General features: G+C 41.5%; 2 protein-coding genes across 2 annotated transcripts; both read right to left on the bottom strand.

Annotated features, from left to right (window-relative positions):
* Nucleotides 1-1058: 1058 nt before the first annotated feature.
* TXLNB (taxilin beta) lies at nucleotides 1059-39238 on the bottom strand. The gene is made up of 10 exons (XM_063309298.1): nucleotides 39082-39238; nucleotides 32688-33126; nucleotides 28668-28759; nucleotides 19638-19808; nucleotides 17677-17871; nucleotides 16258-16377; nucleotides 8425-8499; nucleotides 6375-6467; nucleotides 2530-2625; nucleotides 1059-1739 (listed from the first exon to the last, which is right to left on the bottom strand). Exons 2-10 carry the CDS (start codon nucleotides 33115-33117, stop codon nucleotides 1200-1202), a joined length of 1812 nt encoding a protein of 603 aa, XP_063165368.1. The 5' UTR covers nucleotides 33118-33126; nucleotides 39082-39238; the 3' UTR covers nucleotides 1059-1199.
* A 15576-nt stretch (nucleotides 39239-54814) lies between these two features.
* CITED2 (Cbp/p300 interacting transactivator with Glu/Asp rich carboxy-terminal domain 2) lies at nucleotides 54815-58523 on the bottom strand. The gene is made up of 2 exons (XM_063309285.1): nucleotides 57505-58523; nucleotides 54815-56823 (listed from the first exon to the last, which is right to left on the bottom strand). Exon 2 carries the CDS (start codon nucleotides 56814-56816, stop codon nucleotides 56103-56105), a length of 714 nt encoding a protein of 237 aa, XP_063165355.1. The 5' UTR covers nucleotides 56817-56823; nucleotides 57505-58523; the 3' UTR covers nucleotides 54815-56102.
* Between the last annotated feature and the right edge of the window lie 2425 nt (nucleotides 58524-60948).

Genomic DNA, 60948 nt, shown 5'->3' with positions numbered 1-60948 from the left:
CAGTTCCTGCACTGGATCTTGAAATATTTTCAAATTTAGTTCATTTTTCAAGCCATATTTTATGACTAAAGATGTAATCTTAAATGCAAATACAGCAATTCTAAACATGGACATGGATCAATGTTAGCATAGTCATTCCACATCAGAAAGCATATGAAGAATCACTTCTTTAAGAGATCCCAAGTTGATGTATGTAAAGCTGAAGTGGCCAAAAGGATTTGTTTTTAGAAATCCAGAACATTTTGAAAGACTCAATATATGATGAAGTAGCAGAAAATTATAAGGTGAATTTCTGTTGGGTCAAGATGCCTTAAGTTTGAAATGCTAAATATAGTAGGAAGAAGCTCAGGTCTTAACAGCACAGGTATCTGAAAAAATCTCTTTTTGACAATAACCAATTTAAGTTTTTGAACTTCAGATTCTAGCCTTAGTAATTTACCTAATACACGATCCCTTTTCCCAGCAATCTATCTACTTTTTTGTTGACTCACTAACTCCACATGAGTATAAACCTCTGTACCAGTTAATAGATAGTTGATAGCTATCATAATTTTACCTATTATTTGATAGCCCACTCTCTGGAAAGATAAAAAAAAGTAATCTAAACTAAACAAATTAATTGTGAAAAGAAGTTGTTAAATGTAAAGGGAATGAAATCAAAGATTTAAACACTAATTAATTAAGCAAATTTATTTGTAGTCTCAAAGATAAGAAACAGAAATACGGGCTGAATCTTTGTTACATACATAATCAGCACTTTAGGGCTTGTTACCCTGGCATTACATTTTACTATTTTAAGTGAATTTTAATTTCATCCCTAAGGCTTGCTAGCTTCTGCTGTCTCAAGCATACCTAGCTCTTCCCTCTCCCAACTATTTATTAAATTTATTTTATTTTATTTGGAGCATTTTGAGAACATGCTTCATAAAGGAGGACCTATCCATTTTTGAACAATTCTGATGGAAATGAAGACCTTCAATTCTAGTAAATGTTAGGAATGCTCCTGGCTTTACCTGAATGAGAAACGGCAAATTAACACCTCACCACTAATCATGACAGCATGAAGCCAAGATGTATTCTGTGAAATTGAAGCAGGTCTGAAAACACTTGTAAAGCCATCTTGTTACGAAAAAAGAAATGTTTAGGAAAGGATTAGAGAATGCCATTTTGGAAACAAACAATGTATCTTTTTTATCACGCTAATCAACCCCTTCCATGTCAGTATTTGGCAGCTTCAATACTGGATGATCTAGACCAAGTTCTATTGTGTCCCCCTCTGGTTCCTGTGCTTTGGACATGGATGTTTGATCACAGGAATCCTGTGTGCCTTGCGGCTCAGAAGAAAGTAATGTCAGCTCAGGAGGACAAACTGGATCACATACTTTGGGATCATGTAGTTCTTCCACTTCTTCATTAGTGGTGACCATAGGCATTTTCACATGAGTCACCATGAAAGCTGTAGCCAGATCTTCTGTGATAATTCCACTAGTGGCAGATAGTTCATCAATAGCCTGATTTGTAATTGTAGCTTTATTCTCCAGACTATCCTCCACTCCAGCCTGCTGTTCCTCCTCCTCCTCTTCCTCCTCCTCTTCCTCTTCTTTGTTCTCCTCAGGGAATTGTGCTTCTTTTATTTTTTTGTACAAGACATTCCGTTCTTCCTGCAGAGCTCTGCAAAGATTTTCTAGCCTTTGAATTTTCGCTACAAAGCATTCATATTCCTTGGCCCTCATGGCTTTCTGTGATAGAGTAAGAAAGCAAAACATTTGAAGGCTACCAAGCTGATAACATGACACAGGACAATTTAATGGCCAGATCAAAACTCCCCTCCTTTTTTGTTTGCTTGTTCAAATACTGCTTGAAAGGTGACCCCAAGATTCTACCATTGGCTTGGCCATTTCTGCAAACCTTGTGGTTTTCTGGGCCTTTGATGCCCTGGGATTTTACATTCAACTCATGCAAATCTATAGAACCAGCTAAGACTTCTTAGATATGCTAATCTTAGCTGGCAGGATGTAAAAGGGTGTTTGGAGGGGAAATTGGGAAATGACAAGTTGTAGCATGTTACTATTAGCCTTCCACTTCTGCAATGCATGAGGCCAGTCCAAGTCATTCCGTTATTTCATTTAAATCATGCATTAAAAGTCTTTTTTATGTTCTGCCTAACTTGCTCAGTGAAAATGCAAATGAGATAATTGGATTGTGCAACCATTACCTCGTGGCCACTAAGTACTCCAGCTGACCACGCACATTGATGGCTAGATCGTCTCCGAATTAGAGTGTGACTCCAGATTTCAGAGAGGCTTTGTTCTCTAATTTTGTCATTTTGTTTCCCATGTGCAACAAGAGCTTGCATAACTCTACTATGTTACTTCATTTATTAACTGCCACTAAGCAGACAAAATGAGTATGTACAGTACTGGGAATCTTCCCAGTAATAGTTGCGTCAGAGCTCTATTATTAAGAACATTTTAATTAACAAGAGTATATGGCTTTTAGATGTAATTGATTTTAAAATTTGTTTCTCACCTCTTCAATCATGTCCAGTAAAGCTTTATTACAGTTCTCAAACCTTGCTTTCCATGTAGCTGTGTCCTTTTCCAGTTTTTTCATTTTCTTTGTCATCTGTGAAAAAAAGGCAAAATCTAGTGCACAGAGCTGGAATGTTAAACTTGACTTTTTCTAAATTGCTTTGCTTGGGACTGTGTAAGCTAACTGAATTTCTATATTCTATAGAAATTATTTCTATATTTCTACAGAAATTCATATTAATTTAAGATGTTGTATGAGAATCCTAGATCAATAGATGGTTCCTAATTATTCTCAAAGATACTACAGGTAGTCCTCGCTTAACGACAATTGAGACCAGAATTTTGGTTGCTAAGCGAAGCTGTCATTAAGCAAATCTGACCCGATTTTATGACCTTTTTTGTGGTGGTCATTATGCAAATCACCATGGTCATTAAGCAACCCATGTGGTCATTAAATGAATCACACAGTTCCCCATTGATTTTGCTTGCCAGAAGCTGGCCAGGAAGGTCCAAAATGGCAATCATGTGACCATAGGATGCTGCAACAGTCATAAATGTGAACGGGTTGCCAAGCACCCAAATTGTAACCAAATGACTGTGGGGACGCTACAATGGTTGTAAGCGTGAGCACTGGTTGTAAGTTAGTTTTTTCAGCACGGTCTTAAGCCTGAACTGTCACTAAACGAATGGTCATTAAGTGAGGACTACCTTTAGCTCCAAACCTAAGGGGCTATACCCAGCATTATGTGAGTGAACTTACTCATGTGACTAAACTTCTTTTCTGCCTCCATATGCTGCTTAAGTTTGATATAGTATTCCTCAGTTCTCTGAGGCTGGGAAATATGTAAAGAGAGATAACCATTGTTCTGGGGGATACCAGTTCATTAGTGGACAGGCACACTTCATGTGTGGATAGACATACCAACCATCAAGAGGGAACAATAAAATGAAAAGATATTGGTGGATATATTGAGGTTCTATTACATATTCCCCATTTGGGTAAATGGACTGAAAAAAAATATTAGGGATGGGGAATATTTCAGAAACTATCACATTCCCCCAAAGCCTGAATTGTATAAATACTTTTTTTTTCTTATTCTCTTTCCTTGTTTCTATATACCTGCTTCAATTCATAATTTCTTCTTCCTGTCTGTTTTGCCTTCTTTCAACAATCACTGGTCTTCTTTCAACAATGCTCTTGCTAGCCTAGAAAATTTAGCTACTCATCCCTTCTAGAAACCTGAGCTTCACCAAAATTTTTGGGAACATTGGCATGACTTCCCATCCTGAAAATAAGGATAGAGTGTGGGAGAACCTGCCATACAGGGAAGGGGAAAATCACCCAGACTGGACAAATCTGCCCCTGTCTTCCTTTATACGTTGTCTTCGCTTATATCATAATTACCATTTTTTGCATTTCTATACCTTTCTTCATCTAATGGTCACAAAATGGTTACAACAATAAAAAGCAAGATATGAACTACCACCACAAACCTAATTAATTAATTAACCAACTAACAAAAACTGTGTAAAAATACAACAGTTGGAAGCAAATGTATTGAGGCTTGAATAAAAGGGCCATCTAAAGCTGTTTGTTCAGGAAGAACTCTTGCTGCACCACTGCAGAGATGCTTTTTCTAGAATAAGGAGAGGAGGAGGGAAACTTCTTCCTGCACTCATATCTTAGGATTCAAACCTATGCTTTCATACCCAAAGACTAAGTAAATGATTTTTGGTGCCAGCCTTAACGTTCATCCTCATTCTGACTTACGTGATCATTTGTCATATGATGAAGATGGAATGGTTCAAACCTGTGCTCAAAGATCTATGAATCCACATTAGACATGTTAAAAATGCCTATAGGGAAAATCGAGGGTGCCTAATAAATACATATAGCCACACAACTGCCCAAGCACTACAAAGCCAACATCATCTGTGTTTTCTTCTCTCTGAAGATCATCCAAAAAGCATATAAATTTATATGTTACATTACAAAGCATAAGCATATGAATACAGATGTAACATTTGATTTTTTTTTTCTGTTAGGCTAGCTGAAGCTGGTGATCTCACAGAATGTTATTGCAATAGCATCACCAATTTATACAATTATTGAAACAATACACCAATTTATGATATTATTGAAACCATTCAGAATAAGTTCATTAGAGCCATATTGATGGTACCAAAAAGTATCAAAAATGCCATCCTACGGGTAGAAATAGGTATAGTTTCATTGGAATGCAGAGCATGGTTCCTTCTTACCTTCTGGCTAAAGTTAATTCTGTTGCCTATAGGTTTAGCCCCATTAGTATTTAGAGATCATTTTAAGTCGTCATGGCTAAAAAAAGCCTTAGATAAAATTCAATTGCTGGCCTTCTCTCTGGAAAGTCTGTGCTCATTTGGATTTGATAATGCTAGAAGCACCCTTAGACAACGAATATGGGATATAGATCTCCAAACAAATTCAAGTAAGGTGCTACACCCCAATATCTGTCATTTTCTTCCAGAAGGGTTCATTCCAGCTTCTTTTTTATCATCTATTACAATTTTGAAATTTCATAAAGCTTTCACCTTAGCCAGGCTGGACGCTCTGCCCTCAGCAGTCCTTTTTGGACGTTTTAAGGGTACTCCTATGCACCTTCGGTTATGTCCATGTGGTGATGGCTCAATAGAAACCCTAAGTCATATGATACTATACTGTTCCCTATATAAGGACTCTTGACAGATCCTTATATATCTGATATTGAAGAAATTTCCAGGCAGAGAGTTTGATTTCTATTTAATGCTACTTCTTTCGAACAAGGACCCACAACTATCCTCCCAGGTTGCCCAGTTTTGTGCTACCATCTGCACAATATGCCACACCATTACTTAGGTTTAGAATTTCATAACATTGTGTTTTATTTCAATTTATTTTAGTATTTTTATTCTTATTTAATTTTAGATTGTATCATACTAATTGTTTTTTGGTTTTGTATATATATAAAAGTAATATTGTTACTATTCTCTATTTTATTGTATCTGGCCTTGGGGCTGTAATAAATGTGTTGTTGTTCTTACGTGTTTTCCATCTGATTTTTTTTTAAATAATACAATGGCAACTTAATGGCAATTTTGTGGATAATTCCAAGCAGTAAATAAACTTCTAACATGCCAATTATCAGCTGTACTTAGATAGTTCGTAGGGCTGACATCAGCATGGAACATTTTTCATAATGATCTGTTCTACCATTTAATTGTATTCCATTAATAATACTCTGATCTGTTATAAACTGAACTAAATGATTAATTAATTAATCATTAAATTAATGATTCTATTATCTGATCACTCTTTCCTGAACTTTTTAAAGCATGGTTTGTGGCTCATAGCACTATAGTTCCTTTCACAGTTCGATAAGCCATGATATCCAAGCACTTCACAGTCTTTCCATTGATCCAAATGAAAATGCTTACAAGAAGATAACAAAGCCAGCAAGCTAAAAGGGTGGCATTTTATACAGCAGAACAAAAATAGGAGTTGTGTTTATAATTGCACTGTTTATTAAGGCTAATGCTATGACATTTACAGTTATATTCTTTGCGATATAAATCATAGTAATACAAATGGCCTTGTATTTCACAAAGTGCTAATAAATGAACTGATCTAAATATCTGGAAGCATCATAGAGCAACTTAGGATCCAGCAGTTCCTCATATTATCAGTAGAGAAGTGATAGATTTATGAACAAAAATTTGTTGGAAAGTCTTGAAAACCAAGCTAAATCATTCTGAAAGACATTTGGTGGTGTAATTTAATAACATGGAAAGCCTGAAAAATAGAGTTGACTGTAAGGCACAACTCACCTTGTCCATTTCTTGCTTGAAGCTGGCAAACACCTCATTGCTTTTTGTTAGTGTTTTCTGAAATTCCTCAAATCGATCAGAATAGAGAGTCAGCTGCATTCATAGGAAAAAAAGTGGTCAATTATATCCACCATTGGACAATAATAGTCCTCAATCTTCAAAAGATTGCAGGAGGATAAGGAGATGAAACTTTTAGCTTGGAACCTAAGGTATCTTAAAAGAGTTTATGGAAGGAGAAATTTCCATTCTTCTCTGCCATCTCCAAAGCCATCTGAAGAATTAAGATGCTCCTGAGCAATGGGGATGTGGTGCAAGGAGTTGGGGGAGCTGTGCTTGGATCCTAAGGGAAGTTATATTAAGGAGGTTCATTAAAGAACATTTTCCTGTCTTCCCTTCTTGAATTTATTGTTTTTTGGTCCGTGGTATGCCACACAGAGATTGTTTGTGAGATGGGCAGCCCTATAAATTGGATGGATGGATGGATGGATGGATGGATGGATGAATCTTCTGTAGAGTTAGGTAGTGATGGCAACTTGTGACAGTTGAGATGTAGTTGCTGAACTTCAACTCCCAGAATTCCCCAATTTCTCCAGGCTACTTGCACTTCAACAACAAACTGGAGTGCCATAGGTTGCCTGTCCCTGTTCTGCTGACCTATGTATCATAAAGTGCAAGTACTGCTATTGGGAGAATATCTTACATTATCAGCATGGCATAAAGAGCAGTTTCTTGACAATTCCACTATTTCTGACATTCAAAATCACAAATTTCTAGCCCTTAAGATGTCCCTCATGTGGCGCAGAGTGGTAGACGGCGGTATTGCAACCGAAACTCTTCCCGTGACCCAAGTTTGATCCCAGTGGAAGCTGGATTCTCTCTTGGGTAGCAGGCTCAGGTCGACTCAGCCTTCCATCCTTTGGAGGTCAGTAAAATGAGCACCCAGCTCTCTGGGGAAGGTGATGACTGGGGAAGGCAATGGCAAACCACCCCACTATAGTCTGCCAAGAAAAGTCAAGAAAGCGGCGTCCCCCCAGAGGGTCAGAAATGACTTGGTGCTTGCACAGGGGGCCTTTCACTTTCACAAGAAGTCTCTAAATGCTTAAACAGATGAGGATAATCCCACTGGTTTAGCTGTATGAAGTTTGGGAGATAACATTTGTAATAAGGATAAAATATTTTTCTGTTTACATTCTTTCCTACCAGACAAACTCAGCTCCAAATACATGATGTTTTATAACATTCCATAATTTCAGTTCCTCTTTGACCTCTGCTGCTGTGCCTGATCTAGACTGGTGTCAAATTCTTGTAACTGTTGCTGACTCCATGTATTTAATATACTCCTTAATAATTAAAATGGATGGTAAAAAAGGGTCTAATAGTGTTTACTGAATTTCATGAATTCATTGTAAACATGAAATAAAAAGTAATGTATGCTGCCTTTAAATCATCTTAAAGAAATAATATTCTTAAAATAACATGGAATAACAGATGGAAGAAAGACAAGGTCAATAGTCTTGGTCAAAAGAAGTAGTGAAAAAAAGTAGTAAGCCAAATTTCCCCAATTTCTCCCAATTTCCAGGTTAATTAGACTGCAATACCCAACACTCCAGTTAGAAGTAAAAGGAAATAAATGCAACACATGGAGATACTAATTTGAGGAAAGTTGTGCTAAAGCATACTATGGTATTTCTTACTGATAGAAGATAAATATAATTAAACACTCCTTTGATTATCACTGATAATTAATACTTTTCTATTACTTTTCTGGCCATCATAAATTAAAAATGTTAATTCTTCCTACCTCTTGCCATGTGTTAATTATAATGGAATACTCCATGCTAATATTTCCATTAAATGTTATGGACTGCTCCATACTAATATTACATAAGGATTTAACCTGATGCGTGCTACCCTGTGCTTCCAGAAAATATGCTTCAATGGGGTTTGAACAGAAATATGTTTGCCTACATTTCATCCTCTTTTACACATGTAATATGTTGAACATGACCAGTTGAAAAGGTACATAATACAAACAACAGCCTTATTTTACCTGGGCTTGGAGAACAGTCTCTTGTTCCTTCAGCATTTTTGCTTGTAGTTTCCATTCTGCAGCTTGGTTGAGTAGCTATTTGGGATTTAAGAATGCACACATTTGAAAGATCAAAATCATTTAAATTAAAAAAAATCTTTGCAAATATGCCATTTGTAAAACTTTGCATGTTTGATTAGCATCTAGTGAAATGACTGGGAGCCACAAAAATATATTCATTCTAGTTACATAGTATGGTAGCTTTTAAAATAAACACTACAAATCTAAGCGAAATGCTCATACAGGCTTTTCATGTGGTTTTTGGAACTTTGTCCTTTTAAGTCCTCCTTGCTTTGGTGGGAAACAACAAAGATTAATATAAAATCCATGTAGAATGGTGATGGTGATAGCAAGGCAGAGAGAACTACTGTTTAGTTAATGTGGGATGACAAATCTCCAAATATTCTGAAGTCTAAATTAGGTTTCAGATTAATTATTAATCCTGCAAACTATCTGCATTTTGATATTGCTTAATATTTTGCCAGAGCTGCATTGTAATTTATTTAAGCTGGGATTGGTCTCCATCTGCCATAACCAAATAGAACAGATGAGGCAAAAACTGCTTGTATGTGTAATCTGTTCTGGCTCATTAATGAGTTTTATTTTGCCCTCTCTGGTCTTAGTTATACTCTATAGCTCAACTTGACACGTCTAATTCACAAGACAAATCTGGGAGCTACTTGTAATAAAAGCAACTGTTCAAAGCAATATTTCCAATTAGCATTTTTTTAAAAAGGCTGATTGTATGGTCTGGGGTTATCTTCCAAATCAGAAAAGTGCTGATATTGGTGTTTTTATTAATAAAATATGAAGGAAGGGAAAGCCAACTCATAAAGAATATACAACTACTGAATGCAGTTGGTTGTTCTTGTTTACTCCTAGAAATAGGGAAGTATTAATATTAAAGAATTTGAGGCTAAGTTTAGTAGAGGCACTGAGGAGGGCCTCAGTGCCTCTACTAAACTTAGCCTCAAATCCCACTGCAACCTTGCTAGACAGCCCTAATCAAACTGGGGAATTAATTAAAGACAAAACATTGTAAGTAACTGCTTTGGGAAGAGAGCTTCACTTCAAAATTAAGCACTCATATTTACAAATATCTATTTTTCTTGATCCAGAACAGGCTCTGGTGCAAATGTCAAAAGGTTCACTAATTCCAGGGCATGTCAAGGTGCCAATCTGTTTAAACAGATCAAAGGTTATTTGCATCCAACTATTAACAACCAGATATCACTGGTGCTGAGAATAAGGCTGCAGCCATAGGTAACCCTACCAGATCCAGGCTGCAAACCCTCAGATGGCCATTAGATGGCAAAGAAGAGTTCTCCGTATTTCTCTACTGCCACATAGTGGTCATCTAGATTTCTGCAGCCCAGATTTGGTAACTTCAACCATTGGTAACAAGGAATCAAGTAGTACTTCTCATTCATATGATTTCTTAGAAGGGAACAAGAGCTTAGAACATGGAAGTTCAGTGCAGCTAATGAGTATTTTGAAAGCCTTAAGTTAGAATTGGGTATTAAGAGAAAGCTGAGGTGATGTTCTTTGCCAAGGTGCACTCCGTATAATGTATAGTCCAGCATAGTTTGTGTCTTGACATCATTCTACCATGCATTTTCCTCCTAGCCACATCATAATATGTTGGGAGATATACCATGTAGGGATCTTTGCCACATGAGACTGTGATGGTGAGACGATTGCTTAATATGTTTTGGCAGCAGCCTGGGGTATCTGAAATGTCCTCTTGAACCCAGCTAGACCATGAGGTTCTATGAGGTAAACATGTGTTCCATGAGGTAAACATGTGTAATCTATTCATGAAGAGATGTTAAGCCGTTGTGGCTTGGGAAATGGAATTGGATGAGGTCCCACTAACATGAGCCTATTGCAGATAGTAGACATATCCATCTCTGTGCTCATGTAAAGCTGGTGTTGCTTCTAGAGAGAGAATATAATGATAAGGCAGCACCTGCCATTTCAGAGATTTTTAAAAATCTTTTTGTGCAGGGCTCAATGGCACAGAGCAAAGGAGCATTATAGGAACCTCAGGGGAACATTTGGTCCTTAAAACTATTGGCTGTATCTCCCAAAGTCTCTCCAAAAAGTTCACATCAGATTTTAATTTTCCATGTGAATTGAAGGAAATTATTATATTCATGGGAGTGGTTAATTATTAACTACATTTAAGTAATGCAACCTTAATTTACTTCAGCAAAGGATCGTTACCTTGTCATGGTGCTGGAGCTTGAGCACCTCAATGATGCCATGAGCTAAACCGTGAAGGGCCACCCAAGATGGGAAGGTCATGACAGAGAGGTCAGATTAAATGCGATCCCTGGGGAAGGTAATGGCAACCCACCCCAGTATTCTTGCCATGAAACTCAATGGATCAGTACAACCAGAGATATGTCGGTATACCATCGGAAGATGAGACCCCCAGGTCGGAAGATGGTCAAAATGCTACTGGGGAGGAACAGAGGATGAGTTCAACTAGCCCCAGACGTGATGATGCAGATAGCTCAAAGCCGAAAGGACGGCTAGCGGCCGATGGTGCTGGTGGTGAATGGCGAATCTGATGTTCTAAAGATCAACACGCCACTGGAACCTGGAATGTAAGATCTATGAGCCAGGGCAAATTGGATATGGTTATTGGTGAGATGTCAAGATTAAAGATAGACATTTTGGGCGTCAGTGAACTGAAATGGACTCGAATGGGCCACTTCACATCAAATGACCACCAGATCTACTACTGTGGACAAGAGGACCACAGAAGAAATGGAGTAGCCTTCATAATTAATAGTCAAGTGGCTAAAGCAGTGCTTGGATACAATCCAAAAAATGATAGAATGATCTCAATCCAAATTCAGGGCAAGCCATCTAACATCCACAGATGCTGAAGAAGCTGAAGTAGAGCAGTTCTATGAGGATCTGCAGCACCTACTGGACAACACGCCTAAAAGAGATATTATTTTCATCACAGGAGACTGGAATGCTAAGGTGGGCAGTCAAATGACACCTGGAATTACAGGTAAGCATGGCCTGGGAGAACAAAACGAAGCAGTACATAGGCTGATAGAATTTTGCCAAGACAACTTACTCTGCATAACAAACACTCTCTTCCAACAACCTAAGAGACGGCTTTATACATGGACTTCCCCAGATGGACAACACCGAAATCAGATTGACTACATCCTTTGCAGCCAAAGGTGGCGGACATCTATACAGTTGGTAAAAACAAGACCTGGAGCTGACTGTAGTTCAGATCATGAACTTCTTATTGCATAATTTAGGATCAGACTAAAGAGATTAGGGAAGACCCACAGATCAGCTAGATGTGAGCTCACTAATATTCCTAAGGAATATGCAATGGAGTTGAAGAATAGATTTAAGGGACTGGACTTAGTACATAGGGTCCTGGAAGAACTATGGACAGAAGTTCGCAACATTGTTCAGGATGTGGCAACAAAATACATCCCAAAGAAAGAGAACCAAGAAGGCAAAGTGGCTGTCTGCTGAGACACTAGAAGTAGCCCAAGAAAGAAGGAAAGCAAAAGGCAACAGCGATAGGGGGAGATATGCCCAATTAAATGCAAAATTCCAGAGGTTAGCCAGAAGAGATAAGGAATTATTTTTAAACAAGCAATGCGTGGAAGTGGAAGAAGACAATAGAATAGGAAGGACAAGAGACCTCTTCCAGAAAATTAGAAACATCGGAGGTAAATTCCAGGCCAAAATGGGTATGATCAAAAACAAAGATGGCAAGGACCTAACAGAAGAAGAAGAGATCAAGAAAAGGTGGCAAGAATATATGGAAGACCTGTATAGGAAGGATAACAATATTGGGGATAGCTTTGATGGTGTGGTCAGTGTGCTAGAGCCAGACATCCTGAAGAGTGAGGTTGAATGGGCCTTAAGAAGCATTGCTAATAACAAGGCAGCAGGAGACGACGGCATCCCAGCTGAACTGTTCAAAATCTTGCAAGATGATGCTGTCAAGGTAATGCATGCTATATGCCAGCAAATTTGGAAACACAAGAATGGCCATCAGACTGGAAAAAATCAACTTATATCCCAATACCAAAAAAGGGAAACACTAAAGAATGTTCAAACTATCGAACAGTGGCACTCATTTTACATGCCAGTAAGGTAATGCTCAAGATCCTGCAAGGTAGACTTCAGCAATTCATGGAGCGAGAATTGCCAGATGTACAAGCTGGGTTTAGAAAAGGCAGAGGAACTAGGGACCAAATGGCCAATATCCGCTGGATAATGGAAAAAGCCAGGGAGTTTCAGAAAAACATCTATTTCTGTCTTATTGACTATTCTAAAGCCTTTGACTGTGTGGACCATAACAAATTGTGGCAAGTTCTTAGCGGTACGGGGATACCAAGTCATCTTGTATGCCTCCTGAAGAATCTGTAGAACGACCAAGTAGCAACAGTAAGAACAGACCATGGAACAACGGACTGGTTTAAGGTTGGGAAAGGAGCATGGCAGGGCTGTATCCTCTCACCCTACCTATTCAACTTGTACACAGAACACATCATGTGACAAGCTGGGCTTGAGGAATCCAAGGCTGGAGTTAAAATGGCTGGAAGAAACATTAATAATCTCAGATATGCAGATGATACCACTTTGATGGCTGAAAGCGAAGAGGAACTGAGGAGCCTTATGATGAAGGTGAAAGAAGAAAGTGCAAAAGCTGGCTTGCAGCTAAGCCTCAAAAAAACCAAGATTATGACAACCAGCTTGATTGATAACTGGCAAATAGAGGGAGAAAATGTAGAAGCAGTGAAAGACTTTGTATTTCTAGGTGCAAAGATTACTGCAGATGCTGACTGCAGTCAGGAAATCAGAAGACGCTTAATTCTTGGGAGAAGAGCAATGACAAATCTCGATAAAATAGTTAAGAGCAGAGACATCACACTGACAACAAAGGTCCGCATAGTTAAAGCAATGGTGTTCCCCGTAGTAACATATGGCTGCGAGAGCTGGACCATAAGGAAGGCTGAGAGAAGGAATATCGATGCTTTTGAACTGTGGTGTTGGAGGAAAATTCTGAGAGTGCCTTCAACTGCAAGAAGATCAAACCAGTCCATACTCCAGGAAATAAAGCCAGATTGCTCACTTGAGGGAATGATATTAAAGGCAAAACTGAAATACTTTGGCCCCATAATGAGAAGACAGGACACCCTGGAGAAGGTGCTGATGCTAGGGAGAGTGGAAGGCAAAAGGAAGAGGGGCCGACCAAGGGCAAGATGGATGGATGATATTCTAGAGGTGATGGATTCGTCCCTGGGGGAGCTGGGGGTGTTGACGGCCGACAGGAAGCTCTGGTGTGGGCTGGTCCATGAAGTCACGAAGAGTCGGAAGCGACTAAACGAATAAACAACAACAACCTTAATTTAATGTAAATGTAAATGTAAATGCAAATAAAATAAAATTTAATTTTTGTATTGTCTCCACCTCTTCTTTATCCTGTCCTCATCTACTTCTTGGAGTGTATCACATGATCACACCATTGTGCAATGAGAAATTAAAATGTGTATGTGAGAAAGAGATCCAGGAACTCTAAATTTTGAAACAAAATGTAGAAAAGGAATTTCTACAGCTGAACAATATTGACCAAAAGTTTGTGCTAAAGGATATTTAAATTTTGAGCATTGCATTACATACTGTTTGAATATGATCAATACTTTTCTTCTCAATTATCCAAAATTATGGGAGAACTGAACCAATTGGATTGCATCCCAAGACGAAGCAAATAAACTTAATTGAAGCCACCAGGAGGCAGCAGAGTCATTCTGCTGCTAATGCAAAATACAAGTTTAAGCAATTTAAAAGCAAAAGCTTTTTGATCTTTGATATAAAATCTAATTATCAGCATCCCTCATTTGGTGTACAGTAAAGAACACATAATGCTGTAGATGCTGTTGCAAAATTTGTTAGATATTCCAGTGAATTTTTGAATCGTGACCTATTGAAATATTTTAATCTAAAAATAGGCACCTTGTCAATGGATCTACTTGCTTACTTGCTTGCTTTTACCATAGATAGAAATCTAGAGATCACTGTATTCTCAGGAGGGTTGTTTTCCTGTTTTGTTTTGTTTTATTTTTTCTCCCCCACTATCCTACTATATATACAGGAGCTGGCAGTGGTAAGAAATTTCTGAATCTAAACCTATGTATTTAAAATATTTCTATACCGCGGTTCTACTATGTATGAGCACCATTAAATAAACTGTATATTTACAGAATTTAAAATAAAACATACAAACCAATTTTAAATAACCAAATATATATTGAAACACATTAACCATTGACCATGGTGGAGCACTGCCACCAGATCTCCTGTACCAGGTGAATAAAAATGCCTTCAGCATGTATCTGCATTGAAATACATACTTTATCTTGGGGCATGGGGATTGTTCTGCAGAATGAATGAGAAAGTCAGGATTAACTCCTCCAGCTCACATGAACATTAACCAGGAAGCACTACAAAATGATAGAATATGTAGTTTGATCGCATGGGTTGATCGCATGATCACCATAAGGGGCACTGAAGAAAGAAGATGGAATACTTTATAGAACAAGAAATCTTTAAACTATCTAGCATTCATTTGACGTGTAAACCTCCAAATCTTGATGGCTATTTCTTTGAGAGTCCTGAGGCTCAGAGATACTATACATACAGGCAGTCCTTGCTTACTGATGGTAATTGGGAATGGGAACTCTATCGCTAAGTGATGTAGTTGTAAGGCATGACATCACGTGACCACACCAACTTACGACAGCAGTTCTGGCAGTCCCAGTTGCTGCTGTTAGGTGAATCCCACGTGGTTGCAGCATCCTGTGGTCACAAGATCGCCATTTGCAACCTCCTGCCAGCTTCCCTATTGACTTTGCTTGTCAGAAGCCAGCAGTAAAGATTGCAAATGGCAATCATGTGACTGTGGTGCAACAGCTGCAACTACAAGGACCCATCATAAGTACCCCTTGTTCAGCACTGTTGTAACTTTGAACGGTTGCTGAACAAGTGGATGTTAAAGGAGGACTATCTCTAGTAGAATGGCTGGAATACTTGGACAGGAAGAATATAGGTTCAAATTATTAGTCATGGAGCTAAGTAATCTCCAGCCAGATCTTATTTTATTTCTTCCTAATAATATTAAAAAATTCCAGGGAGAACAAACTAGGTGACTATATGTAAACCTTGAGCTCCTGAGTGGAAATGTCAAAAGTCACTATGACAAATGAGTTCATTGCTTCATGAGATCATCAGATACTTCTGTTTTTTTATACTTAAGGGAGGGTGAATATAGCCAGTGCTGGAATGGGAGTCCCATGTGTTAATTCAGTTTATATTCTGGTTCCTAAAGGTTCAAACTGGTGCACAGAACACTCCTGCCTCTCATGACAAGATTGGGCTGAGAGATACTGAGCGAGCTGCCATGGCTGAGGATGCAACTGCGTCTCCCCAGGTCTAGTCTGGTAACATAGTCACTATAGCATCCTGGCTGTCAGAGTAGGAGAGGTAAGAAACTGGGAAACAGGGAATTCCAGTCCCACCTTACGCATGAAAGCCAGCTGGGTGATGTTGGGCCAGTCCCCCTCTCTCTCAGCCCAACCTCACAAAGTTGATGTTGTGAGGAAAATAGGAGGCAGGAACATTATGTACACCAACTTGAATTATACAAAGGCAGGATATACTTCTCTAAATTAAAAAAAGACAATTAAATGGTGTTTCAGAGGTGAACACAAACTATACATAAACAACTAAAAAAATGAGTACATATTCCTTTTCTCGCTGATGCCGTTCTTCAGCTTCCTTCATGACCTCTTGTGACTGTTCCAGCTTGGCATCTACCAATTTCTGCTGAAGTTCCCTGTGCTTAAATATTTTATCAAGATGCTGGAAGGAAAAAAAAAGAGAGACATACAGAGATAGGGGGAAATGGTAAAGTAATGATTAAGACTGCAGTCTCTCTGAATCTAGGAATTAGTCTCATTGGGATTTATTTTTAGTAAACAAGTACAGAATTGTGCTGTTAATAACATACGTAAAATAGCAGAAAGTATTTCAAAATTATTATTGCATTCTAAACTTCTTCTTGTTGGAAAGAGATTGCTATTTTAAAATTATTTAAAGATTTTAAATATCTCCAATAAAAATAATTGTGAAATTATAAGCTACAAAATTGTGTATAAAATCAAGTACATAAGTTGAGATTTCTTAGTTTATGCATTATAGCTACTGAAATTTATTTGTAGCATTCCAAACATGTTTATTTTATTTATTCAATTTATATGGCTGCCCATCTCACCATAGCGACTCTAGGTGGCAAACATTACATAAAAACACAACACAAAAATAAACATCCAAGTACAACAATATAAAAGCCTATAATGGCAGCCGAAGGCAAAAGCCAATCAGCAATAAAACAACATCATCTCATGGACTTCAACTAACTTACTGACCCCCGATGTTGTTGAATACATATGTTGTTGTTTTACTAAAGTGCAAAAAGGAAAGATTAAACCATGAGTTCTGAGTTGAGTAAGAGGTCTGTGTCATGTTAGCTGCAGTGAAGGGAGGAACACATAACAAAACAACAATAATAGCTCTATTCTTTGAGGAGAGGAAAAAAAATCCCAAATCTATAACAAGACCACTAAAGAAGTCACAAAAAGGCATTTAAGCTTCTGAGTTCTAAATAACTTATCATCAAGGCAGACAGCATAAAAAACAGAAGACAGGCAAAACCCCAGGAAGTCCAAAATATAGCTTCGACATTGTAGCTACCAGTCTGAAATTGCAAGGGGAATGAATCCCTTATTGATTTTGCTTAATTTTGCCTAATTTGATTCCTGCAACACCTAACATTCTGGGACAAAAGGATGGTTACTATTACTCCACAAGGCCACATCTAACTCTTGGCTTTGGGTGGAACACCCTGGAGAGAAGTACAGGTAGTCCTCATTTAGTGACCACAATTGGGACCGGCCACTCAGTCTTCAAGCAAAGTGGTCGCTAAGTGAAAACGTGACTGTGCTTATGATCTTACTTCAGCTTTCCTTTGCTTTACAGACCTGTGAAGGTTGTAAATGTGACAACTGGTCACAAAGTTACTTTTTCATCACTCTTGTAACTGTGAACGGTCACTGTATGAGGCAGTCACTAAACAAGGACCACTTGCCACATTGCTCTTACCTCCTCTCTCACTTCGTACTGATCAATGATGCTTTTCAGTTTCTCAGCCAGCTCAGTATTTTCCTGGCACAACTTCATGTTCCTCTCGCTTTGCTGCTCAATCTGTGCCTGAATATCATTCAGTGTGCCCTGGAAATGATTTGTGATCTCCTTCCTCTTTTCTTCTTCTTCTCTTGCCCGCTGAAGAGTCTCTTCCTGTAATGCAACAACTGGATGACCTTTCTCCATCACTGCAATCTTATATAGGAAGAAGTAAAAAAGCAGATTTCTACCCCCCTTCACCAGCTGATATCCCAACAGTAATGAGCAAACTTAAGGTATGGCCTTTGTTTTTTTATTTTAACTATTAAAATTAAACCAGTAGGGATCAAAAGAGCATAAGAAAACACCAGAAATCTAGGACTAAAGTAAGGTAGTCTTGTTCAAGCTGAATCTAACCCATGGGAACTTTATAGTTCTACATAGTCCTTCTGGAAATGGTTTGCCATTGCCCTCTTCCAAGATTTTTTAAAATCTTCCCAGTGTAACTTATGGCCCTGGGATTTCCTGGTTCCTTTCCATCCACATACTAGCTAGGTCCAACCTTACAGTATTTAGTTTTTTGAAATCAGCCAAGGATGATTAAGGGCTGTCATCTATCTGGGCACTCTCTAGGAATATTTCTTCTCAAAAGAAATCTTGGTAGACATTTGCAAAAATACCTTCCCCCACAATTTCCCCCCCTCCACTCATTCTGGTTCAGACTCTTGTACTTCTAATGTAGTGTTTCTCAACCCTGGCAACTTGAAGATGTGTGGACTTCAACTCCCAGAATTCCCCAGCCAGCTTCAAGCTCGCAAGGTGGAGAAACACTGTTCTAATACCTTCCACTTCAGCAGACCGGAGCAGGTAATTCTTTGCAATAACACTTTGCTTGTCCCTTCCTACTTCCTCCACAGGTGTTTTTGGGAGCCAGTTCCATTATTGAGGCCTAACCTGGGGCCTTATATATCCATATAATCAGGTCTCCATATAATCCCTTAATGCTCTGAATATAGACAGCCTCTAAAAATTGCTGCTACCAACTGTAGTTTTCGATGAGAGACAAGGAAAAAATCATTAAGTACACAAGGAAAAACAGGTTAATTGCTTTAATTAAATTTAACATTAAATGCAAATGCAAATTTAGATTAATTAAAATGTAGGGAGAGTTGATTCCATCCAATTATTTCTCCTGGCCACACCTTTTTTTTTTATACCACTAGTTTATTGCTCAAAGGCTAAATGTAGCTCTTGGTTTGAAAAAGGTGATCTGCTTGGGCCAGGACAGAAATGGATCAGTTACATAATTCAGGCCTTATCAGGCTTTGGATGCTGCTTTAATTAATTTTATATTAGCTTACATCAGAAGTGGGCCAATTTTGCAGCCAGGAATATGCATTTGTGTTATTTTTGGCATCTTAAGGCTGGAAGGAGCAGTGGTGTAATAATGGCCCATGTGAGACTGGGACCAATTTCTTTGTTTGTATTATTGCATTATTGACATTATTTTGTGGGTTTCTGGAGGAACTTAATATTGTTTTAGCTGTACCAAGCTCACCCAAACATGTCCACTTGTATACCTCACAATTTGTTGCTGCACATAAAACTGAAGTAAAGCTTTATAACCCAGCAGCTGTTTCCATACATAGCCGTTGGGGATACCAATGGAATAAACCTGGGTTATATCCCTGTACATCTGGCTTCAGTCATTTTAGATGAAAGTGGGAATCCAGGAAACAATATTAAATTAGGCATAATACAGGAGTAGGTTTCAATTATTTCCAAAGTATTATTTAGACAGAAGCAGGAAACCACTTTGTTGCTACTAGAGTTCAGTTATGAATTAATGCTCCTTGCCAATCTATTGTGAGCCAGTTAAAGGTACCAAATGAATTAAGCTTTTCCTTCTGACCACCCCTAGAGATTTCTCTTCTCATTACCTTCAGGGTTTTGTTGTGTCTTTGGAGTTCCCTACAAAGGCTCTCCAATTTGCTCCGGGCAAGGATGGCTCTGCTGTGTTCACTCTGTAATTGGTCCTTCTCCTTTATGAGCTGCGTCTGTCTTTTCTGCAGATACTTCAGCTGTTTTTGTTCAGAACGATGTTCTTCCAGCTGAAAGTATGTGGACAAGAACAAATAAGCAAAGCAAGAGAACTTAGAACAAGGCCATTCTTAGGCATTTAACAGATATGATACCATAATAGATATGATACCATTCTGCATATAGTATGGATATTTAGAGAGCCAGTTTGGCCTAGCGGTTAAGGCTCCAGGCTAGAAACTGGGAGACTGAGAGTTCTAGTCTCGCCTTAGGCATGAAAGCCGGCTGGGTGACCTTGGGCCAGTCACTCTCTCTTAGCCCACAGGGTTGTTGTTGTGGGGAAAATAGGAGGAGGAAGGAGTAATAGATATGTTCCCCACCTTGAGTTATTTATAATAATAATAAAAGTGGGATAGAAAATAAATAAAATAAATATTTAGGAATAATTACTGTACTGAAATGTATTTAAATTTCATAGAAAGCCAAAGTAAGCTAATTTTCATCCAAACAAAATAGATTATTCAGCTAATTTGCAATGGCAGTGGACAGGTGGAGGAGGAAAAATATCAGAAAAAAAGTGTCTGCCTAGTTTCTCTCACACCAAAATTAAGTGTGAAATCAAGTAAGGATTATCCCAATTAGTTTCTCCATTTTATTCCAGATCCTGCTCCAAATGTTATCAGTTCTTCAGTTAATTATCCCATTTCCAAATTATTACTTCCAGAAACTCCATTCAAAATTAAATTAAGTGATGTGCAATTCAGTTCAGTGTGTGTGGGGTGTTCAAAACGCTGGCTGGCTGATGGGAGATGGAATAGATGGCGGAGAATGCATTTATTTATGAAGATTTTTATACCTCTTTTATTCAGAAATCACATAATTCCTTTCAAACTAACATATTTTATTAAAAGGCATATAATAAAGTCCAACTAACAACTCTGATACATTTAATAAAAATGCCAAAAGCATTTACTAAGGTGTGTTAGTTGGGAAAGGTGCTACAGATTCCTGATTTTTTGCCATCATAGAATAACATGACTTTCCTTCTATAGTCCCTTTTTAACTAGTTAACACTCTATAAGTCAGCAAATCTTTATAACAACAATAAAATAATACAATAAAAAAGAATGACTACATCATACTGCAGAGATTCTACCATGGCATATTCACAGTGCTGTGTCATACGCAGGGCAACAAAATTTTAGATCCCAAAGGCATTCTGAAATAAACAGGTGTGAGGAGTGCCTAAGACTAAATAAAAGACTCAGACTCTAAAGCAAGTTTAAGTTCTGGCTTTTATTCAGAATAGAATGCACACCAGAAGCTGAGAGTGAGGGAAGCGCGCCAAAAGTTGAATTAAATAGTCTCGTGCCAACCAGCGCTCCACCCCCACGCTCCCCAGGTATGCCCCACGAGTTCTCCGGAGTGACAGGCCATCCATAGGTGAGAGGTCGTCCAGCCCCATTCACCTTGGGCATTGCCCCGTTGATCCTTTTGCGGAGTGATGGTCCATTACCGGGTGATTAGGCTTCGGAATTCCTCAAAAGCGCCCAGACACGCCCTTCTGAACCTCGCCCTGATCATTTCCTTGATACTGGTGCTAATGGTTGATTACCGGGCGATGAGAGCTTGTAGATTTCCCAAACCCATTATCTTCTTTGTCTTTATCGCCCGTCCTCTCTAGTCATTGACAAGCCTCTGCGCTTTGTCATGCAAGCCGTTGCGATGTCGCAACCATCGCAATGGCGATCATGACATACCGCCCCTCTAAAGAAAATCAAGCCGAGGGCTTGGAGGGATATGCCATATGGAAGTTGCGGATTAGCTCAGGGGCCTGAATGTCGCGGGCAGTGACCCACTCAGGGTGGGGGAAGTGTTTCCAGCGCACTAAGTATTGGAGGGAGCTACGAAGCTTGCGGGAGTCGAGAACCTCCTTGACTTCGAAGTGCTGTTGTCCGTCGATCATGACGGGTGGGGGGGGTGCGTGGATGCCACCGGGAGGGGTCACTGGCCGGCTTGAGTAGGCTGCAGTGGAACACAGGGTGCAGCCACTTCAAATTATGAGGTAGATCCAAACGCACCGTGACCGGGTTCACAATTTGTGTAACCTGAAAGGGGCCAATAAATTTGGGGGCCAGTTTCTTGGACGGCTGCGGTGACTTGATAAATTTAGTGGAGAGGTAAACCATGTCCCCTACTCAGAAAGGCGGCTGTTGGCGCCTGTGCCTGTCAGCCTGAAGTTTGTATGCGGTCTGTGCCTCGAGAGTGTCCTTAATGACTGGCCAGGAGTCTGCGAGTTTAGGACCCCAATCACAGGCCGCCACTGCTGGAGACGGGGGCTGTGGAAGATTGGGAATGGGGACGAAGTCCCGACCCGACACCACCCCGAAGGGGGTTTGTCCCGTGCTTTGATGCACAGCGTTTGTATGCAACCTCCGTGAAAGGGAGCAAATCCACCCAGTCGTCCTGGTGGTAGTTGATGTATGAGCGGAGGAATTGTTCCAGGGTGGCATTGAGAATCTCAGTAGATCCGTCCGTCTGGGGATGCCAGGAGGTTGACAATGCTTGCTTGGTGCCGATTAATTTCAAAAAAGCCCACCAAAACCGTGAGGTAAATTGTGTGCTCCTATCGGTCACCAAGCGAGAGGGGCAGCCGTGAAGGCGGTACACATGCACCAAAAAGAGCTTTGCCAGCTGTTGTGCCTACGGGATAGAGGCACAGGGGACAAAATGAGCTTGTTTGGAAAAGTAGTCTTTGACTACCCAAATGACTGTTTTCTTCTGACTGGGTGGTAAATTCATGATGAAATCCATAGAGATTTCGTCCCAAGGGCGTGAAGGGTTAGCCACGGGCTGCAGCAGCCCCTGGGGTTTACCGGATGGTCGTTTAGACATTGCGCAGACAGGGCAGGATGCCACATACGTTTTGACATCCTTCCTCAGCGAGGGCCACCAAAATTGGCGTCGGGTCAAGTGGAGGGATTTGAGGAATCTGAAATGACCAGCCTGTTTGCTGTCATGGGACCAGCTGAGGATAGTTGACCATTGCGAGTCAGGGACGTATAAACGACCCTCCACCCAGGCGAGGTCTTGTTCCATGGAGACCTTGTCAGGGTTAGCAAGGAGCCAGGGATCAGATTTTAAGGCGAGTGCAAAATCTGCTTGCAACCCACCCGGCATCTGCGGTTGCCGGCGGCCCGGGGCGGGCTGTGCCGCAGTCATTCGCAAGGGGGGGGAGGGCTGTTCCCGAGCGCGGCTCTGGGTAACAGCAGCCAAACCCAATTGAGATTCAGAGAGCACAGTCCCTACAACGTCGGGGGCAGGTTCCGCGTCCTGGGGCAGTCGGGAAAGTGCATCTGCCAAAAAGTTCTTCTTCCCTGGGATAAACTTCAGCTGAAAGTTAAAACAGCTGAAAAATTGAGCCCAGCGAATCTGCTTAGGGCTGAGGCGCCTGGGCGTGCGAAGCGCCTCGAGGTTGCAGTGGTCTGCCCAGACCTCAAAAGGGCAAGTCGCCCCTTCTAACAGGTGACGCCAAGCCTCCAGTGCCACTTTTACTGCAAATGCCTCTTTTTCCCAGACATGCCAGCGCCTTTCCGTGTTGGAAAATTTCCGGGAGAGATAGGCACAGGGCTTCAAGAGTCCGGCAGGATCCTTTTGCAATAGGATAGCCCCAATGGAAAAATCAGAGGCATCAGCCTGCACGACGAAAGGCCGTTCTGGGTCGGGATGGGATAGAATTGGCTCCACTGTAAAGAGAGCTTTCAACCGGTCGAAAGCAGTCTGACAGGCGGGAGTCCAATTGAGCACGGCCCCTGGGTTTTTTACCTTGCACGTCTCCCCGACGCCTTTGGTCCGCAACAAGTCAGTCAAGGGCAGGGCAATTTCTGCGAACCCTTTTGTGAAGGATCTGTAGAAATTTGCGAATCCCAGGAAACTTTGGAGTTGGCACCGGGTGCGTGGGCGCTCCCAGCTCAAAACAGCCTGGACCTTAGTGGGGTCCATTTCGACGCCCTTATCTGAAATCCTGTAGCCTAAGTAATCCAGGCGCGACTTGTGGAATTCGCACTTGGAGAGCTTAGCATAAAGTTTAGCGTGCCGGAGCTTGGTGAGAACCTGTCTTACCAATCTTTTGTGTTCTTTCTCAGTTTTGGAGTATATCAGGACATCGTCCAGATAAACCAGTACCCCTTTAAACAAATGGTCATGCAGAACCTCATTAATTAGTTGCATGAAAACCCCCGGGGCCCCCGCAAGACCAAATGGCAGTACCTTATACTGGAAGGAGCCCAAGGGACAGTTAAAAGCTGTTTTCCATTCGTCCCCCTCCCTGATGCGAATGCGATAATACGCCTTGCGGAGGTCAAGTTTGGAAAAGACCTTTCCAGTCGACAAGTGTGCCAGCATGTCTTTCACGAGGGGGAGGGGGTACTTGTTTGACAAGGAAGCTGAATTTAACCTGCGATAGTCTGTACACAGTCTTAGGGTATCGTCCTTCTTTTCGCGGAACAGAACAGGCGCTCCAACCAGCGAGTTTGCCAGTTCAATGAAGCCCCGTGCGAGGTTTTTATCGAGGAAGTCCCGCAATGCCACCAACTCCTTCAGTGTCATTGGGTAAATCTTTGGCTTAGGCAATAGGACATGAGGGAGTAGTTCGATGGCACAGTCCATCTTGCGATGGGGGGGGGGTGTAACTGGTCCACTTCCTCCTCCCCGAAGACATCCTCGAAGTCTGCATATTGTTCTGGCAACCCCTCCATGGGGGAAGCATGAACCTGAGGGTCGACAATCTCTGCCCTCCCTGCCATCAAAGTGAGGGGTTTCCCCTTGTCAGGTGCTTGGTAGAACCCATCCTCAAATGTTATCGTACGGGTCCTCCAGTTAATGTAGGGATTGTGGCGAGTTAGCCAGGGGATTCCCAGAACCACTATAGGCTTGTCCACCGGGGTGACCACGAAGCCTATGGTTTCCCTGTGCGTGCCCATTTGTAGGGTAACGTTCCCTGTACCCTGGGTGGCCGGCCCACCCCCTGCCATGGAACCATCAAGTTGCTGGAAGAGCAGTGGCTTCGGGAGCGGGAAACAGGGTAACTTTAGCGCAGCGACTAGGTTGGGGTGGATCAGGCATCTGGAACACCCGGAGTCCACCCAAGCCCCGACTTCGATGGTCTTGGAGTAGTAGCTCAGTTCAATTGTTATGGCCAGGATGGGACAGTCCGCACTCACCCTGGTGTCATCGCGCCCATTCTCCACCACCTGTCCAGCGGCGCTGTTTAGGACAGGTGGAAGGCGTTTTCCGCCGGCTGCTTCAGGACGGCTGACCCGTCCTCCGTGAGGTAGACGTCCTCTTCTTTGTCCTGGGTCGCTAGTGCCGCTGTCAGCCGTCGGGGGGGGGGGGTAGGCAGTTTCTGTGGAGCCTTCTGCGTCGGTCTAGATGGGCAATCCGCCGTCCTAGCCTTGTGGCATTCCGCCGCTCAGTGACCCACCTTCCCGCACCTGATGCATTGTCCTCGGGCAAAGCGACGTTGTCTTTCGCCATCCCATGTTGGGCCCGACTGTGGCGCTGGTCCTTTCCCACTGGGAGGAAGCCTGTCCCTCTTAGCTGCCAGCATGAAGGTGTGCTGGGTGTGTTCAGCCTTCCCGGCAAGACAGATCCAGTCATGTAGTGAATCTGGATTGTCTCTGTACAGCGCCCATTGTAAGACCTCTCGATTGAGGCCATCTTTAAACATGTCAATCAGGGTGGCCTCCGACCATTCAGGGATCTTCCCTGCTAAGACCTTAAATTCTAGGGCGTAATCCGTGACCAATTTCTGTCCCTGGTTAAGTTCTTTCAGTGTGCTTTTAGCCCTCTCTTTCGCCAAGGGGTCTTCAAAGTACCGCTTCAAGGCAGCCAGGAAGGTGTGGAAGGTAGCTAGGGCTGGGGCTCTGGACTCTGACATTTGAACGTACCAGTCCGCAGCTCTGCCCTTCAGTTTAGTGGCAATAGCCAAGATTTTAGCCCCTTCTGATGCAAAACAATGGCCGTATAGTTGGATGTAGTTTGTCGCGTTTGTTAAGAAGAATGACAGGTTCGTGGGGTCACCATCAAATTTGACTGGAAAGTCTTTAGTGATCCCACCAACTGGAGAAACTCCCATGTGCGTGTGAGTAGGGGTGGCCCCCACTGGAATAAAACCACGGGGCCCTGAGAGTAAGTCCCACGTCTGGCCCCTTCCTCTCGGGGTCGGCGATAGGGTGGGTGGGATGCCGAGACCCCTCCCTGCGCCCTGCGCGGCCGTACTCTTCGTGAGTTCACTCACCGCAGTTGACAGGGATTGCAGCAGGTGCTCTAATGATAGCACCCTGGATTCCAGAGCCCTGATCCTGTCTGGTGTGATGGGATTGTCCATCCTCGGTGCTGCCGGTTGTGGTCTGATCGGCGGTCCTGCGAATTCCCTTTTGGGCGTCTGGGGGTATTGAAGTCTCCAGGTGGTGTGGGATGTCCCTGGCTGGGGGTCCGCAATGACGTCCCACCTGAAGTGTTGTTGACTCACGCCTCCCTCTTCCATCAGGGCCCTCCACTCCGTGCTGGGGCTCCAGGCTCCCAACTGGGGTGCGGTGTGGGTAGGGGTGGGGCTTGTGTCCCATCTCGGGAGTGCCGATTCCAGAAGCTGTCTGGTCGCCTCCCCCCCTCGCGTTGAGTCCTTTGCGTCTCTGCTCTGAAGTGCCGACTCCAGGATCGTCCCCGGTTCAGTCATCGCCAGCTGCTTCTCTCGCAAAAAAAATTTTCTGGTAGAGGCTGGCGAGGTTCGTTCTTGAAGGACTCTCAGCTTTATGTGAGGAGTGCCTAAGACTAAATAAAAGACTCAGACTCTAAAGCAAGTTTAAGTTCTGGCTTTTATTCAGAATAGAATGCACACCAGTAGAAAGCTGAGAGTGAGGGAAGCGCACCAAAAGTTGAATTAAATAGTCTCGTGCCAACCAGCGCTCCACCCCCATGCTCCCCGGGTGTTCCTCATGAGTTCTCCGGAGTGACAGGCCATCCATAGGTGAGAGGTCGTCCAGCCCCATTCGCCTCGGGCATTGCCCCGTTGATCCTTTTGCGGAGTGATGGTCCATTACCGGGCGATTAGGCTTCGGAATTTCTTGAAAGCGCCCGGACGCACCTTTCCGAACCTCGCCCTGATCATTTCCTTGATACTGGTGCTAATGGTTGATTACCGGGCGATGAGAGCTTGTAGATTTCCCAAACCCATTATCTTCTTTGTCTGTTTATCGCCCGTCCCTCTCTAGTCATTGACAAGCCTCTGCGCTTTGTCATGCGAGCCATTGCGATGTCGCAACCATTGCAACGGCGATCATGACAACAGGTTTCAATAAGCCTTCAGAAGATCACAAGGAAAGGGCCCCCTCTTGCCTTTCAGGGCAGTCTGTTCTATAGAAGGGAGCTCCTGAATGGATGGCCTGCTTCCAAGTCTCCTTTTGTTAGATGTACCCATAGGTGAGGACCCCTTGCAAGATACTCTTTGTTTGTATAGATTGGATGAGTAGATTCTACTTGGAATAGGGTGTATCAGATAACTAACTGTAGAAGTATACACAAAAGCAAACTGCCAGGGCAGCTGCCATAGTAACTGTGTAAATGGCGATAATGGGTCTGACCCCTTATCACTCAGGCAGGTGCGTTCTGTACCACCTGAAGTTTCTGGATGGTCATCAAGGGCAGCCCCATGTAATACAAATAAGGCAATCCAGGTGAGAGGCAACAATATGAGTTTGGGCACTCAGTGCCTCCCCTTCCAGGAATGGCCACAATTGGTGCACCAGCCAAAACTGAGGAAAGGCATCTATGCTGAAACAGAGTGTAACCCAGAGCATGATGAAAAACACCTTACCTTGAATGCAAAGCCTGCCAATGCGGTCATGCTTCTGGTTTATGTGCTATCCAAACTAAGCAAAGTGTTCAAGTTCTGACCTCTCCTCCCCCAAGGTCACCTCCTTATGAAGGAGGGGTACCATTCCAATACGGTGCCCTCCAATCCCAGTCCTTGCAGCTGACCCAGTATATTGTGATCAAAGGCTGCTGAGAAATCCAATAGGACAAGGACAGTTGAGTCTCTCTTATCCTAGCCCTGTTCTAGGTCATTTTCGAGAGTGACAGATGCAGTTTCAGTCCCATGTCCGTGCTTAAATTCTGACTGTAATGAGTCCACAGGTTAGGACAACTTAAGGTTCCTCAGTTATGGACAGGCAATCAGATGAAGACAATCATGAGATCAGGGAAGAATTTGCCAGGGCATGTTTGTGCTATGATTAAGTGCCTGGGAAGAAAGGTCCCCAGTTTATCATACTAGGTTATATGCATTATCACACAGACACACACAGTGTGTATATACTGTGTGTATATACACAGAGAGAGAGAGAGAGAAAGAAAGGGGGGGGGAGAGGAGCACGCAAATTGCCACAGAAGTTTTCCACCTTCCTTGTTATCCCTCCTCTCCTCCCTAAACATGCTATCCTGTCATGCTGCCTGCTCCCCCAGTTTAACCATGAAACTTATTCCAGAGACAGCTTTCAAAAGGATACAAGTCAGGAATGTCAAGTTTCAATCCAACATCGAGTTTGTTATGGTTGTCCAATGGAAGTAACACATGAAGCACAGCTAAATCTCCTGTCTGTTGTGCACTTGCCCAGTTCTCTCATCTGTACCTCTACCTGTCCTGTCAAGCAGGACTGCTGATACTTGTGTGTCATATATCACTGAAAAAGGCAAATGAGTGGGAGAAACTTCCCTTCCCCAAATTTAAGATGGCATCTTCCATGCTTAAGCAGGGATATTAAGCAGATATTGTATCTGCTTCCAGGCTGCAATCTGGCCGTTTTGCATTATATAGGAGATGTTTTTAAGCAGTTTTTTCCCCTACCACAGACCTTCATAAGTGCTGTACTAACCAGTTCAGCATACTTCTTAAATAAGACATCCAATTTCTCTTCTGGTGTATTCAGCTTGGTCAAATGTTGCATCAGCAGGGTAGCCTCTTTTCCTGAAACGGAAAAATGGCATCCAGTGGCCATTAGCAAAGTGAGGCTGCATCAGACAAAATTAAGATTGTATGAATATATTTTAATCTAAAAACTGTGACTAATTAGGTTTAGTTGCTTCTATATTTTGAAAGATCAGGAAGATGATGCATAGAACACCTACTGATGATGAACTCGATTGGTCTCCTTTTCTATTGCTGCAGCAATTTTATACCTACCTTTTGTCCCAGAATTAAAACGATTATGTTTTGTAGGGTGGTACGCTAAAAGAATGCAGAAACCTAGATGTCAACCATGTTATATTTCCAGGCTGCCCCACAGGGCTGGGTCATATTTTTCAGTGCTGTTGCAGTGATTCTGATCCTTTAGATTAAGACATGGCCAGAAGATGGTGCAGAGACTACTATTCAATACCTTTGTCATTAACCTATTCTGTCCCATAGAATTCTGTCTTGTTCCCTGTGCTGATTAATATCTACATGAAACTGTTGGGGAAGGTCATTTGACTCTTTGGAACAGAATGCCATCAAAATTAAATTTATTCTGTGCAATAATTTAAGATAAAGTTTTTATAAAATTATGTATAGATGGCATTTGACACCTATGAAACTATCAAAAATGTATAAGTATATCTCAAGTAAATGTTGGAAATGTGGAAAAGAGGATGAAACCTATTATCATATGTGGTGGACTAGTGAAGTGGCCAAAAATTTTTGGTCAGTGATCCACAGGACATTGGTGAAAATAATAGGAATCCCTTTTCAGATGAAACCAGAACTGTACTTCATTAAAACAGTTGTATTAGGGTTAAAGAATGTTTATCTGGTTTGCTTTAAGGATTTGATTGATGTTATTCCCTTTTAAAGATATGGAATTACTGTTTTGAATTGTCTTTGTTTTTTGGGTTTATTAAGATTGGAATTATTAAAATAATTGTACTATTAACTATAATAGCAGACAACTTACATGCTTTTTAATTTGATTCTTATTATAGTAGACAGAAATGTATAGAATAGTGGTAGGAAGGGAAAAATTAAATATATTTTATCTTTTGGAGGAAAGATAGATTTAGGAGGTTTATATGAATTTTTTTTCTTTATTTTAATATAAGGGGGAGGAGCAACTGTACTTAGTTATTTTTATTATGTGATAAAGTGGAATAACTTACAGAAGTGTTTTGGTTTAATATAGAGTAAGAATTTGATTATGGAAATTTTCTATTTCCTTGCTGTTAAAACTCAGAAGCCACATCTTTTGTAACTTTAAATTTTTTTTCTTGTGTTTCGGCACTTTTTAAGTTTTTTTTCTTTGTAGTTTTTTTGTAGTTTTTATTCTTTTCTTGAAGCCTAATAAAATTTACTATAAAAAAAATCAGAACTGTACTTATTAGGGTTTATGGAAGAACTGAGTAAAAAGCACAGTGTTTTACTGTTGTATTTGATCAGTTCAGCAAGATTATTATATGCGCAGATGTGGAAAAATAAAGACACTGCAAATGCTGAAGATTGGATATATAAAGTTATGGACTTGGCGGAGATAGCAAAACTGACCTGTCTAATGAGAGAGAAATTTACAGAGGTGTTTATTAAAGACTGGAGTCTGTTTATGGACTATATTGTAAAAGTAGAGAAAAATAGCTTGATGGAAAATAGATTAAATAAGGAGAGATAATGGAAAATTTAAATAGTGATTACAACAGTATGAAAGAATAAGAAATGGTTAATGGATCCATGAGGAAAGTGAAGGGCAGAAGTGGACTGTATGTTTTTTTTTACGTTAGATGTTTAGTTTTGTATTTGCAAGTTTATGTTTCTGTATGTATTGTTTTTTAATGTTTATTTTATGTGTAGAATTTTAATAGTGTGTGTGTGTGAATGCTGATGACACCCAGCTCTACTGTTCCCTGCCACATTACTTCAAAGAAGCATTCAGTACCTTTGAATATCGTCTAATCTTGATAATGGGCTATTTGAGGAAAAGCAGCTTTGCAGTTTGGGAGTGCTCTTTGACTCTCAGCTGTCACTGGCTTTGCAGGCAGCAGCTATGGTGAGGTTGTGTTTGCACAACTATGGCTAATACACCAATTAAAACCCTTCCTGAGTTGGTTCAAATTGGTGACGATTATCCATATTCCAATTGAAGAGAGTCTCTGTAGCTCAGGGTTGACCTGTGGAGTTCTTGGTGCTCTTGAGCTTGGTTGTTTGCTTGCAGATGTTTCATTACCCAATTAGGTATCATCATCAGTACATCATTGCACTGATGACGTTACTTAATGAAATGAATGGGTAATGGTCTCAGGGTCTGGTTATCTGCAGGACTGCCTTCTCCTAGTAACATGTGCCCATCTAATAAGATCCAGTAAGGTGGGTTCACATGTCCCTCAGTTTGAGGTTGTCACCTTCAGAGGCTATGCAAGCATGCCTTCTCAGTCATCCCACCTCCTCTGGAATAGAATTCCCCTCCAATATGCAATTGGCCCCTTACCTCCTGGCTTTCAGACAATTTGTGAAAACCTGGCTGTTTCATCACATCATGAGGATTGGGTTGCTTGACTGCCTCTTGTGAGATTGGGTCTTTTTACTGTTCATGCTTTTACTTGTGATTCCTGGTTCCATAGGAACACTGTGTAGCTGTTCCTTAAAACTGTTCGTATGGTTTTAATCCCAATTATATATTGGAGAGTTTGTGGGTTAGAGTGGCCTATAAGGTCTATAAATAAATAAAACATTAAAAATATGGCAATTGGTGCAAAATTTGTTGAGTGAACTGCTAAGCCATGCATGGTACAAGGATTATATGATGCCTGTCCTGAACTAGCTGCCAGTGAGGTACAATTTAAGCTACAGGTTTTTACCTCTAAAGCCCCCAATGGTTTATGACCAGACTGTCTAAAGGGGCACCTCCCCACTATCGATCTGCCTAATTACTTTGATCAGCAAGACGTGTTCTGATGAAGATGCCTTCACTGGCCATTGAAGATACTCTTCTTCTGTGTGACTTTCAGTACATGGAAGACTCTTTGTGTGGAGGTGTTTCTGGCTCCCCACATTTTCAGTATTTAGGACAATGGAAAAATGCATCTCTTTCAACAGTCAGGCTTTTAATTGGTTCTACCATATATATTCGCATATAAACCCATCTGCAAATAAGCTGAACCCAATTGTGGGGGTGGTATTTTGGCACCTAAAATTCTCAGCTTATCCCCGAGTATGTATGGTATATCCATTTTACTATTGCATTTTGCTTACATTGTTGTAAGCCCCTTTAGTACCTATATAAGCAGATAGGCAGGGAATACATTTAATAATAAATAAAAATAAATGAAATAACGATATTATCCATTGTTTCATAGTGGAGACATTATATACTGTAGGAGAAGGCTGCATTATTTAACACACCAAAAAACTAAGAAAGCCAATGTGGTGGACTGGGATGTTGGGCTGAGAAGACCTAGATTCAAGTCCTTATTCTACCACTGAAGCCATTGGGTGGCTTTGGCCCTCACCCTCTCTGAACTTCACCTGCTTCAAAGGGTTACTGTTGTGAGAATAAACTGAGGGGAGATCCCCATGTGCATTATACCTTGACCTCCTAGGAAATGCAGGATAAAATAAATAAAAATGAACACATTGGCACATCTGGGGTCCAACGTACAAAACTGCAGCATTATTGATCAGTTACTACCCACTTCCGTTATCATAATGCTTACTGCTGCCTGAAATGTGTTTCTAATTTCCAAAACATTTCAATCGAAAACAAAGCAAGTCCCCGCTTTTCAGAAAAATCAGCTTTTTTGCAATGGTGGAGAAGAGAGCACATGTGATCAATGGCAAATGCTGAAATTTTACAGAGACCACTGTGGTGCTTTTCCTGATACAGTCAATGACTCACATTACGTTCTGCATTTCAGTTACATAAATAACTACTTGCCTAATCCTTTCAGGATTTTCTTTTCCAGTTTTTGTTCTTTCTGAATACTGGCCTCCTTTAATCCAGAGGTGTCCCCCAAAGAGATCTGTTCTTTCTCAGCCTCATCATACCCATCTTCATAGTCCCCATCCTCGGGACTGAAAGATTCTCCTTTCTCAGGTCCGTCTGTTGCTTTCATATTTCCTTCCTCCACCAGACCGGCAGCTGACCCATAGGTTTTAATAATGTCCTCCAGCTGTTGGCTCAGCTCCTCAGATATATCACAGAGCTTTATTTCAGGCTCAGCCTGGGCTGCATTCTCAGGGGACTGAGGCAGCAATGTCTCACTTGCTCTTCCGAAGCCATTCTGAGAAGGCAGAACTTCAGGGTGGCTTGCAGAAGGCAATTGTTGCTGTTCAGGTTGGCCACTGGTGCTTTGGTTATGGTCCATGCCGGATACCTGGCAGCACAGAGAGCTCAGTTTTAGACAAACATCTTGAAGATTGCAAGAGGCAAAACAACGGATGCAGAAGTCGACAGCTTGCTTTTCACACATGATAACAGACATCTTATTTATATACAGTTTTATTTAGGTATTGATATTCCACACGTCTAAGGTAACACCAAGTGAACAATCTCAGTAATAAATAACAAAATGTGACATTCCAATGAAAAGATTAAAATTATTTTGCCCAAGATCCAAATAGATGTAATCTTATCATAGCCTTGTCTAACTAGGTAACTTGAATTGTGGGAATTCAAGTGCGTATGTGCTGCACTTGAGTTCCTGCAATTCCTACCCAATGTGGGAACATATTTGAAATATCTCAGGTTTGGGACAGCTATATGATCAGATATGGGCAAGCGTCAAGTGACTTATTTGATATCTTATTTAATTCAGTTTTGATGCTGCCCGATTCCAGCCAACTCTGGGTGGCTTACAAAAATAGCAGAATAAAAAACAACAAAATACAATAAATTAGAATGAAACAAATTACAGAAATAGCTTCAAAATAATTGCAAGGTGGCAGTCCAGACAACATAGAACATCACCAAAAAAGGGAATCCCATTCGCCCTACCCCAAAGCCTGGGACAATAGCCAGATTTTCATTGCCTTCTGGAACGCCATCAGTGTGGGAACCATATGGATCTCAGGTGTGTGTGTGTGCATGTGTCATTCCAGAGGACAGGCTCCGCTACAGAGAAGGTACACTTCCTGGGTCCCAAAAGATGACACCATTTAACTGAGAGGACCTAGACTGTGCCCACTCTGTTGGATTGTACTAGATGGGCAGAAACCATGGGAGACAGGCAGTCCCTCATATAACTGGGCCTTTTGCCATGTACTCCTTTATAGGTGATAACCAGCACCTTGAATCACACCCAGAAGCACACTGGCAACCAGTGCAGCTTGTGAAACAAAAGTGCCACATGGGCATGCTGAGGCAAGTTGACCACTGCTCATGCTGCTGCATTCTGGACCAGTTGAAACTTCCAAGTGGTCTTCAAGGGCAGCATTGCAGTACTCAAGCCATGACTGTCTGGAGGGCTGACTGATCCAGGAAAGGGCACAACTGGCATAAAAGAAAGCTGTGCAAATGTCCTCTTGGCCACAACTGCCACCCGCTCTTTGAGCAGGAGCTCTGAGTTTAAGAGACCACCCAAGTTGCACAGCATTCCTGTTTGGGGAAGTGAAACACCATCCAGGAGCAAAGATGAAAAATCCATGATGTAGGTGGTTCCAACAGCCACAGCCACTCAGGACTGAACTGGATCCAGTTTCTCCCCATCCAGGCCCACACAGCCTCTAGGCACTGGAACAGAACTTTGATAGACTCACTTGGCTGGCCTGAGTTCAAAAGATACAACTGGGAATCATTAGATCACAAACTGTGGATGATGTCACCCAGTAGTTGCATGTAGATGTGAAACAGGAGGGGGGAGAGTGCAAAGTTCTGTGACACCACACAAAGAGGGTCCTAAGGAGCAATCTCTCCCCACCCCCCCAACACTGACTGCAAAGGAAGGAAGAAAATTACCTAATTCCCAACCCCCATAGTTGGTCCAGAAGGATACTGTGGTCAATGGTATTGGAAGCTGCTGAGAGATCATCCCCATTCTGGCTCTGCCACAGGTCATCAACAAAAGTGACCAAGGATATCCATACTAAAACCCAATCTGAACCCTGACTGAACTGTGTCTAGATAATCTGCTTCCTCCAGAGTCCTCTGTAACTGCAGCCTAATCTCTTTCTCAACAACCTTCCTCCTTCAAGGCCACCAGCACCATTCCATCTCTCAAAGAGGCCAATACCACCATATGGACCCCACTACAGGTGATCTCCCTAGCCACCTTAATGAGCCAAGAATGGCCTGGATCCAACAAACAGGTGGCCAAACTAACCATCTCTGGTTAGTTTGGCCACCTGTTTGTTGGATCCAGGCCATTCTTGGCTCATTAAGTAAACTCTGTTTACTTCCTCAAGAGTCACCAACTCATCCCAGATCACACCACCAGACTGTGCCCCTAGCACCTTGGCTGGACATACCCAGAGTCAACTTGGAGGGGATCTGATGTTCTTCAAGGACTCAAAGACAGAGTACCCTTCCATACAACTGCTTATTCTTTTCTGTTCTTGAATGTAATCAGAGGTGGACTACTCTGTACTAACCACTTGGTTTTAAAAGAACACCAGCATGGCAGCTATTCTCTCACAACAGTTTCATCTTTTTCCTTTTTTGTTATTGATTTTAAAATAATTACTTTAAGTTTGTATGTTTTGCTTTTTTGGTGCTTGCTATTTCTGACTCCCATTAAAAAATACCTTGCACTGAAGTATACCATTGGATGGCTGTTCTCTCTGTAACCTGTATGTTTCTGGAATGGGCCTCTGACTTGGGCCTTTTCTCCTCCAGAATGTCTGAAATAACTTGCTCCCTTTCCTTCAGATCCGGTATAAAAGGGAGAAACGAGAAGATTAATTCTTCTGATACCCATGCTAGTGGCATTGTATGACCATGCCAACTATATAGTTTATGGTAACTGCATGATACACTCTGTAAATCTAGCATCTGCAGAGAACCACATTTCTTCTCATCCCATCAAGTACCAGTTAATCACTAGGAGGTGGTCTTTTGGCTTTTGAGCTTCAATAGCCAGAGATTTAAAACTGTTCATACCTGTTTCAAAACAAAGTGAATGTGGATGCCCTGGTATATAGACATATATATTGTGTTAATGAATTCTATAAAGACTTTGAAATGTTACTCTGGTCCAGAGGAATGTGTGTTATACTGCCTTAAATGAAGACCCTGATCTGTTTTCTGGGATGAAGGCAGCTGCAGCAGAGTTTCAATCTGCATGGGGAAATAGCTGATGACGATTCTAATCTTTCTGTTTGCATGTTTTCTCAAACTAACCCTAACGCTCTGGAAACTGTTACAAAATCTGTGAATTGCTTTTCTGCTTATGTACAATAGTAGTAGTTCCTTCAGCTATGCTCAGTGGACAAGGACGTTCAAATAAATAGAAATGCTGAATGCAAGTAGTTTTGGGTAATTCCAAGCAGCAGCATTAGAACAGAAGGATAAAGTGAGAGGAAGGAGTTGGTTGCAAGCTTGAGCCCTTTTACTCTTGATGCTGTGTTAATTTTGAGTGACTAAACTAGATTTGGCCTTTTAGTTATTTCCCATTGTGTGGGTTGTAAAATGAAGAGGAACTCTACTGCCTCTTGTCATATTATTTCTATCATTTTCACATATAAATACTACAGCTTAGTATAAGAATTATTTGGCAATAATTACCCTGGTTTGAAATCTTTTTCAGAACAAACTCTATTGGATTAAGTACAAGGAAAGAGACATTGCTAGACTTGTGTCTGATCATGGACCACACTCTGTTGACTGAAAAATGTCTGAGTAAGACAGCTCACTGAACAGGATAGCAATTTGCTGTTCAGAAATATGGGTAGGTGTATTTTATACATATACACACACATACAATTGCATTGTGGATTTTGGGGGCAAGAAACCTTCATGGACCATTGGAATTATATCACAGGTTGTATTTCCACTGCATTTCCCAGTTTAAGATATCTGAACAGCATGAAGTACGATGGCTAAAAATAGGAAGTGAGTTTCTTGGCATACTTGGTTGGTATTGAACAAGCATCTGATTGTTTTCCAAAGAACTATAATGATACACCTTCTGCTATCTTGTAAGTATCCATTTCAGAATTCTGATTCTGGATAATGTGTAGCAAAGGAAGGAAGTACGATTGTAAAATTCATTAAACCTAGAGGTTGGACATTTTCTTTTCATGAGAGAGGCCAGCTGTGAGTTTTCATTAGGAAGATAGTAGAAAACATCTAGTTTTCCTTGTGATCTCATGCTTGATAAACAGAAGGCACCCACAATCAGTTGCTCTTGGCAAGCTACAGAATTGAGGACATCAAGAAGAACTGACCTGTTTCATACATTCTGATATACCATAGCTTGTTGAATCAAGTGGTTAGGTTCACCAAACAAACCACATTATGGCTTAGCATAATGTATGAATCTAACTTTTCTTAATAATGGAAACAGTAAAGATAAGGCAGGGTACATGTACTACAACTGAAGGAGATCTTGAGGCAACACCTCAAGATCTCTTTAAGTTGGAGATTTTTATATGCATTCCAATTATTATATTGGAATTATTATATGGAGTGCATATAATAATTATGATGCAAATTAAACAGTCTTGTCTTGAATATGAATGGAAAGGTAATGAACATTATTTATTTACTTAAATATTTATAGCCTATCCACTATGCAAATAATCTCATCTATAGTAAATGTATAAAACCACAGATTCCATACCACTCTCCCTATATTAAAAGGCAATGCTTGTGAGATAATAGGGTGAGTGGTATGGAATCTGTGGTCTACCTGCTGCAAAGCCTGGCATTTTTAAGCTATTTTAGTGCCTTCTGGACCAGGAAGAAAATACATCCTATGAAATAAATTCAATGTTCAGCTTTAGTCCATACATTTGTTTACTGATCATAATGTGATATTATCATTAATATAAAATACCTAAAATACCAACTTTGTATTTGCGTCTTCTGCTGAAAATTTCAGCAAGGCTGGTAATCTTGTCTTTCTCATGCACTCCCATGCTTTCATCTTCTAAGTATTTAAAGCATAGAAAATAATGCTTTGTGGATCCATAGTGTTATTATATTATAGAAAATAATGCTTTGTGGATCCATAGTGTTATTGGCATGTGTCTAATGTGCTCTTCAGGGAGATGCAGCTGAACTTCATTTACTACTAAAGCAACACCTCTTTAAGATCCTTTTTTAATGACTACTCTAAGTTTAATGATGCTTTTTTCTGATGTAGCAACAATATATTCATATATCTGTCTTTTCCTGATTAATTACTCACATTAATAGTTACTGAACAGCTCATCAACAAGTTGCCTTAACAACTTTACTTCATTTTCTTCCTCTTTATAGTAGAGATGAATTATACAAAATGTCCTTCTCCTTGTCCCAAGGACTTTTTCACAGTACAACAGTTTAAGAGTTTGCTTATTTTTAGATCTTGACTCTCCATTCCCTTCCACCCAGTAGATCTCCCAGAAAGACACACAACACCTGCTCTAAAGTCACAAGCTATTTTCAGCCTAGCCAAGAAAGGATGATCACTCTGGAGACTGTCTTTATTATTTATATTTACAAAACACATACACAAAGAATCCCACCAAACATTTGAAAACAGTTGTATCTACTTAGAAGCAAGCCCCACTGGGATGAAATAGAACTTATTCCCCAAGTAATCAATAGATTTCATTAGTGGTCAGTGGGCACCAATTAAAATGTAAGCATTATGGGGACTGGTGTGTGTGTGTGTGATGGGAGAGAGACACACAAGCATCAAGTCTTTGTTACAGCTTGTTCTCAAACATTAAAATCTCAATATTTTCTATCAATTCTTTGAAGTACCATAGTTTATTTCAAAAATTGTTAGAAAAGACCTACTGAGCACAATATATATTTAACAAATTCAGAATATTTTAGTTGCAATAAGAAGACCGTTCCAGAAACATATACAGGACTTCTCATATTTTAAGTCAACCATGATAATGATTTGGGTTTCCTTGTCAATAACCTCATGACTTTCATATTACATAGTAATGACCTTCTTTGCATTCTGCTTTAAATTCCCTTTCTCCTAAAATACCAACTTTGTATTTGCGTCTTCTGCTGAAAATTTCAGCAAGGCTGGTAATCTTGTCTTTCTCATGCACTCCCATGCTTTCATCTTCTAAGTATTTAAAGCATAGAAAATAATGCTGTATAATAAAAAGACCACACCCAGCCCCCTTTTCTCAGCTATCAATAACAAGAAAAGATTTGGCACACTTACCTAGAGGGGCAAAAAAAGGAATAAAGATGAAGAAAATGACAAGAGAAGGCCCCAAAGGAAGACTCTGGTCACACAGAAGGGAAGAAGGGGGAGAGAGAGAAAGGGGAGTAACTGACAGCCGGCAAACACACTCCCAAGTTTGAAAGCAATCTTCCAATCCCAGACGCCAAAATGAAGAGAGCGCTCAGTTGGGCTTCAGCAGCTGCACAAAATGCAGGAGGAATTTCAGCAGGTGCACTTTATCGCACCAACAGAGAAAAAAATGTTACTAACTGCCCAAAAACTTTTTTGCTCTTTAAGGACAAGATCCTGGCTCTTGTTTGTATCTGGCTCTTACTTTTTCTCCTACAGTGCAGCTTGTGGAAATACTGAGGCTGTGTTCACACAAGATGCTTACTTGTGAGTCATTTAATCATGGTTTGTAATGAATTGAATTGTCAGGGTCTGCCTGACATACTGAACTGTAAACTGGCCACACTGGCTGGATTTGCAGAACATGCTGGGCTACAATGTGGTTGGCTAGTTTGTGGTTCAGTGTGTTATGGAAACCCAGCCAATGGGGCTTATGCATTAGAAGATGGGCTGTTCTTCATGCATTTTACTGTCCTCAGAGTCTACACATGTTGAGTAGACTCTTGCAGCTCCAGGCAACATGTATCTACCTACTCTGATTAAATGCCGCCTCCTCTCTCTCACACATACACTTACAAGAGACATCTTCATTAGTCCTTAGGGACAAAATGCACACAGAGAAACTCATATTACTTCACTACACTCTAAAAAATACCGGCTCCTCCTATGGCCACTGTTGGTGAACAGTTGAAGGGAATTCCAGAAGCTCTACCCTGCATGTTTTTCCTACCTTGTGTCTAATCCCCATGACTTTCTTCCTCCCGGGGTTCCATTAGTGCATTTATTCTTGTTTATGTTCCATAAATGCACAAGGAGGAAAACCATCTGGAGTGAGCATTTTAAATACAGCAAGAAAAGAGGCAACATTTTTCCTTCCCCATTTGCTTGATAATTTAAGGTCAATCCTCTGTGCTCACTTTTTATTTTTTTTAAAAACAGCCACATTTATTTGCATGTCCTCTAAAAGAGGCATGCACAGGTATGTACACAGGCTCTTCTGGTGTGCCATTAGTGGGTTAGGGGCTGTAGTGTACATGGTGCCACAGTAAAATAAAAAAGGGTGGTTGGAAGTGGCTTCTTCATCTCTATTGGGAGAAGAAAGTTAATCTAAAGCATCATGAAATTACATTGAAACCTCAATTTAATGGACTCCCATTTAATGGACTACGGATGTAATGGATAAAATATGCCTTCAGACCTCACCCACAAAGTTTGTCTGGACACTTGATGTAATTTAAGTCATTTGCATCAATTTATGTCATGGACATAATTACTACCTGACTTTTTATGTTTTTTCCATTACACAAATGATATAAACAGATGCAAATGATGTAAACATGTCAACTACAAAATTATGCAAATGATATAAATTTCTTAAATTCAGATTTAATGGAATTCTTTCCCCCAAAATGGCCCATTAAACTGAGGTCTTACCACATTGAAAATACAGAGCAAAGAGTAGAGTGCCAGTCAAAGAAGTGCCACAAAATCTCAGAAATGCTCTGCTTGATTAGCTAACATGGATTGTACTGCAACTTTATTTATTCGAAAAAAGAGTAGCAGCAAATCAGGTTTGAAAAACCACTGGGAACAGAGCATTTTTCTAGAACAGGGGTGGGTAAACTATAGGCAAACTGTAGGGATCTACATCATTTTTTGTTAGAATGCCCAGTTGGAGGCTGGTGCAAAAGGTATACACTTAGAGGTAAAGAATAATGGGAAGGAGGAAGAGGAGGAGGATTGTGGGAGAAGAATGTCTGAATCAAATGATAATCACTGTCTTTGCATGGTCAGATCCATTCCTGGTCATACCTAGCTTTTCTTAATGCAGCCTCCTATCAGTATTAGAACAGTGGTTAGAATATTAGACTAGAATTGAGAACCTTTTAAATCTTTTAAAATCTTTTGGCCATGAGCCTAACTTCCCTCATGGGTTTGTTGTGAAGATAAGCTGGCAGAGGAAATACCATGTATGCTACTACTCCTAAAATAAGTTTCCACCAGTTGAGCTGAACTCCTGACACATATCTAGTCTGTTCGAATAGAAACTTCCAAACTTTTCTGCCAAGTGCCCCCAATATTCATGTATGCTACTAAATGACTCTATACATATAACAAACTGTATCATGAAGTGGCCAACCACAGTTTAGTTTAATGTGCTGTGCAAACACAAGCCCTGATCCGGTGGGTTATGGAAACCCATCAGAGTAGTTTCACTATAAAAGGGGAAATCATACTTCGTTTAGCCAGCTTTTGAGCCAGCTTTTGAGTAGTAGTTTTATTTGAAGCACCCAATTATAAGCAAAGAAATTCTTTGGCTTAGAAATGTAGTCTTTATATCTTCAAGATACTATCCAGGTCCTTAGAGAGCCACTGAATCTTAGAATGTGAGGGATGGAAAAGATCCAGGAGATCATCTTGTAGCATCTAAAATAAACTACAGTGATGCCAAAATGATGACATTTATCCCAGATTAAGTTCTATTCCAGTGTTTCTCAACCTCAGCAACTTTAAGATGTGTGGACTTCAACTCCCAGAATTCCCTAGCTAGCAAGGGAGTTGAAGACCACACATCTTAAAGTTGCTGAGGTTGAGAAACACTGCTCTATTGAAATGGTTGAGCACTATTAGAGCATTTTTTCTGCATCAGATACTTGCAGTGTAACAGAATATTATCAGTCAAAATGGAACCAAATATAGAACTGGTGAAAGCTGATTTATTTATCACATTTCAAGCACATGCTTTCTCAAAAGAGGTCAGAGTGAGATATATGGGTTGCTTAAATATCTCACAGCAGTCATGTGAGGAAGGGGAAGCTGAAATAGACTGGCCCCATCATCTTCATGAACTAGTAGGGTTTTGAAGCCAAGTGTTCAAGTCTTAGCAAACCAAGTAATAATAATTACTGATACCAGTCATGCTGTACCATTTTAGAAGAGTGATTAATGTTAATTTAAAATTAACAAAGTTAATTTTCTTGCAGTGAGTAAGCCCCTCTACAGCTGTGCAAAGGTCTGACAGATTAACCATTTATCTCATCACAGTAAGAAACCTTGCCTTCTTTTAAGTTGTTGCTGTTTTCCATTTCTTTGCACAAAAACAGCTGAAATTGGTTAGAAAATTATCAGTGTACTACACTGTATTTTTACTATATTTCAAATATGGCCAGAAATTCTGCAAACTGTACATCACAACGCTCATTTCCTTTTATGTATCCCAAACCACTTATCTCTGTTTCAGAGTGCCTGTACGTTCAGAAGAGTGCTGGAATATGCTTGCGAATGGTCCTTTTGTTCTCGGTAAACTGTGCCTGATTAAGATTCCACATCTTGTGAAATTATGCAGATAAGCCAGTAGCAGCCAGCCTCTATGCAGATTTCAAAGTATTTCCAGTTCCAAAGGAAAGTAAGAATTCCAGTACTCCCTTTCATATGATCGTCTTCAAAAAAAGCAAATCATGAGATAAATGCACAGCCCCGAGACACAATGCTTGCACATGTGAACCGAGCTTATACTTCTGTGCAAAAAGTTGCCACAGTTTGCACAATCACAGTGATCTTGCATCTCTGCATATTACTTCTGAGTTCCAAATTAAACTGTAACTGAAGCAGATGAGGTGTTTAATGGTGGCCATATTTCTTCTCCTCCTGCTTCTTCCCTGTGTTTTGAAAACCATTTAGCCTTGACTGATTAAGGTTCTCATAATCTTAAAAGCTTGCAAACATTGAATTGACTCAATAATAATAATAGGCTTCTGACAAAAAGTTGGGTGATAAGCCCAATACATTTCACCCAGAAAATTATTTCTTCAGGGGCTATCCATAAAAAACAGCATTCAATATCTGTAGGGTTTTTTTTAAAGAATATTGCAAGAGTAACTAAACATTTTTTTAAAAAAAATAAGGCATTACAAGAGATGTTACTTTTCTAACACATGGCTCTGAATATTTACCGGAAAAGAAGGTATGGAAATTTTTCCCAGAGGACAGTCTTGTTGCAAGCTTATGGAAATGAGTAATGCCTTCTGAATGTTTCACAAATTAGAGACAGAAACATAGACTAGGCAGAGGAAATGTGGACCAGAAGGAACTCCACGAGGTAGAAAAATTCACAGAAATATGCTTACACATTTCACTGACTATTGAAATGCATTGTGGTCCATGACAGTTGAAGCCATGTTACAATACATTTATTAGGCTTTAAGGTGACATAAGGTTCATTGTTGTTTGTTGATTCTTTATTCATCATAAATTCAGAGAGTTGGGAGGAGCCATATAACAGTATGGAAATCCTAGTTGAACACATGTAGGGAGGGAAGGAAGGAAAAGACACTGCCTTTCTGAATAACTGGGTTCACTGTCAAACTACTTTTACTGTTGGGAAGTTTTTTCTAATATTAAATTAAAACCTTCCTTCCCGTAATCTTAATCCATTATTCTGAGTCCTGCACTCTGAAATGTTAATGAAAATACTGAAGAATAAAGAACACAGGACTGATTCTTGCAGCACAGTGCTTGATATATCACTTCTGTTTGATGTGGAACCATTGATGAACACTCTCTGAGTACAATTTCTGAGCCAACCATGTATCTGTTTAATTGTCATGCTATCCAGCCCACTAGCTTGAAGTCAAGATATATTATGTCTACGGCGTCCCCAAAGTCTCTTGAGGAAGTTACATGATCAAAAATAGATAACAGTAGTTTGGCAAGATTTGTTTCTGACAAATCCATGCTGACTTCTCTGATAATTGTGATTATTTTCAAGATGCTTACAGATATATTTATGATCTGCTCTAGAATCTTCCAGGTATCTATGTCAGAGCAGGCCCACAACTACAGTCTGTGTCATCCGGGGCAAACATGGATTCTGCACCCATTTTGGTGCCCCCCAGCACTCATTTTGGTGCCCCCCCAGCGCGGCACCTGGGGCACATGCCCCACTTGCCCCCCCTAGTTGCGGCCCTGTGTCAGAGTGACTGGTCTGTAGCTTGCTGACTCTCCTTCCTGCCCTTTCTGAAGATAGGGACAGTTTTCTCTGCTAATGTGCCTGTCTGTCTCTCCTCCTCCCCTCCACAATATGGTAAACTGAGGCCACAACCATACAGCTACTTTACATAGTCCCCTCTGTCCTGGAGCCAGCAGAAAAACATGATGTCCTAAATCTTGCTGCCCCCGCATTGTGCCCTTACTGTACATTCAGAACAGATCAGTGTTGTGATACTCTCTGTACAGCTTTAACATGCAGCATTCTAATGGCCATGATTGGTGGTTCTCTTGGCTTCAGTCCTACCCAATCTTAACTACTATGTGAAAACCTTCCTCCAACTGGCATGCTCAATGCTCTGACCACATACTGCATTTTTTTCCTTTCTTGTACCACTGACCACTTGATTCTTTTTTTTTTAATTACTTGAAACTGTAGGACCACTGGACAACTGTTTGACTTATCAATCACTAGGGGGCAGCACAAGGTTAGAGTTTGTTGTATCTCTTGGCTGCCATCTAGAGGCTATGTGAATCTGTGCAGCCACCAGATAAATGCTATTGAAGAAAGGGTTTTGTCTGTATGGATGCTATAAACTATCCTACAGTATATTATGTGAGTAGAGGAAGTCAAGGTCTGGGCTTCCTGGAAGCAGCAGCCACTGGGAATAGAATTCTCTGCCAGGGAGGCTTCAGAAGTACAAGATACGAGTCCTTCTAAATACTCTTCCAATTATATGCATTAACCCAGGGACAGAGTAGTCAATTTCAAGGTTTGTTCTCTCTAGGTCAACCAGTAATCCCTTCCACCAACCCATTTGTAAAGGAAAAAAAAAAGTGGCTATGGAAGTTGGGGTTCTGGTCTTTCACACAGTAGAATGTGGGACAGAAGAACAGGTCATGGACCAGAGATAAGGGTGCGATCCCACAGAAACCAGTAGAACCAATTCCAGTAACATGTTTCCTGACATGGAACATTTTATTTCAAGCCACCTTTCCCATGCAGATCAAAGCTGTCTACATTACTGAAACTCAGCATATAGAAGCAGGATAAGAGGGAAAACACCTCTCCAGAACAAGGCTGCTGAAACTGTGGGTATGCAATGAGATACAGGTAGTAACATGTCTTCTGGAAATGGTTGAACTGTCCTCATACTAGGGCAAGAAGGCTGGGTAGATTTGCCCTGAAGTTGTATGGAACATCATGGAGAATTAAAAGAAACAGCAGAATACATTCTCACTGGCCATACTTCTGGAAGGTGGGCATGTTGTGATTGGCTATACCCACCATAGCAACCATTATAAAGAGAAATCTCTCCCCAGTGGCAGCCATTTTATGTGGGTTTCAATAGCTTCTCTTAAAATTCCATGTGTGCCCACTGACCCAAAGATTGGGGAATCCTGCTTTTCCTGCCCTTAAGGATAGGAAAAGAATGCAAGAGTTCAGGATAGGCTGCGCGGCACACAGTGCCCTTGTAAACCATCATCCTCTGCCAAAAAGCATCTGTCTGCTCTGTTCTATAGTGATAAAGCTAGGTTAGGTAAAGGGATGGCTAACCCAGTATTTTCAAGAGCTACTCTATTATCTAGAACTACATGATAGCCTGAAAATTATACCGAAGTTGACAATGACCATTGGAATAATTTACCAGGCTTCAGTAGTACTGAGCAGTCAGCTCACAAAGGGGCAACTGAGGTTTATTGACTGTAAAGAATCTGCCCACAATATTTCATATGAAATATTGCTTACAAAGTTATTATATCATTCTTGCCTACGACATTAGAAACACAATAGGGTTTTTACCAAAGCACATTACCTACCAAAGTATTGTTTGGCATAGTCTAAAATATGGTCTCAGAAAAGTGGGGTAACCAATGATCCAGTCTGCAGATACAAACAAGCCATCTGGATTTTTTGGGTGATTTTACTACAAGGTTTCAATAGTGAAGGAAGCAGGCAGGCATTGCTTAATCTTTCTTTCTTTCTTTCTTTCTTTCTTTCTTTCTTTCTTTCTTTCTTTCTTTCTTTCTTTCTTTCTTTCTTCCTTCCTTCCTTCCTTCCTTCCTTCCTTCCTTCCTTCCTTCCTTCCTTTCTTTCTCTTTCTCCCCGATTTCATACTTCTGTACCTCCTTTTGTGTAAGATACCCTGCTGTTCCTTTATCTCAAAATTAGACACACACTAGTTTTGATTCTATACAGTTAATAAATCATTTTAATAAGCATTTGTGTGAAAGCAAGAGTTTCCCCACGCTATAAAGTAATATAACAAAATCTAATTTTTACTTTGTTGGCACCCATTGTAATAGCTTTTGAGGAAAAACTGCACCATTAGGGGCTTTTTTAGCTTAAAGTGAAAGTGAACAAAGGGATACATGATACAGATATATGCAATCATATATGGTATATACAATGTGGATACTGTAATGGGAAGTTTTTCTTCCGTTCTCACAAAGAAACTAAAAGCTGTGAGATTCTGGACCAATAAAAGGATATTACTCTCCCTTACGCAACTCATAGTTAGCAATGTGTGGCTGTTTCAATATGGTGATAGCCAATGCTTTAAACTTTCACCAGACAAATGAATGGAGAATTCAGTTACATTAATGGCTGTTATTTCAATAGCTATATATTACCTCCTTAATCACAGCAGCATACCAGGTGCTGAGGGTCAATAGTAGAAGACAGCTGGTGAACTTCTGGAACGTAACCTGACCTCAATATGAGAGAAAATGCTAGACTATGTGGGCCTTGGCCTGATTCAGGATGGCTCTTCTTAATTCATGTCCTTCCCAACAGACAATACAAACATAGATTTCTTTTGTATCCTGCTCCTGCTTATGTCTCTGGTTATCTCCAGCTGGACAGCTGATAAAAAAAAAATTAAACCAAGCCCTCCAGCCAGCAAACAAACAATAATAGTAATGTTATCTTTGCAAAACATCTCCATGGCTATTTTTATATCACATCTCCCAAATTCAGCCCCATGGCTTCATTTTGGTTCACAAAGCCAAGTAGGTCTCTTATGAATCTTCTTTAGCCTTTCGGTGGGAAATGAGGAGGATGACGTGCATCGGACTCTCCCTTTGGGGGATGAGCAAGGGAGATTTGGGTAGGAGTTCGAGTCATAAAATAATGGCAGCTTCTTTTGACATTGCTGTGCTGTCTTTTTTTTTTTTCCCCATCTGCCAGGTTTACAGTGTTTCTCTTTCTCCCCTTCAGAACCTTGGAATCCAGAGTACTAGCAATAAGATTTATTATTAAAACTTTTTTTTAAAAAAAAAGAAGCAGCGAAAATTTCTAATTTTAAAAATATTTAAAGTCCCTCCCTTCCCTAAAAAATCCCGAATGAAATAGAAGATTATGGCTGGGGAAGAAATAAAAGTACAATTGCAAATCTTTCTGCCCATCAATCCATTTTTAAAATCTGAGAAAGAGTCAATAAAAATTATATGACTGCCTTTCATAGATGCTTGTCAATGAAACTGCACACCTGAAATTGGATTACGAATCACATTTTAAAAACCCTACAGGATTATATTAGAAATCAGTTTATAGCTATATATCCAAATTGTCCAGAATGCCAGCTACATCTAGTGGTTGCTAGCGGGTTACTGCAAATCCCGCACAGGCATAACAATGCCTTTTAATTTTTTATGCCCGATTATATCTATTTTATTTGTACTATGCAGACTTAAAGTAAACTCCAAACCCATTTTAGATTTAGTGTGCCAACAAGTCTAAATATTTTAACTATTGTTAAACAACGTACAGGGTCTGATCATTTGTAACGCTTGGGAGAAGACTTGACTTCAAAAGCAACAAAACAAGTCCTGGGCTCAATTGTCTTGCAGTTTAAGTATAAAATGCTGATCTTTAGATGTCCCAGGTCTCAGCATGATAGTTCAGACTGTGGCTTCAACTCTGTGCAGAAGAGTTGCTCTTGGATCCTGGGGATCTGGGTCTAGCTTAGAGACATCCACAGCATTTCAAGTGTGCTTAAATAGCTTTCTTAGGGCTTGCTGTGTAACTGTCTTCACACATACATGTACACATGTATACACACACAAATAATAAAATGAAAAAGCAATTTCACTGGGACACCAACCTAGATGCTTAGGGCCATGGCATGGCTTCTTTTTTTTTTTTTTTGCTCTCCCCTCATCCAAATATATATTTATACAAGATATATTTGCATATTTGTACCCAAATCCCTCCCTCCCTCCCTCCCTTCCTCTCTCTCTCTCTCTCTCTCTCTCTCCTTTCATCTATCTCTAAATTCTAAATATACAAATATACTCATCCAGGTATAAAAACAAGTTTATTTGGGAAAAAATGCCAAAATAGGGAGAAACAGCACCTAAAAAAACACCATTCACCTAGAATTCTAAATAAAATTGATGAAGTCAATCTAACTAAGCTAGACACCTTCTATCTGCTTAAAGAGGGTACTGAGTTCAGAACATTGTAAGAGTTCATTGCGAGAGGATGTCTGAAATATACTTGAGCATAGATGTTTCATGACTTCCTGCTTAGATCTTGTTAGCAGATCCCTCTTTCTTATGTAAATCAATATTTTTGATAACAATTTAGCTAGAAAATAAAAATGCCTATTGGTTGAAGCCATCTTCTCAAGGATCCCAAAGCTAAGCAATAAAGAAGAAAGCCAGATCAGATACGTTACCGTGTAAAAGAGTTTACATTTTGACCTGTATTTTGAGGACGAAAAGGTAAGTTGTGACCTGCTTGGGCTTCACAGCACAGAGTCAACAAAATAAAATTTTCTGAGACACGCTATTGAACATTACATGGATACAGAGATTTGTCACAGCATTCCTTGGCAAAAGTCATGAGGAACCCTAAGGATCTGTATCTTGAATCCATAGCTTTGCATCCTGGTGGTGGTGTTGGTGTGTTCCTGATCTATTTGCTTGTTTGTGCTTGTGTTGATTGTTTAGATGTGTATGTCGGTGTGTTTTGGGAGCAGGGGGGAAACTTGTGAAAAAACTATTTCTCCAAATCCCAAATGTTCCCACAGGATCAAAAAGCTAGGGGGCTGTTGAACTAGTGGAGGTAAAATCTACAGCAAGAAACAGAGATCAGCAGCAGATTCTGCACACAGAGCAGTGTCTGTATTTGCAGCGATTTTGCTTTCTGTTGTGGGGATGAACAGCTGCCATTCACCTGCAGGAAAAAGGAAAGGGCAGCACTTGACTACGCTGCCATCAGGTCAAACAACCCGGACACTGTGTTGCCTAGCAGGGACCCTGTGATGGAATGAAATGTGTCTAGAATACCTGCTGAGAATGTTGGCAGAAAGACAGAATGCGAAGAGGGTGGAATAAGGCCCACGGCTGAATTTGTGGCCACGTCAGAGCTCCTTACCAGAACAGCCTTCCTTTGTTTCATTAACCAGTGAGCTCTTTAGAACTGGGTCAGGGGGAAAAAATAGCTGTATTTGCTGACATGTAAAGAAATAGCTGCACAGGATTTGCAGACAGCTACCACTTTTAGGCCTTTTTTTATGCCATTCTTTTCAGCACAAGAAAAGCACAGCCATTCCTTGTTTCAGGTGATCCACTGCAGCCTTCCTGCTGTGTTTGTGTGCTGAAGCTGTTGCAGGTGCCACACCCTTCTTTTGTCAAGGCACCACTTTGCAATGGAAAAATCACTTTTTCCTCAGGCTACACAAGGAAAACAGAGAATATGTCATTTCACTTTTCTGTCATATAGCAGGCCATTTTTTTATGCTTGTGGAACGTGAAATTGGACTAAGAAATAATGGAAAGGAATCAGAAGCCAAACTAATGGACGCAAGGGATCTGGCTTATCCATGCACTTGCCAGGAGGTTGGAGAGGGGCTGGGGGCTCTGCTATCTGTTCCCAGATGTGCCTGTGATCAGTGCCTGACTCTGGGGTGGGGAAAGCTACGTGGCTAACCAAGCTTCCCTAACCACAAGGCACTGACCCCTAGCTAATGACCATTCCAAAGTCTCCACCCCAAGGCAGGGATTTAGGGGAAAACATAGAACATGCTAAGAACAACATGGATACCATGTGGGATGTATGTTGTATGTGAAGAAATTATGCAAGTGCTGAAATAGTTAACCAATAAGAAGCTTTGATCTGCTGATGAACTGTTTTGATAACTGCTGTCAAACTGTATAAAATTGCCACTCGTGATGTGCTTGGGGTCGTTCCCTTTTCATGGGGAGACCCTATTTCTTCTAGACGTCTTGAATAAATAGCTGCTTGATTCCCCCACTCTGTGTGATCAGTTAGCTGTTAAATTGCGCCAGGAGAAGAAACAAGAAGGCCGCATTTTGCGTGCAACATGCTCTACATTTTAAAAAAGGGCTATGTCTTCAGTAGCGACTTCTTTGGTTGTCTGTCTGTCTGTCTATCTATCCATCTATCTATAACAAACAGCTAGCGTATAGCAGATATATAGACAGAGTCCATCTGGAAATACAGATTTGTGATGCCCTCGCAAGCCAAAATCACCAGTCAGCAATTCTGGCTCTGATGGAGAAGGGGGCTTTTTAGAGGAGGGAAATGAGAACATAGTATGACCAATGTGTGAGAGGTAGAGACTATTCCCTTCCAAAGCTGAGGAAAATATGGGAAGTTCCTGCTAATAAAAAAGGATTACCCTCCTTTTCACTATTCTGATCAGGAGATGGGAATGGTGACGAAGCTTGACAGAGGGAGGTTTTGCCAGATCCAAAGAAAGAATGAAGATGGAAGGGTCATACTCCAGCTGTCCTCAGACAGAAGGAAGGAGCAGGAAAAGCATTTGATAGTTCCAGACCTGGATGGGAAGGAGAAAATAGAGCAAAGGTCTCTTGCTTGTTCTCTATGACACATTAGTTGCAACTAACTGTTTCTACAACAATATATGGTGAGATGGGCAGCCATATAAATATAAATATAAATAAATGTAAATATAAAATTTGCTTTCATCCTCATGGTTTTCAGGTATAATTCCCATATATGCACGTTTTCACTCATCCACAGCTTTTTTCACTTCAATCCATCAAGCATCCTTTTTCATACTACTTAGCTCCACACACTTTTGTGGTACTCTGTAACACAATTCTTTTCACTTTCTTCCAAGCAGCTTCTACATCTCCTTTCCTTAAGTCCACTTTCCATTTGTTCCGTTGAGAAATGTATCCTCTAATACTTTTTGACATAGGACTTAAACTTTCTGCAGTTGTTCTATTTTCACTCTGTTTTCTTTCACTTCTTTCCTTTCTTTCTATATAATTTTCCCCAAGAATATTACCAAAGAACAGTGTGTCCCACATTTGGAACTTCTCATTCTTGTATCTTTCACAAAATCTATTGAAAACAAAGTTCTTCTTAAACAGGTATTCAACAGTCAACATTCTCTTCCTTCTTGGGACTCTCAGTGGCCTGGTCTCATTCTCTGGATTTGTTAAAGAGTTATATTAGTATAAACATTTTAAAACTGACGTTTTACTTGTCACTTATTAAGGAATAAGATTCTCTAAAAGCGATTCCAGACTAAGCATCACAATGAAGATCTTTTTTTGAAAAAAATTAATGTAGTGTTTACAAATAGTGAATTTAGCTAAATATGACAATCAGTACAGGTAGTCCTTGGGTTATGATGGCAATTGGGACTGGAATTGTTAATAAAATTGTTATAAGGGAAAAAATGCAAATACAAAAATTTATTGAAGACTAAAGTCAAGTGTGGCAGTGAAAGAGGTAAGGGCAGGATAGCTAGGAGAAAAATTTCAGTAGGGCCCCCCTTCCTTTGGTGCCCTAAGCACAGCCTTATTTTGCTTAATGGTTAATCCAGGGCCACCCCTCCCCACAATCTTCTGTAGCCCACCTGCAACTACCTTCTTTCCTGAGAAAAGGCTGTTGGATGTGAAGGAGGGGAGGGAAGCATTCAATACTTTTCTCTTCGGTCTGCATTCCACAAGATGGCACCAGCACCTAATATATTCACCCGCAAGGAGTGTTTACCTTTTAGAGCTGGCCACCCATAACAGATTAGGGGATTAATATTTGTCTCTGAAAGACCTGGCTTTTCCTGCCCACATCAATTTATGCGCCAGAGCAGGCTTGTGCAGTTACAAAAGACATTCAGACTATAAAGTGCACAATAGATGTCAACTTATTCTTCCCATGTCTCTCTGGAGCACCTCATAAACAGCTGCGAGGAGCTCTTGCCAGACCCCTCACTGCCATGTGATGTCTTTCTCAGCTCCAGTAAAAATGGCCTCTGCCTGTTGTTTTTCCTCCAACCGCAAGAGAGTGACGTTGTTTTATTAATCAGCATTTATTTTCCTAACAAGTGTCTTTTGTGTTGCTTCTGCGCAGGGAGGCTTATCGCTGATCTCCATTGCAAATAAAGCACTGTGTCTATTTATGGTCATGGCTTAAAGAACAGTAGAGCTCATATACCATATTAGAACTTTTTGAAAAAGAGCCAAAATACAGGGGTCAGGTTTCCTGTGTTACAAGCAACGTAAGTAAGAATGCAATACCAGCACCCTCTTCCCAGCCTTGTTTGCAAAACAACCTGGCAATTGCTAATAAATTGGTCACTGCTCACATTATCACTGATTAACTTGGGCAAATGTTCTCTAACATTTTAGAATACACTTATGGCAAGTGGTATGGATGCAGCATGTCAGACCTGATTTTGTTCTTCCAGAAGTTGGACATTGAGCATATGCCAGTTTATTATGGTCTAATTTCATTTCAAAGTAAGCGAGTAGGTCAAAAAGGATTTCAGAATGTTGATTAACAATTTTATGTAGAATAGAGTTAATGATTTGTGTTACAATTACTGAGGACTGTTATGAAATGAAATCTATAGGGATGCCTTTCAAGTTTTTCTAGGACAGAAAAGTTGCTTCAGACAGGATTTTTATGGTGAGATTTCTAAACACCTGTAGTGGTTAGGAAGTGGGGCAGACAAGGTACATTCTGGATAAATTAATATATGGGATAACTTAATAAAGCCCTAAACTAAGGTATTTACTAAGCTGACATCAGTATTTCTCTTTTAGTAGCACCTGCCACTGATTGCAACTTTTTGCACAGTTCAATGAAAGAAGTGTTTTTTTTAGTGCCCCAAATATACTCATTTATGGAATTACTAAAATAGAAACATTTTCCTGCAAAGAAGTGACTATTGAACCCAAGAACTTTAAACCATTTTGTACAACATACATCGAATGCCATCATAAGCCCTATTTCAACAGTACTCCAGCTAGTTAGAAAAATGCTTTTAAAGCTAGTTGAAACCCAAAATTATTAATAAATTGGCTAGGTAATTAATAGATCTATAGTCTCTTGGACATCTATGCAGATTTTTCCTGGCCAGGTATGCAGATTTTTCCTGGCCAAATAAGCCAAAACCAAATTTGACCCCTGTGAAGGCTTAGCTACTGATGCAGATTACTGACACCATCTTAAAACAAATTGCTGCAAGATTTCAATGCTGCTCTAATTTTGCTGTGTATGCTGCACAATTTGCTGTATACAAACATAACAAATTCTAGCCTAATAGTAATGCAGTTAGCAGCAAATGCAAGGTCAAGTATATGTGACTCAAAATACTATTTTCTTGCTTGATTGCCCTTGACACCATATTCCTTGTTTTGTTGATATACAACGGGAAGACTCTGGAATGATTCTGATCGAAGTGTGTAAGACATGAAAATGCTGCCAAGTGCAATTCTCTGCCTCAAAGCTTATGCCTAGTCATCTATCACCCAACAGCAATTTATCTCATTCTAATGGGCATCAAGCGGCATTTCTATGACATTAGGCAGAAAATTGTTCTGGGTAACACAGACAAGCCCAGGGTCCACCATACTATAGGAAGAAGGTAGAGAAAACATGGTGAAAAATGCTGTTGCTACTGCTGGGGAATCCACTAAATACAGGTAAATCCAAGGAAGCAGCTTTAGACGTTTTCCCAGGTGACTTTCTCCAGGTTGATACAGGTACCAGCTTACACATAGTTCAGTGGAGTTTAATAAAGCAACTGCTCTATTGTCATGCTGCCTTATATTTTGGTTAGACATGTTAGAAAATGGTGATTGACACTTGTGCTTTGAAGTTGTTAACTGTAAGAGAGGGAGATTTCTAAATGCCTGCCAAAAAGACCTAAACACATAATTTGGGAAGTGAGGTATCAGGTCAGCACTCAACTGCTGCAGCCTTGTTAAACATAATGTTAAATATATAGCAAGTAGGGGACACCTGTCTTTTCCCACCAAGAGAAAGTGAAATAAAATATATTATTGGTTTAAATATTTTACTATCTCCATGTGAAAATACAGAAATTATTCTTTCAGTATCTGCGTCCAAGCTTTAGACCATAATACAATTAGTTCAATTTTGTTCAACAAAACATTTCCACCAATAGGTGTTCTGCTTTTCATCCCTCTGTAATGAACTTATGATTTTAGTGCAATGTAGGTTTTAAAAACAAAAAATGGCTAAGAGCACTTTTATCTTGATGCAAGAAAGATGGAACAAAAACTACAACATGCTTATTTTATGAAGCCCTTTCACATAGTAAGAAATACATCTGCATGAAGAACCAAGTCTTATTGAGAGTACTTGTGAGAGTATTTATAAAATTAAAGTTTAATAGATAAATAGAATAAATACTTTATGCATCATAATTCTGGACAACTACATTTATAGCAAGTAAGTTGGCAAATCACAAGTTGTTGCCTCTTGGCAAATTCCACTGTTGATAAAAATCACACAGGCATGTCACAATGTTACTTATGAGATTGTGATGTCATAATTAGATTTAAATCCTTTTACCTTCTGCACTGATCATGACATATAGCACACAATGGTGTCAAGTAGATACTCCTTCGGAATGTTCACACAACCCAACAGCTCAACAAGTTAAAAGGGTTATATGTACTAAATATTTGGAGGGGGGAGTTGAAGGGTTGGGAAGGAAAAATAAGTTTAGGAAAAATAACCGGGAACTATATCTAGGGAAAAGTTAAAGCATTTAACTTTTTTATTGACACTGGCAACTTAAAATAGAATAAATTAACAAGTATGTTCTCAGAAAAAAATTTGTACAAAAATACTGTCAAATTTCCTAAAAAGCTTTCAACACAGTAGTTTCCCCCCCTTATGTATTGAATAAACCATGAAAGCACAATACCAAAATAAAAAGATGTTGAAGATAGAACCAGAATAAAAGAAAAGCCAGTGATGTCCCCTCCCACCGCCCTACCACCATTCCATTCACACTATCTTATTGTCTGTACAGATGGGGGAGAGGAACAGTCAGCAGAGTTTAAGTAAGAGTATTATTTTTCCTGAAGAGGGAAGGTTTGGCCCACATTTGCTAAGCTTCCAGTTTAGCAGACTAAAAATTAGCTTCACGCCAATGCATAGTTCAAAACAAAGGAAGAGGGCAGTATTTGTGCAGGAATCTATCCTGAAGTTCATGCAATCAACTAATGCATTTTTAAAAAAATCTTTTAACTCAGAATCTGAGTGCAGTTCTACTCATTTGAAATCATAACTTACAGAATATCCACAAGAATATTTTGCCAATGTTTGTATCTAGCCACTGAAATAACTGCCATGTTAGCAGTGAAGAAATTAAGCAGAGAGAGGAGAGAGAGAGACTGAGGATATGAGAGATGGATAGAGTTAAAAATTATTACAGGGAAGGGGGACAAAAATGGGTGTCCAAGCTTAAAAATAAAGAAGGGGTGGTAGCCAATAGAAAATAAGAAAAATTATACAAGCTTATAGTTTACTCTGCTTCCCAGATACTCAAGCTCCTACAAGCCTTTGAAATACTGTCTCTAGAGGGAATGTTTTCATTCATACATGTGGAAAAAAAAAGGTCCTTTGTTTTACACGAAAGTCAGCAGCTCACTCGGCTAGACTGCTGTTTGCAAACGAAGTCTGTCATGAAATCAAACTCATTCTGTCCCAGCCAAAGCTCGGGGAGCTCCTTGATGCGATCCAAGCCCATTTCTATGACTAAGGACATCAGGACCTCCTCGTCGATGAAGTCCGTGTCAATGACATTGGGAGGCAGCATTGCTGCAGGGACGTGGGGCACGGAAGCAGGCACACCACTGCCCCCGCCCCCCCCACTGCTGCTGTGCTTGGGGTTGCAGTCCCGGAAATGCTGGGTTGCTCCGTTGAGCTGATGGTTGGCGGGAAGTAAATCCGGCATGTAGTGGTTGTGAGGGTAAGGATGGTGACTGAAGTATTGGTTGTTCAGCTTCTGCAACTGCATGCTGGCTGTTAAGGGCCCGCCTTGAGGGGCCACCGTCGGTGCCATGAACTGGGAATTATTAAACCTGGCTGTCGGAGGCATGCTGCCTGGAGGGTGTCCCCCGTTCACGTTCCCAGGCCCCATGGCATGCCTGATCCCACTGTTTGCGTTCATATTTCCCCCTCCGTAATGTAGATGGTCGCTCATCAAGGCACTGAAGGCGTGAGGCTGCTGCTGCTGGTGGTGGTGGGTTGGAAAGGGTCCCATTCCCATGCGATGTGCCGGGTGGTGGTGAAGCCCGCTGGTTCCATCAGGGAAGCGCCCGTGGTTCATGGCCATCATGTGCTCTGCCATTTCCAGCCTTCAGGAAGTTAATATTTACAGAGAAAGGGATCAACATCCATACGACCTGCCTGCGCGCCCGCCCGCCTGCCCCTGAGGCTTGGTGCCCTCTCTCTCCCCACTATCTCTGCTGCTGAGGAAGTCGCCTCTCCGGGTCTCCACCCATCCTGCCCCCTCCAGCCCAGCCGGTTCGCTTCTCCTGCCAGCCCTGGGAGGAATTGATTCCTCCCAATTCTCCAGCCCTGGGAAGCGGGAAAGGCGCTTTGGGCAACGTCGCCGGCTGGCAGCCGCCCTCCCCTCAGCCGCAACTTGCGCACACCTAGGCGCTCCCCGAGCGCGCAAGGACTCCCTTTCTTTCTGCCCTCGCCCCATTTAATATTCCTCCCCTTTTGGTTGGCAACGCTCGTCCGTGAACGTGATAATAAAAACAATCCACGCGTGTTGTTGCAGAAAAGCCTTACATAAGAACTACAGATGGGAGAGCGCTGTCCGACCTTCCCGCTCTCCTTGTCAGCAACTTTGGGAATTAAAGTCTGCAAGGACTGCTTGTGCTATAAGGGCAAGTGGATTACCAGCTCCCGCAGAAGCTCTTCCCTCCCCCGCCTCGGGCAAGCCTTCCCTTCCCTTCCCTTCCCTTGCCGCGCCTCGCCTCCAGTCCTCATTCCCGATCTTCGGGAGCGCGAGAAAGCCCACCACTCACCTCACGCCCTCGCTCGCTTTCTTCCTTCGCTCCCAAAGCGCTGCTGGACCCAGTCAGCAGAAATCTCCCAGCATAGAGCAGGCAACGGTCCGGTTCCTCCTCTGTGTTTGAGCGGGTGGCGGCGGCGATTAATTCTTCTTGCTGCTGGGCACACAGACTCGAAGCCGCGGATTCCCCTTCTCTGCGAGTTTCTCATCAGCCCTTGCCAACAATGAGCTGTGTTCCTTACCCTGCTTTGGCCACAGCTAATATAGGATTTCAAAAGGGAGGAGCGAAAGCCTTCGCAGGCAACCAGAAGTAAAACCTGGAGCAAAGCAAGGAAAACAAGCCAGGCGGAACTGGAAGGAATCCAAAGCCCCCCGTTGTTCTCGCGGGCTCCGGGCCACGTGTGCCATCGCCGATGCCCTCAGATCCGCGCGGACGCGAAGGGCCTTCAGTCGCTTGCGCTGGGCGCCGGGGTGGATCGGGCGCCGACCGAGAAGTGCGTGGGCTACAGAAAGCCGGACTGCGTCGGAAGCTTCACCGCCACCGAGCAAACGGCCCTTTCGCTTCTCGTTCAGCCATCAGCCGTTTCGATCGCTCGCTTCGCCTCTCATCTCTCTCCCCATTAGGCCCTACTGCCGCTTCTCTGCCCCGCCCCCCGGGATACTCAACACGGGCATTTATTTCTTTTCCTCCCTTGCCATCCCCCCTTCCTCCTCCAGACCTGGAGAGGCTCCTGGGAAGCCCCAGGGTGTCACGAGAGAGCCCAAAGGCCGTGTCCCCGGTCCCCCTGGTCGAAAAGCAACAGCCCCAACTTCGCTCCAGACTCTTCTGCGGGGCGCGCGCGCACACACCCGCACCCGCCAGTTCGATTGTAGCGTTTGTGGGGGCGCGTGTCCCGCCGGGGCACGCACAGATCCAATCCGCGCTTTCGAAGTGGCACGCGGCTTTGCTGTGGATATTTTGCAGTTTACCTCTCCTGGTGGCTTTGGCGTTCACACGGAGGCGTCTCTGCTCTGCAAACAAATGCCGCGATCGCCGGGCAGGGGTCCTCCTGCCTGCCTATCTGCCCGCCTGCCTTCCGCTCCCCCGGCATTCCCTGCCATTCCTTGTCATAAACCGTCCGCGTAGAGTCTACTTGCCTCGGCTTGGGGGTTGGGGGTGGGGGGTGGGGTGCGGTAGGAAAGGCGGCTCTGGCCCCAGGTTTAAGCCAGCTTCTTGCTACTACAGTACAGTCAGCAAGCAGCCACCTTGGAAAGTTGGTATTGCTGGAAAAGCAGGCAAGGCAATAATTGCTCTGAAAATAAAGCGCATCCCCTCCCACAGGTTTCCTTCATCTGCGCGGCCTCTTGAAGGCTTGCTAACAGGGTTAATAAACAGCCGATAGCACCGGGAAAATAAAGCTACCCGCCTCTGGGGTGGGCCTCGCAAATGCAGGGAAGGCAGGCTGGAGTAAGCACAGCCTGAAGACCAGCCATACGAAACTTTTCATAGGGACCCCCTGCTACAGGAGGTGCATGGCTATATACCCGATTGTCTTGCTGGACGTGAATTTCAGTTCCCATCATCCAGAGCAGCAGAGTTGGGGATTATGGGATTTAGAATTCATCGCATCTCAGGAAACCAGGATTATGGAAGACAGAGCGCGTTGCTACTCAGTTCCCAGATGGATGGGGTAGGAATGGCTCTTTCTTCATCAGTAATTAGGGAAAACAGAAGTGGGAACTAGTGTCAGATAGTCACAGAATTAAGTGCTGGAAGGCTACCCTGGAGGTCATCTAGTTCAATCTCTTGCTTAATGCAGGATCTACAGTATAATTCAAGAGGCAACTGCTGGTGTCTTCCCCGATCTGGTACTTACAGATGTGTTGAAGGACTGCTGCTTTTGTCAATGTTTATACTAATAAGTACCATTTTAGAATGCACAACTGTCCCCATAATTCCCATAATAGCTCTGCAAATACTCTTTGCTTACATTTATTTATTCATTCAGTCAATTTATATGGCCGCTCATTTCAAACAAGTGACTCTGGGCAGCTAAGAGCAGTAAAAGAAGCAAAAAAAGAACAAAAATACAAAAGAAATAGACAATCAGCAGCCGAGGTTACAAAAAAAAAAAGGAAAAAAGAAAAAAAATCAATACAGATATAACAAATATTTCAACAAAACTAATTTACAGGCTCCAATAGATGCTCTGACCACCATGCCTGGGAACAGTGGGCAGAACCTCCTGGCCCAGGAAAGGGAAAGAGGTGTGCCTTGTGGCGTACTTTGCCTTGCAAAGGCTCTTCTGATTACAGCCACTACCTATTCCTTGAACAGGAGCTGTGAGTTGAGGAGGACCCCCAAATTATGCGGCCCCATCCAGAACAGGCAATGGAGATTCCCCAGAATTAGGGGGACCTTGAATGAAAAGCCAGTCTTGGAAAGGTAGAGTTGAAGCCTGTTCTGCCCCATTCAATCCCCCACAGCCTCCAGACACTGAGACAGAACTTTCACTGAATCACTTGGATGGCCCAGGGTGCAATAAATCTCCCTTGTCCCTGGGAGAGCCCAGGTTGCCTCAAACAGGGCATCCAGGTGACTATCAGTGAATACAGTAAGTATGGAGAAATACTGGTAGAGGTAAGCCTTAATAGTGGCTTTGGCTTATGCTTCGTTCAATCCTTGTTGTCCTCCAGAGGCACTCTAGGCATCTCTTCAACTGTTTCATCTCCCTCAGCAACTCAGTTAACCAAGGGGAGTTTTGAAATCCATGGAAAGACAGAGGCTGCATAGTTGCACTCCAATCCAAAGCCCCCATAGCCTTCTCATTCTAGCAACGATTGAGGCCCTGCACCAACCTTCAGGGACAACGTCAAGTTCCCTTTAGAACCCTACTGGGTCTACCAGGGGCATATTGATTGAGTAGGTCCAGTCTCCCTGCAATGGGGGAGGGAGGAGAGCACCAGAGAACTCCAGGGCCAACAGACAGTCAGACTATGACAGAGGAGTGATAGCAGTCTCCCCAAATTACCTTGCTGAAAAGTAGCTCCTACAAGAAAAGTAGACACAACTGTCATGTGTCGGGCCCTTGATGACCTGGGTCAGGTCCATGGCTGTCATGGTGGCCACCTTGAACACCACCCCCAAGGAAGGCAGGTTGAAGTCCCCAAGGACCTTGAGCCTGGAAAACTCCATTGCTAACCTGGTCAGAGTCAGAAGCTCAGAAAGGGAGGCTGTTATGCAGTAGAGAGGAGGGTACAATAGCAACAGCCTCAACTGATCCCTACAGCCCAATCTAACAAATAGGTCTTGCCACCAGCTATCTGTGAAGCAGCACCTCTGAATGTCACCAGAGTATCTCAGATGACATATCATGGATGGCCATTACTTTGCTTACATGGTCAGATATCACCAAGAGGGGCAGAGCAGTGGAGTCTGGGAACTTTTTCTACTTGCTTTATCTTTCCCAGTCCAGTC

This window comes from Candoia aspera, chromosome 1 (assembly GCF_035149785.1).
Source record: "Candoia aspera isolate rCanAsp1 chromosome 1, rCanAsp1.hap2, whole genome shotgun sequence".
Lineage (NCBI taxonomy): Eukaryota > Metazoa > Chordata > Lepidosauria > Squamata > Boidae > Candoia > Candoia aspera.
Note: the sequence above shows the minus strand (reverse complement) of the source record. Positions and strands in the feature narration are given on the sequence as shown.

Bases quoted from the DNA above. Each gene is read 5' to 3' on its own strand.
- TXLNB (XM_063309298.1), bottom strand. From the start codon at position 33,117: ATGGACCATAACCAAAGCACCAGTGGCCAACCTGAACAGCAACAATTG. The intron at 8,500-16,257 runs GTACTCATTTTT...AATCCCAAATAG, and splicing joins ATCAGCGAGAAAAGGAATAT to CTACTCAACCAAGCTGCAGA. The intron at 2,626-6,374 runs GTGAGTTGTGCC...TTTTTTTCACAG, and splicing joins TCAAGCAAGAAATGGACAAG to ATGACAAAGAAAATGAAAAA.
- CITED2 (XM_063309285.1), bottom strand. From the start codon at position 56,816: ATGGCAGAGCACATGATGGCCATGAACCACGGGCGCTTCCCTGATGGA.